We start from the raw sequence: 72,089 nt of genomic DNA, 5'->3' as shown, positions 1-72,089 counted from the left end.
CTTTTACTGTAATTTTGTTTTCTGAGATGAGACGGCAGCTGCTAGCTTGACATCAGTTGGAATCGTGCAGAGATCTAGCTTTGGCAATAGACTCAATTTGTTTCAAAGCTGCCCTCCAACTTTCGTGGCATCTTAATCTAAAGCTTCGCTAAAAATTGAACAGAGAAAGGATATAAACTGCTTGCCTAGATTGCATTGCATGCCGTCATTTCCACCAGTGCGATGCGCTTATCAGTCTGGCGGTTTGAGCAACAGGCTCACATGTTCAAATGGCCGAGCACACTTTTAATACGATTAGTCACATGCGTTGACAGCACCACGTCTGCTAAATTTATGACTGTGTTTGCTTGATTCATTGTTGGAACATTTTTACGACCGATATTTTCATTTCAAACGAAAAACAAAACCTAGTTTTCTCGCTTTTAAATCACATGAAAAAGCAAGTGCTTTTGACTAGCCGTTAGCCTACAAAAACAATAACTTGTAGTATGTTTGTAGCAGAAAATATCACTTAAGCTTTAAAAAATAAAAATTCTGACTATAGCAAACTCCAAACGTCATTGCATTTTTACTCCCTTAGTTAGTTCGTTTGTTTTTGACAGATTTTACTCTCATAACACATTATCAGCTATAAGATTTATAAGCTTTTTTTTTAATTTTACCCTCTACACTTAAATAACTATTTATTGTCCTGTAACTCAAGCTCTTCGAAATTGTCCCTCAGTTTTTCACTGTTAGAGCACTGGCATACCGATATTGTATAGTAGCTGAAACTTTACTCTTTCCAGGTAGAGTTATATCATACAGCCAAGGGACGTGGTTATTATTTATTTGCATCAGACAAGAGTGACACTTTCTGTCACTTTTCTTTGTTCTCGTATTTACCATGAAAACATGACTCAAAATGGTTGGATATTTTCAGCCGATCGAATTATACTGTTTGAGTTTCTGTGATCTCTGTGATGCAATTGGTTATAGTTTTGTTGACTATTAACCGAAATATTTGATATAAGAAAACTATCGTTTACTGTCGTGTAAGCGGAGAAAACTTTTTCTCTCAACATTGAGAAAATTCCAAGTCTGACTAGTTAGATTGCTAGAAAATGACTTGGAATTTTCTCAATGTTGAGAGAAAAAGTTTTCTCCGCTTACAAGACAGTAAACGGTAGTGTTCTTATATCGAACATTACTGGCAATTTCTTTGGGTTAGTCTTATTAACCGAAAGCTATTGATTCGAACCATACCAGAGATACGTCAAAAAGCGCAACTTTGTCTGTTGGTGGTAAGTTGGTTGAGTCTTTATATTTGAACTGAAAAGGCCTCTTGTTAACAAAAGAAGGACCCAAAGGAAGAATAAAGATTCTCCCACATTTTTTTTTTTTTTGAAAGTCATTGCTTGCCACCTTGCTACCGAGCAGAGCATTAGCATATCGGACGTAGACTAATGAAGTGAATAAGGTTTATAACTAAAGTTGTCTCTGCACCGTCTCATAAGATCTGACAATGATAGTTTTATCTCAAACAATTCACAGAATTGACTCACAAACTACTGATGTAAACAAGAATAAGCTTCTCTAGAGGTTTCCAAAATCCATCTGTAGCCTAAATGTTTGTAGCCAGTTCCTAATGTGCGTGCATTGTACAGCAATGTGCAAATGAACCAAGATCAACGAACTAGAATCAAGTCAAATTTATTTAGTTCAGTGTTGATAAAGAGCAGTCTCATCTTCATCTTAAAATAACATCACCGAGAAAATACTAATAAAATCCAAAATACTAATATACAATTAAGAGTAATACACGCAACTTACAACAGTATATTCATCAGTTCATAATAGTGAATGACGTCATCATGTAGGAAAAATAGGTGGTGGCACAGCTTTCAATTGGTGTAAACGAGCCACATAGCTTAAGTAGGTACACTGGCCATACTTTTATTGCAATTTCTATATGTTTGAGGCACAAATACAAACACAAAAAAATCTCGCCAATTAATTGTTGATTTCCGAGTTTCGAGACCCGCTCCACCATAAGTCTTCTAGTACCGCCTTTGACTTTAAACGTGTGTCAATGCGTGTATTCAATATAAAAAGGACGGGTTTTGCTGGCTGGGATACGCCTACTGTGATTAATGTTGAAGAGTAAATTGAACTTAGACAAAACGTAAGAGCAATGTATGAAAACAAAAAGCATTTATGCAAATCACTGCCAAAAATCACAAGGTGAGAAAGACCAAATTTCATTTCGTGATTGTCAGATTGATGTCTTGTCGCCGCAGTCAAAGAAATATCAGGGATAGAGATATATTTGAATATATCTCTACTTCTATATATAAATCAACAAAGTTGTCAAAACTTTGGCTCAAAATGCAAATTTTTTAAATCCCGAAGCGCTTTTTCCGTTGTAAAAGTTTTGTAACCCAAATGTTTCAGTGCTTTGGAACAAACTTTCTGAATTAGGTAAACTTTGTAATAGCTCAATTCTGACCTCCAAGCTGATATGACAAACTTAGCGTTTCTGCGCAGTCCGTGAGCGCTCAGTTTTGACCAGTTTTTATGATTTATGGGAGAAGTAGCTGACCAGAGCCAATTTTCTATTTCCTCTGTTATGTTCATCCCAATAAAGTCATAAACTGTCTTTGCGACTGTCACAGGGTTCCAAGCAAAATCCTCAAACCTGATTCGTAGATATTTGTTACGTGACACAAGTTTACTGAGTACGTTGTCAGCGTAGTCAAGATTGGGAGTGAGTTGTCCGCAAACTTTCTTTGCTTGTTTCCTTAACTCAAAAAATCTAAATTTGAATACTTTGAAAGTAAATAATATTATTAAAAAACAAAGTTTAAAAATAGACTGTTTTAAATATCTTTTTCTCGTCGATTAATATCACAAAAAATAAATGTCATTCAATTTTAGGCACGGTAGCCTATGTTTAAAATTTGATATACAGTATTTTGGATGAACCCAAGCAACACTAAATAGTAATACAGTTTTTGTGATGTTATTAACGCCTATATTTGAATTTGAACGAATTTGAACAATACAAAGAATTTGAACAATCGAAAGAGTTGATCAATATTACAACTAACTCCACCAAAGAAAATGAAATATCAAAAAAATATCACTCGGTTGGCAAGCTTTCGGCAGAGCAAATTCAATTTTTAAGTCAAAATTGCCCTTTTCTCTCAAAAAACAAGTCTACGACCAATGCATTCTTGCAACCGTTAATGGTGAAGAAACTTGGAAACTCACAAAAAGTTAACTCTTAAAACTAAGATCTATGCAAAGAGCACATGAACGAATTATGATGGCTTAACATTGCGAGACAAAAAAAGCTGCTGACTGGATTCGAAATCTATCGAAATTTAGGGTATCGAACTTGCAACTACAATAAAGCTTAGAAAAAAGCATTATTTTAAGTACGTTAATGAACCAATAGAATAAGTTAATAAAGGCAATCTAATACTTTTAATTTCACAGAATAGGTCCAACTGACTCTAAAATAGTTCAGCCTGTTATCAAACCGAATAGATTTCTTAGAGTTCTTACGTACCTTACCTAATAGTTGCCGCTCGTTGTAGTTTCGGTGCAGCTCTAGACTTAACTGTAGCTCGGGGGTCACGAACGAGATGTATCACTTTTACGTCATAGGCAGGATCTTGCAGCAAGGGCAGAAGCCATTTGAGCCTACACAAGTTAATGAGCTTCAAAACAACATGGGAGTTTTGACTACAGTTTTTGCTCAAAGCTGGCAAAGAAAAAGTGCCGTTTCTCTTGCAAGATACTTTTCCACTCTCATTTATACACACCTTTTTTGGTCTAAAAGCTGCAACTTTTCTCGGTATATCCGCAAAGCAAATCTTGTCGTGCTTGCACCTGCATGGAAGCAAATAAAGCACTTTGTCAAGCATTTGTGTTGTCATTCAGTTTACAGTGTAATAAACTAACTATCTTGCAATTAAAAGAAATTAAAGAACGGTTAGTTCTTCAATAGTGAACAAGATTATTCCAAGCATCAATACACTTATGATTTTTGTTTTGTCTCACTATCTTCACTGACTCACTATCTCACACTCTCTATCTTTGTTGAGATCAATAAACAGTTAGCATAACAAAAACTCTCTGTTGTCATCTTACGGTTTTATAATTAGGTTACCTTAATGAATCCTTTGTATGCGAAAATCAGCACCTCAAGATAACGAGTAACTTCCAACCATTTTGATTTCAACGTCTACATTTTTTGATGTTGTAGCTTAAATCGCTTTTTTAATAACTATTAAAGTTTTAATAAGTTTTTCATATTCTTCACTGTACCTTGCAAACATGTCAGTGCGATTCAAGCGTGAGAATGCTTTTCGATAGAGAGGTTGAATTTCTTCAAATTCACACTTGGAAAGATGCTTCAAGACTTCAACTTTTTCAAACTTGTCACAAGTGTCATCAAAGGGAAACAGTGGTTCATACAAATAAAAAGCTCGGCTATTCTCTTGGTTAAACATAGATCCGAAAATACTTGACCCAGATCTTCCCATGGTTACAATGATTACAGTTGGTCCAGTACGGTTTTGAGGCTTTCGTTTTGTTAGTGAAATGTGCCGTTTAGCTTTCTTTTGTCTTGCATTTGACGTCTTCATTGATTGTTTGGTGTCTTTTGACTCCAGAGGTTGCATCAAAGACAACCGAAGGCTAGCTACTGTGTCGTAGAATTCCAAATATCTAACGTAGCACAGCAAGCAGCACGTAGATAAAAACACAATCAAACCTATTCTATCGCGACACAGTTTTTTGGTGAACATTTTTAGCGCATTTCTCAAATATCAATTGTTTCAAAATGAACAGTTGAAAGAAATTTAAAGGACCGTAACTTAGCTCAAAACTATTCTGAGACTAGAAAATCCAATTGACTTCATGTAGGAAACCAAGAATAAAATGTTACAGTATACTTCCTACTGAAAAAGCTATAAAATATCAAGATTGTTTATGTATCCACTCTGTAAAGAAAGAACAAATAAAGATCTGATTTAAATTCAAACAGCAGAAAAACTAGAGAATTTATAGTTTTACCCTAGCAACTCAAAAAACAAAATTAAAAAAGTTTATTAAACAAGACTAACAGATACTTATCCTTGGAGTATAATCCATCTTGAATATTTAATCGTAACAATTTTATAGACAATTTTTAAGCAATAAGGAATATCTTTGTTTTCTCTCGTCAACAGTGCAAATTCAATCTTAGATTTGCTATTTTATCACAGACAATGGCATTGGTAGGCTCCTGCTTTGCAAATTTAAAAAAATGCTTATGACGTCATAATAAAACTGGATTTAAAAATTCCATGCAGAGCAATGAAAAAGTAAAAAACCTAAATTATAGCATAATAATAATTACTTATTTCACACCAGTTGGGTGCAAAATAGCGTTAATAAATACTGTAGTCTCCATAATTGGCGATTTTAAGCCAACTGTCGCAGTTCTTCCGGCTGTGCTTTGTAAGAGATTTCACATGAATGTTTTTGCTGGTCTTCCTTGATTTCGTTTTCCTTTGATTAGTTTTGATAATATTCAATTCTATTTTATTTTTCATTGCTAGCGCGAAAATGAAAAGAACGATAAAGTAAACACACAAATTTTACACCTACAAAAGGAAAAGATGGAAAAACCGAAAGTTTAAAATATGCATCGATAAATAGTATTTGGAAATTACTATTTTTAATTTGCACAGCCATCAAACCTACTTGTTAGAATTAAAATGCAGTGGACAGTCATTCTCATAAAAAAGAACAATAAAAAACAACTTATTATGATGCTAAACTTACTGCTACATATCTTGTGTAAGTTTGCTGTTACTAAATTTGCTTTGTGTTGTTGCCTACCAGAAACTAAACTCGCATGTTTGGTAAATATTTTTAAAACTAGACTGTTTTCATCTTTAGTGCTATGGAAAAGCATTGAAGATGCAAGCAGTCTATAGGTTTCAACACGTTGGTTGTAGGCCTACGTGAGTTTAGTTTCTACAATCTAGGTAGTTTCTAGAATCTGTCCAACTACATTCATCGATACAAACACCATAAAATTAGATCTTGTACATTCACCTCTGAAACTATTACGGTTTTGCCACCTTTTCCTTTTGTTTATTTTGTTGCTGTATTTTATTTGTTCAGTATCGTTCCTTTGCGTTTCAACAAAGAAAAAGAAATTGAATTGAGTCTGGGTTCTTTATTTTTTTTATCTGATTGACCGGTGTTTCCACCATTTTGTTAAATGCAAAACTTGGCTTAACTTTGTTGGCGGTTATGCTAGCTGATGAATATTTTCTTTCTCAGCACTGAACAATCTACTTATTCCACCAGGCATCCAACCGTAGAGCTTTTTCGCGAAGAAGATACTCTGAATACTGAAAAGTTTGGGTGTTCATCAGGACAATTATCGTTTTTAGCACTAGTTGCTACGTTCATCTGATGAAATTGAAAGTAAAATTAACAACAAACAAGATGGTTTATTGTTTCACTGACGTTTCGCGCACCATGACAATGCTCATCCTCAGAGCGAATAACATACAAAATAAACTTTCACCACTGCAGTGCGATTGAAGGCAAGAAAAAATATAATACGCAATATTTAAAAAAATTGGCCAATGATGTGTGAGCGGTTACTTTCCACGTTAAATTACGTAAAAACTTCCAACAATAAACATAAAAATTCGAAGCAGTGACGACCAACAGAAAAAAAGTGCGATTGAAGGCAAGAGAAATAGAACACAATGTTTTAAAGATTGGCTAATGATGTGTGGTTACTTTTGACGTTAAATTACGTAAAAAACTTCCAACAATAAACATAAACTTGAAGCACTGAAGACCACTAGAAATTCGAGACAAAATTAGATTGCATTAACGTTTCTAATTATGTTTAAGTAGGCTTGAAGCCAGCATGTCGAGACAATAATGATTTATAAGGTTTTGGTGAAAGGTTTCTGTCGTTCCGGTTGAGTACATTGCAATGTTTGGATGTGATGTTGATGAAGCAACTTTCTGCGGTGGTGCGTTGATAATAATTACTTTCATTTTTCAAAATTTTTGTTTCTGACCAGTTAATTTTGTTTCTGACCAGTTCATTTTGTGATCCTCTTCTAGCATGTGCGAACAAAGGGCTGACTTTTCATGTTCCATATTTTTCACAGCTCTGCGATGTTCTTTGACCCGGTTCTTTGACCCATCTCTTCTACACAAGTCTTTGTTACTCCAAACGAGCGCTCATACCAACTGAAATCAAAGCGTTCATTGCGATTTGTGGAAACCGTTCAATTTCTGCTCAGTAAAGCTGACAAACAAAAGTTCTTTGCAGCTAATTGATTGATTGGGATGTTCATAAACGGAATACAGATTAAAAAACACAATCAGCTTCGGTTCTTTTATTCCCGATAACACCTGCCTCGTCAGTTTATCTCTACCAAAGGCAGATTTGAATGTGGTTTTACACAGGCTTCAGGTTTTTAGGTTAGCCTATCCTCTAACCTAGCCTACCTTTGCCGATGGAAGGAAGCATACAATCGCTAAAAGACATCGGACTGTTTCATCATCGACTAAATTATTGTACCATACTCCTACAACTAAACAGAGAAAATAGTAACAATGTTATAGTGCATTTATTGTCGCTCTACAACAACTAAGGTCTTTTAGCGACAGGGTTCATTTTTAATTTTATGTCAGGTTCACGATGTCATCACATTATTATCCGACTTATTCTCACTGCGTTATGCAAGATAGAACACAATCGGTACCAATTTTAAAGTCTACGGTTTGACCCGACCTGGAATCGTTCCTAGATCTACCAGCACCAGAGCCGAAGGCGATACCACTCGACCACTGAGCTGGTAAAAACAGAGAAAATGGTTTGAAAATGTGTTGGACAAAGACAAATCCACATTGCACTCTTGCCTTGTGACGCATCAGTGCCTAGAGCTGATTCACCAACCCTTTAATTAATAACATGTTGTGTGCTGTGACTGCATGCCAGTTCCCAACTTCAACAGGCTATTTATCAATCCTTGCAGGCATCCAACTTATTGAGCTTCGCTAAAATGAAGCCATAATGCTGTGCACTTGGCTCGTGGGATAAATCTCACTTGCTCTGTGCAAAACTATCCAAGCAACGTGAGAGACCCCCAAGCGTGGACGTCGCTACGTCCACGCTCCAAGCATCTGAAGTAGTCTCCCATTTGTGCCAGCTGCGTGTGACCGAGTGGCGTCGGTTATCGCTGGCAAATTGAATAAATTTTGTATATATATTGAATCTGTCGCAGGTAGCCAGCAGGTAAAAAAATATTAAGTTAGTCTAATCTACTTTTGATGTACCAGTTTTGCAGTGTGCAAAATTAAAGATGCGATTGGAAGGGATTTAGCCTATTGTCAAACCGAAATTAAATATTTTTTTGAGACTAGATTTATATTCAGCTCAGTATTGAAATGTCAAAAATTTCTATTCTGGAAACTCAATGAATTTATATTTTTCGTTTTGGTTCGCGGTTGTAGTTCTGTTACAGCCAGTAAATCATTTTTTATGTTGATTCAACGTCAATCATTAAATCAATCTCAAATGGAACTAGATTATTATTAGTTGGAGAGTTAGTGTCTTATAGTAGGCTATGTAACATGTCTCGATGGGGACTTTTACACACTGGCCATGCCCATGTCAATGTAGGCTACAGCTTAAAATTTGACTAAAGGATTATTAGAAGTCAAAATCGCTAGTAATTAATAAATATACTTTTTGTGTATATTTTCTGTGATTTTGAGTTACTTCGGTGCTTTTTTTACCTTTTTAATAATGGAGTAGATTTGGCACTAGTGCGGTAAATCCAAAGAAACATCTGGCAACACTGGTAAATGAGAAACATTTGCCATATTTTTAACGTAAAATTAAGAGTTTTGCTGTGTTTTCGGATTTATCGATCCCACTTTGGCAATTTGAATTCCCAAAACTATCATTTCAAAGGGATATAAAGTGAATTTAGCTTAGATTTCTAAATCAAAAATTCATCCGCTTTCGATGAGGCCTCCAGTTTGCACGCTGTCAAGGCCTGGGTAGGTTATGTAGGCTACACCGCCATGGCTACAACACAGCTCTCTTCTACCTTTTTCTAGACCGCTTTATATTTGGCATATATTGTTTTTCGATGCGATGCTCAGACTTAAAAACAAACTAAACTAAACATACATCTTACAATAGTTAGCGAAACTGTTTAAACATTTAGGATCAAAATAGTTGGAATGCTTGGATAACCTGATCAAGAAATCAGCCCAAAATGTAATTCTAAACTTATGTTTAGCAAACGTTTCGAAAATTAATCTGTATTCATCTTCAGTTCTATAAATGATTTATAGCACTGAGTAGCACATTTATATCATTAAAGATGAATTCAGATTAGTTTCTATAAATGTTTGAGACTATGAATGATTTTAAGCACTGATTAACACATTTATTGCACTAAAGATAAAGAAAATTTAGGTTTTGAACCGTCTGCTTAACATGAGTTTAGATTGATTCTTTATTTTTTAATAGTGTTCGTAGTATTTCGATCACTGTGAATGTGAGAAAAAACAACATCAGATTTCGTGTTTTGGGGCACATGATGAGTAGGCTATGTGTCTGAACTAATCCAAACGTTGACTATCAATGGTCTACCAAGCGCACTGTAGTATGCTGAAAAATGCCGAGTTTCCATGCTATAGGCAGGCAGTAGGCTATATGCAGCAAGCAGTGCATATCGTTGTATGACTTGTATTAAAAAAATTGATGCAAGTTTCGTGAATACATGTAAAACAGCAAATACATGACGAAAATAACGTTCAATGGTAAGCTGCAACTTTTAACAAAAATGATCAATAAACCAAAGCATACATTCTTGTAAGTCACAAACGTGAGCAAAAATGAAATAACACGTTATCCATAGGAAAGCCTACAGCAAAAAGACATTCCCACTTCGAGAAAAAACTTCAGATTTTGACCTAAAACGATCTTCTTAGGAAGTACTAAACCAAAGACTCAGCAGAAAAAGATTCACATTTTTAGATCTGGGCACTTCTGTTAAAAAGTTCCAAAGATCTTGGCCTACCACTAAACCACTTTTAAATTTGCAAGTTTATTTCTCAAAATCCATTTTCATGGTGAGTGCAACTCAAAATTTTGTTCAAGTAGCATATTTACTTCAAACTAAATCATTGTCCGCAACACAATTCTAGCTTCAACAAATTTGCTCAAACAGTTGCTACATATTCTTCGTCAAAAATTTCCTGTTCCTGTTGAGACGAGTCTATGTTATCTTCAGATTTCTTGCAATCGTATAAGCGTACGCTAACGTAATTATAATCTGCATTTCTTGCATGAAAATTAGTTGCAGGATTATATGAAAGTGGAAGTCTTTTGTAAATGACTTTCGGAAGATGTCTTTCATTGTAAGATTTCTTTAACAACTTTGGCCCAATCTTGTTTGGAAGTCCGGCAATGTCAAACACCCCTAGCTTGGCCTGCAATATTTGAACAAGTATAAACTAACAGTTGAGACAATTCAAGTAAAGTTTTCATTCTTCTACAACCTTAACAGCATTGGTAGAATCATTTCTACTGGAATAAGAACCTTCTGATGATCCCAATAAGAGTGAAACAGGCTGTTAAGGTTTTATCAAGCAAGCAGTTTATCATATTTAAGATTATTTGTGAAGCCACCTTGAGGAGTCGAAAAGTTTAATCAAGAATAACTTACTGAATTTTCTATTTTTTACAGTAGTATTGCACTAGCAGCTCAATGTTTTAGAGAAAATTTAACTATAAGTTAATAAGAAAGCGCACCTGCTCATATTTCATGTTTTCTATTTTCTCGTCTAAGGTCCGGTAATAGAAGCATGCTTCGCCACGCCTAGCGACCAACTCGTTAAAATCCCATCTTCCTTGATACCGCTTCTTACAAATCGATTTGGCGATTTCTCGATCGTAATAACTTGCTTTCACCCTGAAGGAGTTTTGCTTTTGAGTTAAAAAAGCAATATTTCGAGTTAGCACCATTCCCTTTTCTTCTTTTTCTTTTTCTCCTTGTTTTTCTTCTTCCTCTTCTTCTCCTCCTTCCTCTTCTTCTCCTCCTTCCTCTTCATCCGCATGGCGAGCATCATCTTTCTTCGCAGATTGTGGCGACTCCATGACGAAATCACTTAGCGTTGTCAACGATTGCCATGTTACTGTTACGTCACCGATGGTTGTCGTCATTGGTCGTTGAGCCTTTGTGATATCAACAATTTCACTCGAAGATTGACGAGACGTTGAAATAACATCAGTAATTGTGTTTGGTTGCTTTGATGAATTGTTGTCGTCATCAACGAGTGAGCTCAACCGTTGCTTCGACACCATGGCATCATCAATGACCTGTTTCGGACATCGTTGTGGTATGGTGACGTCATCGATTAATGCTTTTTCCAGTTTAGTTTGAAGCATTGCGACATTAGCATCAATTGGTTTCCTTGATGAGTGTGATGTAATGACTTCAGTTGACGTTTTTGTTTCTTTCTTGTCGAGCTCAGTGTATAATTTTTTGCAAGGATCTTCATTAGAAAAAGCATCAATCGTTTGATCACTTTCTTCGCCATTCTGTAAAATGTTTCACAGCACGTTTTCATTTGTTTGAAACCATTACTAAGTATAATGTTCTATTTAAAAAAGCTGTCACCATACCTTTGCTTGTAGATAATGCTTAACACATTAGCTGCATATCGCATGTGTAGAACTTCAAGTAATACACTTACATATTTACTGTCTACTTAACAACTGTATGAACTTTACTGAATATTAATGAAAAGAATGCACAAGATAAAAATAAAGCCCTGATGTCTTGGACATGGCATTACATGCACTGTACAAAACTACAGTTCTTAGTAACTCATGCACAAAAATTGCTATGCATCCCGTAATAATTGAGATGTCATTATATTTGGTAGAAGCTGTCGTTTAAGCACAGACAGACATTTCCGTTTAGCCTATTTACGAGTGCTGTACATAACAAAACACAAAAACAAAACACAAAAAAAGGTAAGAAAGTAGATGTTTAGCTTTGGCTAACCTGTTGACATTCAAGTTGTGCTAGTTTTTGATTAATTTTTCGAGCTTGAATCAAAGCTGCTTTTCGTGTCAATGCCAATGAAAAATATCCGGATTTCTCAACGCACTTTCTTTCGTTTACAATATCATTCATTGCCTTGTCACACTTTTCTGCCTTTTTTCTCCAGAAAGTCTTTTGGCGCTTGAGAGTGGCGATGTTTATTTTCAGAGTTATTTTATCCGATTTGTTAGATTTCGAAGATTGTTTAATTTCTTCATCATGTTTTTGTAGTTGTTCACCAAGTTCCTTCTTATCTTCTTGTTGGCTGTTTTCTTTCTTTATTTTTGTTGATGAGTTACAAGGTGCGCTTTGTTTCTCAACGATTGATTGCACTTGATCTCTCACTGCTTCGATTCCGGAATCATCCAATTTTCCTTCTGCTGTGTTCTGATCAACTTGTGAAGACATTTCTTTTTTAGTATTTGATGCTTCAGATATTTCTTGCTCTTCTTCAAGCTTGTCAATACAAGTCGATGCCACATTCATCACTTTTGCAGCATCCGTAGCAATCTCTTCTGTGTCTTCTGTAATTTTCTCAGAAATTGAAGATATTTGGTTTTCCCCTGAATTCTTGCCATGTTCGAAAAATTGTTTATTGTGTAGACGTTTTTTGAAATTTCTTGCATCATCAGAAAAAACATCTTGCTCTTTGTTAGCCTTCTCCATACATAATTTTGCCGTTTCTGAATGATTGTCAATGGTCACTCCAACAACACTGTGAAGTGTTTTGGTTGATGCATTCGCATGCAGATTCTGAAATTTTAAAATTTATGCTTAAAAACTTTTTACATTTGTTTCTAGCGGTAGCGGTATATTTACTTTACAGTTGCATTTGTCTCTTGCTAAAATTGTGACAACCCAGTCATCAAATTAATCCGGTTTTGCATTGATTCAACATTTGCAGACGTTGAACCAATATAAAATACGACTAATTTTAGATGGTAATTTGTGATAGTTGTTTTTGAAAACTTACCCTTTTCACACAACTTTCTCGTGAAGCAGAGTTATTTTGCGAAAGAAAACTGTCTTCTGACACAAGCGATTGTGCTTTTAATTCAGAACTTGAGTAGCTGCAAATACAAAATAATTTTATTACGAAGTGCAAAGCTATATGATGCTATATGCTATATGATATAAGCTATATGATATAAGCTATATGATGCTATATGATATAAGCTATATGATATAAGCTATATGATGCTATATGATATAAGCTATATGATATAAGCTATATGATATAAGCTATATGATATAAGCTATATGATATAAGCTATATGATATAAGCTATATGATATAAGCTATATGATATAAGCTATATGATATAAGCTATATGATATAAGCTATATGATATAAGCTATATGATGCTATATGCTATATGATATAAGCCATATGATATATAACACATATGTTCTCATTGAGTAGAGGGTGGCGAATTTATCTCTGGCGTCTTTTCTTCAGCAACTATGCTAACTCAATTTATTGTACTCCGTGTAGAGGTAGACAGTGGTTTTCAATATCCTGCTGATGCCGGGAGTCGAACCAGGTTTGCATTACTGGAAATCCAACACCTCATCCACTGCGTCGTGTCACCGCCATAACCATACATAGTTGCACATTTAAAAATAAGAAACTGAAGCCCTAATAAATTCAGTTGAGATTATCGGTTAGATTATAAAATTCGGTTTACAAAAGAGTACAAATAACATTTAGTTGAGTTTACAGGCGCACTCAATAATTAGTTACCAGATTGTGCATGGTGGTTGCAATGTAATCTTGACTAGTGTGTCAATCCAAAACTGAAACCTCTCATGGTCAGTGGTGCTAAAGCGTAAAGTCGGTGAGCCCTGGAAGCAAAATGTATTATAAGTAGTGTACAAGCATGTCCTGTGTGCTCACTGCTCAGCCAGCAAACGGCGCCATTTAAACATGATGTTAAACTTCAGTAGTTCAGGCTCCACTTGAACAAGGAAAGATATTGAACAAAGAGATTCGATGTAATGCATCAGCCAGGTGTTGTGGCTACTTTTATGCGTGCCACAAGTTTTTTGCAAGAAACAAACTCGTACTATGGTTGGTAGTCAAGCTGATAGCGATGTAAGCGGCGTCGGTTAGCCAATGCCACTATTCAGTCAAACGTCAAAGGCAGGTGTAAAATTTTGATGAGACACTGGGAGTATTACATGGGAAGCACAAGTTGCAAATGCAGACAGGAGCAAACGATGCAACATCTACTCGAATGCCCTGCCATGTGACACACGATGAAGAAGAAGAACGTCAAAGTGTTCACTTCGCAAAGTAACCTGTGACGTGCTAATTGGGCAAGAACGTTTATCACAGAAGTGAAGTGTAGAAGTGAAGGCTTAAAGTGAACTTGATTTTATGAACTTATTGCGGTACTCGCTGATGTTGAAGCAGATTATGCAGATAAAACCAAGCAAAGGCAAGATAACATATAGATATAAACTAAAAGTAGTTTTCAGGTTTGCTTTGGTTTAATCGTTGCTTGGTTGTATCTGTTTATTATTCAACAAAGTTACTTCTCAACCAAAGTTGTATTACAGTAGAATTTGCCTATAGTGACACCTGAAGGGACCGCGGAAAAAGTGTCACCATAACCGAAGTGTCACTATAGACGAATTCTACTCAACTGTTGCGTATGCAAACGGGACTTTGCAACAGGTGTCCCTATAGGCGAAGTGTCACTATAGCCAAAGTCACTATAGGCGAATTCTACTGATTTTTACAAAAAAAAAATTGTTTGTAATATTTGATACTCACTTTTTTCTTTAGATAAAATTTCAAACGAACACGGTTCAACTCTCGCACATTGGCAATGACATCATAGCTGCGCAAGTCGATGACGTCAAAACATACGTCAGAAGTGTGCGAAGAGCAGAAGTGCATGTGGAAATCTTGGATCACACAATAGAAACTGAAAAAAAAAAACATGTTGGTAACAATTTGATGCAGACAACAATTTAACTAAAAACTACACTACAGTTGGTAACGTTTTACAATATTTGTAAGATAAATCAAACGCAGCAGAAAGCAACAGCTATATTTTTCAAAGAAATTTTCTTTCACCTCCAAAGTTAATTGAGATGTTTTTATAAAAAAAATCTTATTTTACTGCGATATTATTGCTAAACTGTCGTTTATAACTAGCTTGCATCGATGGGCTAAAAATTCACTTCACAAACTAAACTCCACTCTTACCTTTCCCATTTCTTCTTGTTTCTTTTTTCCAAGTATCCTCTGTATGTTGAACAGGTCGGCTGGTATGGTGGCAACAGATGTAGTTTCTCATCGGATGTTCTTGGGTTAAAGAAGGAAGCAATCTTCAACAAGCAATGATGCAAACGATTTTTGCTCTTCTTTTCCTCGTCACGAAATGTCGATGTCAAGTCGTCAAGCGAGGTTTCTAAAATGAGTTTGTGCAAACTTTTATACCGACTAGAAGGTTGCTCATAGTTCATGTCACCTGACGGCATCTCCTGAAGAGAATCAGACGAACAACTGCAGCTTCGAGCTACCTCACTCATATTTTGTCGTCTATGAATGTACACTTGTACAGCCAAGCAGAGATGTACGTATAGGCCTACGCCGCAAATTCTACACCGTAGACTTGCGGCGTAGACTTTTTGTTCACGCTAACGCTTACGGCCACATTTTTTTTGGATAGTTGTTGCTTGAGGCTACGCCGTAAAGTTTTTGCGATTTTTTAGCGTATAGCGTCAATGTATACTTTTTGATGTCTTAATTGTTGTTTGCATTTTTTTTTTATCAAACTGCGAAATGTTTTTTTCGCTACAACACGCCGATACCTTCCAGCGCTGCAGTTGAAAGAATGTTTTCAACGGGCAAAAGACATATTGAAACCAAAACACAGCAAAATGTCAGATGAACACTTTCAGATGCTTGTGTTTCTTCGTGGAAATTCAAAAAAAAACTTGTTTGTTTCGAGTGGTTTATACCGAGTGAATGTTTGGCACCTAGCAAACAAAATGAATTTATGCTAGTGTATGCGCTGACGCTGCCAACTTTTTTTACAAGTTACGTTGACGCATACGGCGTATGGGTTTTCGAACGTTTGCGTTTATGCTGATGGCGTCAATATTTCTTGTATGTGTGTACATCACTGCAAGCAAGGATTTTGTTTCTAGAAAAGTAACCTTTGTAATTAGAAAATACGCCATTCCAATATTAAAACTATTTTAAGGTTATGTTCAAGCTTACGTGTTCAAGCTAAGATATTAATTAAACGAATGAGAAGACAAGGAAACCAATCTATGCGTGCTTTTGTGTGACTTTCAGGCGCGCCGTCAAGTGCAGTGCCAAAGATGCAGCTGCATGTTTTCAAGCGATGTCGAACCGGCACCCTTTCGAAAGTCAGACAAGGGCTCTCATCCTTAGACTATAGCTACGGTTTTTTCTTGTCACGACTATAAATCAACATTTGTAGGCTGGATACAATCATACAAGCCATTACAAAATATTAAGAAAAAGAAAATCAGAAAAAAAAGCTGTTAGAAATTGTAATTACTGTATTTGTTATTAGTGTCTGCTGTTTACTGTGCAAAGATTAGGAAAACAAAGTTATAAATCGTCAAAATGTTACCACTTACCAGTGAGGTTTGGAGTTGAGCTGAAAAGTCGTTGTTTGGGCTTAACTGCGCTTTTTGCCTGCAAGAAATGAATTATACAGTATTTTAGTTTTATTAAAGAAATGTCGGTAGTTGCTGTGTTTTTAGTTTACTTCGTCACAGTCCAAAAACTTAGTGTATATTCAGAAACTGACATTAACTCTAAAAATGAAAATGAAAACTGTAATTTTTTGTTTTACTTCAGTGTGTAATCTTTTGTTCCTAGCTCACACACATTAGAAGTTTTAGTACATACGTTGGTCCGTCTATAACCAGAATCAGTGAAGTAGAAATATTACGTATACAATTCGTGTGGTGTAGCCTATTGTATCCCATATCATGCAAGGACATTCTTAATAAAGTCCGATTTTTTTTAGTTCACACGGATCGAAGTTTAAACGGGTACAAACATTTTTTGCAATAGTAATGTTTCTGCAGCTGAAATCTAATTTTGACTGTTATCACAAAAAATCTTTTCTAATGTTAATGCGATTTATGTTTATTCAACTATATCAATGCAAAACAAGTTTTACTACAACGTATGAATTTAACAGAAAGCTAATTAGAGTTGATTCACTGGTTTAGTTAAATTAAAACACAATATAAATCGTACCACGCTACATTCTTTCTGGACCGATCTTGTCAAAGTAGGGTTGCCGAAGTTCTCAACTGAAACAAAAACATTTATTAAATTGACAAGATGAGTTTATAACTTCAAATAATTTTCTATAATCATTGGCTATAAAAAGCATGATAGCTTTGAAATATATTGTTGTAGGCTGTAGGGTATAGTTACGCACAACCACAAGTCTTAGCACGAAATTTACAACAGAAATCAACTTTTTGTTGAATCTCCGTTTATGCCTAGAGCTTGAAAATTAAAATAAACTTTAACGGAACGCAAAAAAGCCACAAAAACGCGTTTGCTTCTCAGCATTTCAAGAAGTGTCGTGTCATAATATTGCAATGCAAATCATTGAGTTTGGAACTAATACCCTTTCAACCTTTCGAGTACAAATCAAAAAACTTCACCAAGCAACTGATAAATAAAACGCAATAATTGGGTATAGAATTAGCTTGACATTAACCACAAAAGTGAAAAATACATCGCCAAGTCAGCTGAAAAGTCGTTGAAAAAGTGTAAGTCGTTGTAAAGTGTGAGCTGAAAAGCGTCTAACGCACGTGGTCTATTTAAAAAAAGCTAAGACAGACTTATTTTATATTACATGAGTTCAAAATGGCGAAAAGTAAAATAGTATAACGGCACGGTGAAATATACCCTAATCCAGCATCCGATTAATTACACGTTTCAATTTTTTTCTATTATAACAACAATAAATATTAGTTAACTGAAATTTTATAGGCCGACTTATTCGTGTTATTCAATCTGATTAGCGCTCACCTTCCTGAAACATTGATGCTTTCGGAGATGCATAAATTTTCATGACGTTTTCGTCATCGTATTTCTTGGAAAATGGCATCATTTAGTATATTTTGCAGGCAAGAGCACAAATCAACAGAACAGGTTTGTTGTTTTACGTATACAACTGATTGTCTTCTGCTTATGCAGTAGTATGATATTGCTGATGGTAAAAAATATATATATTAGCATTTAGGTTAAGCATGTGGCTTACTAATTAGTTTTAGCAATATACATAAGAATAAAAGTTGCCGTTGAATTGACAACGACAAATTCTGAATCATTTAATAGGGTTCTACGTTTAGACCAAAAATATGATTTTTGCACTTGACCTTTCATCTTAGCATTTAAAATTGGGTTTTGATTGGATCCGATTCACAGTCTAAAACTTAAAGAAGCATAATTTTGGAAAATTTAGCATCAGTGTGTGATAAATGCATGTATCCGGTTAAAAACATCCCACAGAAAAAAATATATAACTGCTGCAAAGGCAAAAAAAAACGTTTCATTCAGAAATTTTTTATCGCGAGTGTATTTTGAGCTTCAAGTAATTTTATTAGATTGAGTTTGCAATTTAGCTTTCAGCTCAATATGGAACCATTTATAAACTTGTACAGTAAAAATAAACTACATCTGTGCTATAAGCTTCTCCTGCAACAATATTGTAAGGATAAAAAAACGTCTGCTTAACATAACCATGCGCAATTGTCGTCAAAGTGGGTCTATCTATTTTTTGTTTCGACTTAACGTTTAAAATAAAAAATATATGATTCTTTTTACAATCTATCCATAATCATGTCCCTTGCACAAAAGACGCTGATGACAATGATGTTAACGTTTTTTTAAAGCTCCAACGTATCTTCAATCTTATCTGATCAACATTTGCCAAAGTCAGACAACAACTGCTTGGATCGGCTTCGTGATCTTTCCATTTATACCCCGTCCACACAGGTAGAAAAACCTGTGAAGAAAACTTTGCATGGGTTTTGAAAGCTCTTTTCCTTCTCTTTATCAGGCTACTACAAACCTTTCTGTTACTTCTTTTGTTTGAAGTTAAATCACAGTTGGAATTTGTCAAATGCTCGCAGTTGCTCCAATTACTGAAGATGAAAAGACGGCAAACAAATCGATTTGATGAATGAAAAAAAGCAGTACTTGCTCTTGTGTCCTTTGCAAGAACATCTGTAGGTGATTACAGTCATCTGAAGATTATCTGTGCTGATCTGATAAAAAAGTGTTAAAAGTAGGCTGACCATTTTTATGTAAATACAACTTCAACCACAGTACATTGTTTGCAAACAAATGATTAGACAGTTTGATTATATGTAACAATGGATTTGATCCAGGTTACCATTAAGTGAGCTTTATTCATTTTAGAACTTCAAAAAAGTTTTTCAAAAAAGCAGTGTGAAGTGATTGCATACCAAGTAATTGCAGTCATTATTGGACTCTTAAACGTTTTGATTAGATTCTTTCTAGAGTCTAGATTGAAGCAAGATGTCATGACTGCCTGGTCATTGGTCAATCGCAATCTAAAAATTTAAAAACCCTAAACATATCAAATTATTCAAAATCACGAATCAATTACATAAAATTATTTTATGCTATTTTACAAGAAAATATATACAAGTTGCTGTTCAACTTTTCTAGCAATAAAAGTATAAACAACATTGACAGTAGAATATGTTTATTAGAGTTTTTTGCCATTCGAATTCAATGGAATTACTGGCTGTGAACACTTGAGACTTTTGAGGCTATGGGAGGAAATTATTTCACTTTGCCTGCTTTCAGAACCTTAATAACACTAGGCCTACATTGCTTCTGATGCAGAAATATTGCAGATAGGCTATAATTATGGACAAGCTTTCGTAGTTTGTTTTATTGTCCAACCAACCCACGAAAACAGGAACTTCTAAAACCTGTAGAAGATTACAAAGGGATTTTTTAAGCTACAAAATCAACAAGTCAAAAGTTGTGGTTTAAAATCTTTTAGCGCAATAGACGCTTACAGTATGTAACCTTTAATCGTTTTTAAATAATGCCTGAGATAGGCTATTAGCCTACTTGCGAACAAGACTACGTGCTGAAACCGTAGAGTCGTAGTCTATGTATACTGATCAACATTTTTCTAGCAATCTGGGAAAACTACAATGCAGAGTTGAATGAAATAATCTCAAGCCCGATCAACACTGAGGTTCACTGTATCGTATGGCCATGCGATATAAGGCTTTAAGCTGATCTGGTAAAGTTTTTATCTTACCACTTCGCATCGGTGTAACTAAAGCTACAGTGAATAATATAATGTACAATACTTGTTTCTAGCTTGTCACACCAGTGTCGGAGCAAGATTGTTTGTAACGTTTCTAAGTAAACGTCTTTCTAAGGAAAGTCTTTGTCGTCACAGTAAGGGTCAAGGGAGATACAATATTGGTTTTATTTGTCGTATCCAGGCTTACATCCGGTGATTGAAGATTTAAATTAATTGGACGGAAAGGCAACAAAGCCAATCTTTGTGTCCACCTTCAGGCATGCCTTTAAGTGTCCTCCCAAAGACACAGCCGCATTTTCTTGAGCGGTGTCGAACCGGCGCCCTTTCGATTGCCGTTCCAGGGCTCTCACCACTCAGCTATGCAGCCAATATAGTATTGGTGAGGGCGTGTTTCATCGCCTGATTTCTAAGCCAGAATCACACATTGAGTCGAGAGTCATCTTTTTTTGAAAAAGGTTGCTTTATTTCTCCCGACTCAACAGCGGGCTCTGTTTAAGTAACATTACTTTCCCCTTTCAAAGGTGAGAGCTTGTATAATATGATTTTTATGGAAAACATTTAAAGATAATTTTTTTTTTAGTTTTTTCGGTGGACTTCATTTAGTTAGAGTTCTAAACAGATCTATAAGAAAAGTAGATAAACGAAATAGTGCGAAACAACTTTTCTGAAAAATTCTTGATTTATTTCAACATCGGTTATTTTTGATCGCTTTGAAAAGAAAAAGTTGAAAGTAGCATCTCTATTTGATAGAGTTTGGAAGGATTAACCGTATCTGTCACTGGCGTAGACCTTATGGTCTCGCCCTCTGCTAATTCAGCAATTTCACATAGAAGCAGTGACGCTAGAAACCTGAGATTTCTTGACTTTTAGTTTTTTTTCTTGCCCCAACTTTTAATTCCGATTATGTTGGTATCGGATAATTGTGAAGTTCAAAATAAACCTTTTGTCACAGCCAGTTATAAAATGCAAGAAATTTCCTGATATTCAATAGCTTGATTGACAGTTTACTATTAGCGTGCGGTTTCATTTTGTGTCTGTCAGTCATAACACGACGGCGCTAAAATTCCATTCTCTACCCAGGCAGCAAAATCTGTCATTTTTACATTGATTCAACGTCGATTTTTCTGTCTGGGTAGGGAGTTGGTCTTTGACGCGATATGAGTCATTCTTTGCTGGCAGACATCAATTAGGAAGGTAATTTATTATTTGCGCAAATTGCTTTGTAGTGCAAAAAGTGCATGGAATACTGTTTGCACAGAAACGGAAAAACAAAATTGATGAAATTCTGTGTTCTATGCAAGAGGACTTTCAAAATAAAATGTGAACTGGGAAATTTGACCAAGAAATGGCGAAAATAGGTCAAAAACCGAGTCTTTATCACCTTTTCTACCTAAAATACACAATCACGAATATATTTTGCGAAATAAATTGATTGAAGTGATAGATAAGGCTTTTGACTAACGGCATACTTTTTCCCGTTGTTATTTGATATAAGCCGACGGAGTAATTAGCAATAAGAGAGACGTAGACCTGATGGTCTCGGCCAGTAACTCTTGACGCCAAAAGGAAGCAGTGACAGATACGGTTAAGTATTTCCTGCTGCACACATGGTGGACTTTATCACTGCTTGATGAAAGTCACTGATCAAACAGAAAAGTTAAATGTCAGTCATCCGCTGTGAAGAAAGTGTTTTTTAAACTTCCTGCTATTAATCCAAGTCACTTTCTTTCCAAGTGCTAGATATTGAGTTAAGATAGAGTTTGATGCAATGCAAAGAAATTACTGTAGTTAATCACAACCAGACTTGAACGTTCAATGCATCAAACGCCGCCTTCCACAACAGCAATCGTCACTTTTTCAAGAGTTCTGCAGCGGATTAAAAATCTGTGTTAGATGTTTTAACTTCCGGCTTATTCTTCATGCAGCTGCGCAGTGAAAGTGGAAGGGTGCAATTTCCCACTTCGCTTTGTCAGAACAAAGAGAAAGCATAAAACTCGTAGTGAAAGTTATCTCTTTGATTTAATTTAGTTCAAGCTTTGAATTTCTTTCATCCTTTACGTTTTTTTTTCAGATTGACAACTTTCCATTCTCCATGCACTTTTTTTTGAATTTCACTCAGCTTTCTACATGCTTGCTAACCCACAAAATGTAGCATAACTACTGAAAACAACTTTGGTGAAAAACGAAATTATTCTTCCAAGGTATAAGAATATCATTTCATACTCTTTGCTGAAACGTTATTGATTTGTGCTGTCAGTGTGCTTCGAACTGATGCTCTTTTTAGTTTTTGTTAAGTCCAGACCTCGGCTCGGGTGTTGAAAATTTGGTTTAAGTGGACGGAAATACAATGAGGTTAATCTTACATTCACCTATTCAGAGGTGACGAAACTGTGGCTCACGGGCCGCATGCGGCCCGTAAAAGAATTTTGTGCGGCTCGAAAAACAATTTGACAATCGCTCATGCATTAAAGACAAAAGACATCTCAAAGCTCTTTTATGCCTTCACAAGTACTGTTGCTCTATCCTTTTTGCTCAAGTTGATTTTTTTTACTGTTGTATGTTTCGATTCTGCTTAAGATAATTTCAACTGTGTGGGTTTTATTACTTTCATCTGCCGTTTGTTACTTTTCATGGATAATATTTTGAGTCGCTTCTAAATGATTTCATAGTGGATTACGATTACAAAGTTGTGTGGTCCGATAACTCATGTGTAATTGACAAAGTGGCCCGCGACCGCAAAAAGGTTCGTCACCCCTGGCCCTGACCTATATGCAGTGCAGTACGTACCAGAAACACAGACATTGCTCTTGATCTGAGTCGAACTGATGCCTCTTCAATGCACCAGCTCATTGTATGGAGTAGACAATATGCCCAATATTAATTGAAAGGTCTTTGCAAACTTGATTCCTTAATTTTGAACTTTTTATGTTTGACAAGATGTGGATGTAATGCTTTCGTATGAAGGTGCCTCATGGCGAACATATCGCAGCGAGCTGTTTATTGGTAGTCCACCGATCCTTCCTTGTGGTATGCCATTACTAAAATGACATAAGTCAGCATCAGTATAACCTTTTCGTCTTTTTAGACGCAGGCAATGTAACATAGTCTACGAAGGTTATATTTTATATGTACAATATATGACGGCTTTTAGCAAACGCTGTGATACAACTCTATCTCTCACAGCTTAACTTTCATGTCCTCAAAACAAAACCAGACACTCCAGACAGCACCACTGCTTTCAATAACCTTGATCAGTTCCAAAACGTTGAGAAAAACAGCGTTATTTTAACTTGAAGATTCGTAACAGTGTTGCACATTAGATCAAGCAATAGTTAATTTTATGTCTGTCTGATCAAGTACGAGGAAACGCGTATCACTAATCAGGAGGAAAAGCGTCGCAAAAGACATAGCCGTCGGAATTCTCCATTATCACCGGTGGCAGGCTTCATATATCATCATTGCGGACGCGCCTGCCAGTCACGCATTGGAAATTTTAACCATAGAAAGGCTTGCAAATGACGCGTTTTCTAAACTTCCATGCTATCTTCGTTCCAACATACAGCCATATGTAGGTTTTATACACTTTCTGCTGATTGCTTTAAATTTTGACTGGCGATTATCTTTATCGGTCAACATCTGAACTAAAGTAACTACTCAGCTACATTAGCCTGTATAGATAGTGAAGAAGAATAAATATTTATTGAAGAATGCAAATTTAATTTACAGTAGAAACTTGTAAACAACTGAACAATAACTGGCATTGTAACCAGGAATTTGGAGCCAGAGCAAGAAGCCGGAGCCCCGGAACCGTGCATTTTCAATGGAGCTGGAGCCGGAACTCTATGTGAATTTCAAGTGGAGCAGGAGCTGGAGCCAGTTGTTTGAAAAATAGCTCCGGCTCCGATGTATTTCATAAGATGCTACAACTATTGGCCGAATTCACATAATTTAACAGCAACTCTTCACAAAGTTAAGAAATTATTTGCGTAATCAGACGTCGAATTAACGAATATGTTTTGAAATGCAGTTCCACATGACATTTTGATGAAAGTACAGTAGCCTACCTTAAATTTTATAAAGTTGTGCCATTTTTTAGCAACAGTTGACAGCAGGCAATTTTAAGCTTTAGAAATAAAATTGATATGTGGTCATTATTTTAATGAAAGCACTTTTCTGTGCTTGAAGCAGGAGCCGGAGCAGTGGTATCAATAAGCTCCGGAGCAGGAGCTAGAGCTGATTTATGATAAAGAGAGCTCCGGAGCTGGAGCAACTTAATATTTATGCCTGCTCCAAAGCCCTGATTGTAACCAATAAAACCGGAGTCTTTTAGAAATACAAACTGTACAACAAAATAAACCGAAAAACGTAACGCACGCACATTCAATTTAAATAAAATGAAATTCTTTGAAAGATACTTTACAATTTTGCAGTGTTTGAATTTACAGTCATTGTGATCTACTTGGCTAGAGAAATGAGGTTGATTTTTTTGAACTTCTTATAAATGCCTTTCAAAGCAGTGTCATGGAAAAACTACTTTTCGGTAGCCTACGCAGAATCAAAGCAGGCTAAACAAACATTAAAAATAATGACATTACTTTTTTGTTACAGAAACAAAATGAAATTATATTGTGTAACATAAATTACAAGTCAGTTGAAGACCTCTATTAGAATGGTTTTAAATTTAGACTACGTTAGATGTTGTTTGCAGTGTGATATGCTAGAAGCGTTTTTCAAAGAAAGAACAGCTAGATTAGGTAAGTTGCTACCATGGGCGTCCAAATAAAGTAATAGAAATATAATCTTGAGCAAGCTACATATCTGGTTAGACTACTTTCGTTTGAAAAATTCTTTTCGAACTTCAATTAAAATAAATGATAGAAATGAAATAACATGGTATAATTCATGGACTAGCACAGTCGCAGAATTCTTTTCTAGCCATCCAAAATTGCCAAAGGAATATCATCGTTTTCCGATTCGACAACTTTTTCAGATGGTGTCGATTTTTCCTCCGCGTTCTTGTATCCCGGAAAAATGGGAATGAAACCTCTTAGTTTTCTGTAGATTTGATAAAAAACATGAATGAAATCTTGTTGACTATAGCGACAGTATGTCATCAGTTATCAATAACAAAACATAAAACCTTGAATGAATGACGTTCAATATACCAGCCGGACGGCTTTGACAAAGAAGACGGCTTCTACAAAGAAGATGGAAGGCCAAGAGGAATGTTCTACGTTTGTAATGTGCGTTTAAGAAACAGATTTCAAGGGCAGTTGTTTTCAATGGCACTTGTTGGTAGAATAATTTATAGATTATTCGATAACAAGCGGAAGCTTAACTATTTTAATTTGGGTAACCGGCCCTATGTCAGTGGTTCAAAGCCTCTAAAAGTAGATGAAGCTGCCAGGTTTAAGCTTTCGAAGAAGATTTCTCAGTCCGAAGATGAAGGCTCCCATAATAATCAATCCAATTATTACAAAATAAGTGATACTGGGAAAACTAGGCCAAAACCATTAAATAACCTTATAATAACACAAATAGAGAATAGATACATCTCTTCATGTTGCTGCCAAAAACAACCTGCCACCAGTTTCAAGAACTACTTGTTTTCTGCACTCTGTTGTGGAAAGTTTGAACTTTCAATATAAATTAAACTAGAACATATAATAAAAATTTTCATTGTTGTTGAATGAAATTCCTGGAGAACAGCATCATTCAATTTTCATTACAAATTTTAGTTAAGTTGGCTTCGTAAGCGCATTCAGGTGTTTTAAAAGAATACATTAAAAAGTGTTTTCATTCGTGTCCACTGAGATGTAAGCTTGTCAATGTCAACCTTTGATGAAAACGCAGGTGAAGGTATAAAAAAAAACAGTGTAGTGGAAACAGGGCTGTGGAGTCGGAAGGATTTGTGTGACTGGAGCCGGAGTCGTTGAAATAACGGCCGATTCCAGCATGGTACAAAACAATGAACAATATAATTTATGTTTGCAGTCGTTTTTTTTAAAATATTGCTTTTTGTTCTCCGTATTGCGCTCAATAACTTTACCAGAAAAAAAGTGTTTGTCTTGTCAGTTTTATGAAAGTCGTCATTTCAACTTGATCACAAATAACGTGAAATTATACGAAATCTAAAAAGTACAAATGCAGCAATTGAAAACTCTGGCAACTCTAAAGAATCTGGCAACACTGGAACTGGTGTAGGAATCTGCCAATTATAAGCCAAGGAGTCGGAATCGTATAATTTTCGCTTGACCCCACAGCACTGAGGGAAACACACAATAAATGCTAAGTCGACGTACCCACACCAATTGGTAGAAAACGGTAAATCGTAACTTTCTTTGGTGTCAGCTTCACTGAATTCTTCGTTTTCTTTATCAGTTTTATTAGCCCAAGGTTTTTCATTGTTGCTCCTAAATCCCCCTTTAATGCATGCACAAAATAGTTGGACTGTTGAAGATTTTCAGGGGAATACCATTTATATTTGCTTTGACTCTTACTGTAGCTTTGCTAAAGCAATTCAATCTAGAAAAAGTGCTGAAAATATTAACACTAATGTTAAAATGTTTACGTCGACATGAAATGGTAAATTTTTAAACATTAATGTCATTCATACTGTAGAGATTTCTCCAGATCACAAAACTGGAATGCTAGGCCTATATCTAAAAAAAAAACGGTGTGAAGTATTCAATATCCATAGGTCTGTAATAGAAATCACAAAAATTGTCAGTAACCCACTGCCCAAAATTTATAACCTGGAATGGTATTATCTAAAAACATGGCTATAGAGCAGCCTAAGAACACAGACGATTGGAGTAGAACGGCCAAGACGTTGTCCAGGATTGGTATGCCTGTTTGAACAGCTCTTCGGTTGTCTTTGCTCCAATGCGTCACTGTCATGGCCACAAATATGGTTGTGCCAATAATAAAAAGATTCCTGTAAAGCAAAAAGATATCAGCTTGCATTAGTGTTTTGGTAAATAAACTGGTCTTTGAGACTTGATTGATTGATTGAATGTTTATCCTCGGACTGGGAAAGCTTCTTGCAGAGCTTAATCCTGGCAGTTTCGCATACTTGTAGAGGCTTTGAATCACTGACGCAGGCCCGGTCACCGAGATTGACAGCGTGAAGTTTCCGATTGTTGAAGTCTTGTTGCCGGGAAACTATTCCATCCATTAGATGCCGCTGAATGGAGAGCAGTCCTTAACGTGCGTTGCTCAAGCGCACACCCCGAGAGTCGAACCAGCGCCGCTTGATCTTGAAGCTTCTTCGTTCCAGAAGTGACGCGCTAACCAATTGAGCTGTCGGGTCTTGCAATGATTAACAGTGTTTATCATTCAAGCAAACACACATGTTTGAAATCTCCGCTATCAGTAGGAACTTTAAAAGTCTAATAACATTGGCATTAACACTTCAAGAGTTTATAGCCTATGTTGCGCGAAAAAAAAAAATTATAGCCTATGTTTTTTTTTTGATTTTTTTTTTTAGCAACTTAGACAAGGAAGGATATAGAAGCAGAACAAATCGATGGTCTTAAAACGCAACTGTAAAGATTTTTTTGTTGTTGTTGGTTGATTTGGTTTTGAATCTTTATCCTCGGACTGACAAAGCCTTTTTGTAGATTTTATATTTAACACAGGGCCGGTTACCGAGATTGGCAGAGTGAAGTTTTCCGATTGTCAAAGTGTTGTTGCTGGAGAATTATTCCATTCACTAGGTGCCGCTGAATGGAGAGCAGTCCTTAGAATGCGCTGCTCAAGCGCACACCCCGAGAGTCGAACCAGCGCCGCTTGATCTTGAAGCTTCCTCATTCACATGAAGTCACGCGCTAACCAACTGAGCTATCGGGGCGGACGCAACTGTAAGGATTACTGTACTTGAAGGAAAACTTTCCCTTCAGTGACACCTAGTGGATGTAATTATTTACAGAGACAAACACGTCAAGCAAAAACTGCACTTTGTCAATTTCTGGCCTGCATATGTGATTCAACGCCGTACAAGTGTGCGAAAGTTTCAAATAAAAGTTAGCTCAAAAGAAACTTTCTCATTCCGAAAATACTAATTATCATATTCAATCAAAATATGGACAATATGCTATGACATAGGCTAGTTGTTATTGTTAGAATGTTAGGCATACAGTTAATACGTTATAGAATTTACAGGTGCTGTACCTCGGTGCATTCAAGTTGATGTAGACGAGGTTTTGTAAAGCAGTAGCCAATATAGTTCCAAAGATAACCAAAAGCAGGCCACCAACTATTGGATCAGGAATGGTTACAAAAAGTCCACCAACTTTTCCAAACAAACCCACGCAGGCAAAAATTAACGCGGCTGCTTGCACAACCTAAAACAGTATGAGTTGAAACTAAATAAAATCTATAGATATAGATCTATTGGTTGCTGCGAGTAAATGTAATATAAACCAAAACACAATGTAGTCTACATGGTGTAACTGCTGAAAAGATCACAATTTTTCTAAACTTTGTAGCACGATATTAGCATCACAGCAACCGGAGGTTGCAAAGTGACTATTCAAGATGTTCAAGTCAAGATCCATCCTCGAACTCATCAAAATTGGCTAATTACAAGAAATAAAATAAAAATGAGTAGAAGATAGTGAAAACGTTGGCGATGAATATAAATTAAAAACATAGGTAGCCTATGCCCTATATTACAAGCCTGGATGATGTTTTTGTAACCATAACATAAAAGTGTTGCGAATGTACGGCTTGTAAACTGATTATCCTAGATCAGTATCAAGCACGTTTTGACTTTTTCTTTTCGTTACTTCTACCTTTTTGTACACTTTGTTATGTCTGATATGCATTGTTTTCGTTGTAATTGCCAGAAACAATACAAAACTGAACAAAACACAGCAAGAGTTCAGATAAACGTCAAAGCGACAAAACACGAGCCCAAAAGCCAGTTTGCAACCAAAATGACACAACCCACTGTAGATCACTTAGCACAACGGATTATTCACGGTCGCAAGACGATTTACGTATATACTGTAATAATATATACTGAATAAGAATAATAATATATACTGAATAAGACCTTCTGATGATCCGTTAGGTGAAACAATTTGTAAAGGCTTCAGATAGTAATAACTAACTTATATTTGATTTAATTTGCTCTTCTTAGCTTTTTTGCTTAGCATTGAGAACTTTTTTGTAGTATTAATAGTTTTCATTGTTTTATACATATATACTCTATTATTAACTGCAGACATGGTCATTCAATACTCAAATAAAATAAATTATATAATATTATATAATTCAAATAGATTCTATTTGAACAAGAACCTTCTGATGATCACCCTTTTAGGGTGAAACAGGCTGTAGAGGTTTTAGAAAGCAGTAACTATATTTGATGTAATTTTATTTGCTTGTTTTTTTGCTTGGCATTGAGCACTTTTCGTAGTATTAATAGTACTTATTGTTTATATATATATGTCGCATCAAGACCCACGCCTGGTAGTTGAAGGTTTAGATTAAGTGGACGGGAAAGCAAAGAAAACAATTTTTGTGTCCATCTTCAGGCATGCTTTTAAGTGTCTCGCCAATGATGTAGCCACACGCTCTTAAACGGAATCGAACCTGCGCTCTTTTGAGCGAGATTACAAGGGCTTGCACCCCTAGGTCATGCAGCCAGATAACACCTTGATGTCATTAAAAAAAAAGAGGACCTATGACAACGATGTAAAGAAAATATAACCTTTTTCGTTAACAACTTTTCTTTATAACTAAATCGAGGGAAGGGAATCGAAAGAACAGAATAAGTTTTAATAAATAAAGAAGCTTGGAATAGATTGATATACAGGAAGCGGTCGGCACTGCTGGTATCCCTACTGTACGTATGGTGAAACCAGAAAAGATTCTCATCAACCTGTAACATTAACACCCAATAGTTTTACCCTTCTGCTTCCAACTTTTGTGAGGTTAATAGCAGCTACACTTGTCGCAAAGGATGTGGTTGCAGAGCCTGTGCCAAGCACTGCTGATATGACACAGCCTATCCCTTCCATGAATATGCCCCTGAAAGAAAAGCATATATTTTATGCTAGTACTGTGTACAAATCACTTTCCAATCATGCAATCTTGGTTCGACTCTCGGCTAAAGCTGATTGTTGAGAAACACCGTTCACCTCCACCCAGGGTACAATAAATTGAGTGGGAAAATTGCTGAAGGAAAAGCAACCGAGAGAAAGAAACTGGCCGCCCCACTGTCGCTAGCGCCAAGGGTTGGTATAATGAGAACTTTAACCTCATTCCCTGATACTTGGATCATCTTGGATCAAGTATGAGACTCACCTTTACCGTATACAAAAAATGAAAATTGCATAGAAAATTCATGTTTAGGTCTTGTGTAAAAGCTTAGAAAGATAGAATAGTGTGCAAAGCAAAAGTTGTGTTTGAAAAGCAGAAACATAAAACGTTGATATAAAAATAGCTTTCGTTTTTAACTTTACTTGACTGTTGGCAATGCACGCTCGGTTAGCGAGCAGAAGTTACAGTACTGTGTTGGCCTAATGTTATTGTCCAAAATTAAGTAGGTTTTGCTTTAAGCACCGATAAATTGACAATTTACCACAAATCACTTTATGTCAATGACAAATTATACCAATCTCTGATATACAGTAGAAAGATGCACACACCACTACTTTCAGTCTAAAGAAAGTGGAAGTTCGCACAAAGCCTACTTAAACTACTACCCCAATAATGCAGAAAAGATACACTTGTCGTATATGTGTGTTTATTTGTTGTCATAAATGAGTTTTTTTTAATAGTAAATAATCCTACGGTTTTGCTGTGCGGTTACAAAAGTTAACCCGACATTAGCTTTATCGTATAAGAGCAAGATATAGTTAGGCAACAGGTATAAAATACAATCAAAGACCTGTTAATTGCATGAGATGGAGGCTGGGGTGCCCCGGAAGCTTTCGCGCATGCGTAGTAGTCACCGATCGTTTCAACAACGCTAGCAATGACAGCTGACAACATGGCGGCAAACCCAGCAACTGTAACTGTCGGCATACCCCATTGGCCAGGGTAGGGAAATCTGAACCTGTTGAGGTATTAAAAAAGATTGAAACCAAATGCACTGTTAGACAATAACTAATTTATGGAAGCAAATAAATCTGTAAGATAAAATCAGCTCCTAGTGAAATGAGTTAGAATTATTCGTTACTTCTAACATAACAAGCTACCATAAAATAACTGACCTTATATTAACTTACCAAGGGGCGTTGTGTATTACAGTTAGCTTTGTGTCAATGCGGACTTTTGCAGCATAATGTTTTGGGTCTTTTGGAACAACATTAGTGAATGTCAATGCCAAACAAAGCAAGTAGCCAAGCAGAAGAGCAATTAATATCTGATAACAAATAAAAAAATGACAAAACATGTGAAAACTTACAGTATTTTGTTGCTATCAGCAAGTCAAAATTGTCAAAAAGTATGCTAATACAAATTTGCTGCTTTACTTTAGAAAATATTAAACGTCACATCCAAAAATTTGGTAGGCTACAGTTCAATTGCGACAGTTTTATGCATAAAAATGTAGAAGCTTTGAGCCACCGGTGCTGACATGTAAAGTTGTTAAAAAGTTCCATTTTCGATAAAAGAATTATCTGTTTGTGGAGTAATCCATCCACTGGATGCTGCTAAATAGATAGCTGTCCTCGAAATGTGATGCCTGCACTGCGTTGCTGAAGTATTGACTTTGCAACTTTACGGGTCATGGGTTGAGCTACCAAAAAATCAATTTCAAAATGAATTTATCTTTATTTGTATTTATGAATTGGGCCATATTCTTGTTGGTCACCTACCAAACAGAGAGCGAAAATGAGGGAAAAATGCATTTATTTCGTCTGTTGTAAAAATAGTAGGCCGACTATCAAAGCATAATCAATAGGGAAAAACTAGACTATAAAAAAACTAAAATCCACAACAGATATAAAATTAGGTTTGATTTTGTTGGAACTGGTGTCTGGTATACAGCCGAAAAAAGTCACCCACCGCAAATAGTTTGAAGAAACGAACTCGAGATGTTTTCCATTTCTTTTCGATTTTGTCGTACCTTGGAAACGGAACAGTTGTGCTTCCCAAGTACTGGGAGCATATAATGACGATGAAGAAGACACTGAAAAAACATTTATTCAAATAACAATGAATTCAACTTCCTGCTATTTATGGGTAAGCCTAGTGCAAATGTTAGCCATAATAGAGTTGAGATTATATTAGCACCTATAACACTAACATGGTATACAATAACAGAGCACAGCGGACGAGTATGGCATGTTGTTATCGATTATAATACGTTGTTGATTTTCCCATGTCAACATAACACAATTTGACCTTATAGTGAAAAAAAAAAACTATTGCCAACTACCACATATGCAAGTCTGCATACTTTCAGAAATGTAGACTAAAAGCCACCAAAAGGTAAGTATTGTTACGTAATGACTTGGCACTACAGAAACAAAATGATTACGGCTTGCTGTTAAGCTAAACCGTTTTCAGATTTGCGGTTTTAACGTTACGTTGTGCATTTATGATGTTTTCCCAGGATTTTCTTACACCATTACAGTACGAATCCGTCCTTTTTTAGTCTATAGAATAGAGTATAAACGTTGAATCAATGTACAAAAGCCTGGTTTGCTGTTTGGGATCAGTTTCAAGCGTAAGCGGAGTAAATCATCAAACTCACAAGAAAGCAACTCCCCACTGGCTCTGTGCAAACCTTGTACAGACAGGTATCAACGATAAACCAATCAATGCGATAGTGGGTGCTACGGTTACAGGGCCAATGAATCTCAAAAGAAATCCAATGATTCCGAAAAATCCAATAAATATTTCCACAATGCTTGAAACAGCTAACGCTCCTTGAAGCTGAAAGTTGAAATTTTGGGTTAATTAGAAATAGGAATAACTTTAAACGACAGAAAGCTAAAACTACTACAACAGAGCAACTAATATTTTTGCATCGCAATAAATTAAATAAATGGTGTTTGCAGCTTCGAAGCTGTACTGATAGTGTTCTGTGAGACTACTTTGCTAATTTCAAAAAATCAAGTGATCAAAGATTGACAATCATCAAAAATCGTAATCTCGACATTTCAAGTTCAATTTCTAAATTCAATCTCAACTCGCCAACGAACAAAAAAACTCCGATGAGTAGATTGCATTTTTATTACTTTGACTTTTTACTGTTTTTTATAATTTGCATAAATACGTACCGTATTGGTGTTTGATGGATTGATTGCAAACTCAGTCAGCAAATTTGTGGTTTTAACATTTTCAACGTTGTCTGTAGTGACGTTATAATGATGTCAAAATGGAAAATTTTCTGCTTGAAAAGTGGACGTAAAGTGAGGTTTGAAGATGAAACGTTGTGGCTGCGCACTATACATCGTTGAGCTATCTCTTCTAAGTTTGTTACTTTATATTGTGCTTGCATAGCCGTTTGTCATTAACAGCTATCACTTCCGGTGGCAATGATTTAGCATTATTCAATTAATCATATTAGTCTAATCGTCAGTGCTTATGCAGAATACTGGTTTGTTTTAATTTGCTGATATTGCAACTTCTACATAGGCGTAATTAAGCTTGAGGGTTTGAAGAGTGAAAATTTTGCGCTTTACCGTTGCTCATATACAGCTCAGATGCGTTGAATGTACGATCTGCATCAAAATTCGACTATCAGACCACCACAGCCATCAGCTGTTTAAATTTTGCCTTCTGATTGGTTAAAAAATCTTTTGTCCTGCAATAACCTGCAGATTACAAATACGCTTCCCGTGTTTATCGTGCAGCAGGAGCTTCAGCGCACAAATAAGCTTCATCAGCCATGTTCGCTCTCATGCACGCCAACGACATATTAAAGCATAATTTATGTTCGTTGGCCATCTGAGAAACCGATAGGCGAACATCATTATTCATACAGATTTGTTTGTCGTATCCAGGCCTACACCGCGTGGTTGAAGATTTAGATTAAGTGGACGGGAAGACAAGGAAGCCAATCTTCGTGTCCACCTTCAAGCATGCCTGTGTCATGCCACAGACACAGCCGCATGCTCTTGAGCGGTGTCGAACCGGTGTCCTTTCGATTGCCGTTCCAGGGTTCTCACCTACAAAAATTTTCAATTTTTTATCACTCGCAACATGTGTCAATTGGACTTTCACCTCTCGCATTCGTCGTTGCCACAACTCTGTGCCGTCAACAATCCTCCCATCTGTGTCGTTGTACAATGTGACGCTTGCGTTCATGAACCCTTCTGGGAGAGGGGGAGGGCAGCGGTTGTGAGGGAGGGACAATAGAGCAAAAGTGGGAGGGAGATGAGTTCCAGAGGTGCCTTGGAGTATCGGCAATCTAGAATTAAAATCATTTTGATAGCAAACTTGATAAGGTTTTGATTAAATGTTTTGTTACTTATTAGCTCTTAACTACAGTAGGCTACTAAACCTATAGCAACTTTAGTTGTAAAACTATGCCAACTAGATTAATATATTTTAACAAACAAACAATAGAAAGTTTTTATCCAGATATAGCCAACAGTTAATCCACGATTTAAAATCTTTTTATGGAATGTAAAATACTGTATTCTCAAATATTACTCGTGGAAATGGAATGACTCCTTTAATCAAAAACTTTTGAGCTTTGATCAATACTGCAAGACGTTGCTAAGCTATGTTATAACTTAGTAGAGTACTGGACTCATATGGGGTTGGGACATTTTCACAAACCTCTGCTCGTCAAGTATTTTTTTGTCGTATCCAGGCTTAATGCTCATAAGTTTTTAAGTTAATTAGACCGGAAGGCAAGAAAGCCAGTATTTGTTCACTTTCAGGCATGCCAGTATATCCTGCAAAAGACTCAGCCGCCTGTTTTTAAGCAGAATCCGACCGGTGCCCTTTCACACGCCTTATAGGCTACTGGGGTTTTCACCGCTCGATTATGCAGCTGACGCCGTGCAGTTCAAACCGGGGTCCTCGTTTGTAAATCTTCGTGTCTTGCAATATTATTTAAAACGCAAATCATACAAAATTGCGTCGACTTCAAAATAAAATTAAAGAAATTATTCACTAAGACGCTTATATCAAATTGGAGCAAAGGCTAAAGAGACATTACGTTAAAAGGAAATATTTCGAAGTGCAGAAGTACTTGCGTTTAGAAAGCCCCAATTACATGCATTGTTAAATTTCTGTGCGGTTTATGCCTTTCCCAGTGGAGCAATAAAAATCACTTTCTTGTGAGTTGAATTAAGGTCACTATCTTTTTTGGATAATTCTGAAGCAATTAGTTTGATAAGAACTTTTTTTCTGAAACTTTGGAGTCTTGCAAATACGCGACTGTTACTAACTGATTCAAGGGAATAGCTTGGTCACATGTAGGCTATCCCTTATTTTTTTTTTGGACATCAACTTAGTACACACATCATCAACCATTTCTTCTTAGATTTTGCTTCGTTGAACTCAATAAAAGGAATAATATTGTTATGGTTTAGTGTCGCTCTACAACTGCTAAGGTTTTTTGGCAACAGGGCTCATATTTAAGTTTTGTATCAGATTTACGATGTCATCACATTATTACCCGACTTAGCCTTACTGTGTTTTACATGAAAGAATATAATCGGTACCGATTTCAAAATCTTTGGTATGACTCGACCTGAAATCGAACTCAGACCTACCAACACCACAACCGAAGGCGACCTGAGCGACTCAGCCACTGAGCTGGTTTCGTCAAACGTGAGGAGTCCACCAAAACTACCAAGAGAAATTATATATTACCTGGAGCCAAAAGATGTTTGAAGAAACGTGTTGACGCCTGATGCAAAGTAAAGCGTTCCAATAAGATTGGCACGAGCAATGTAGCCGTCGGAATCATTAGGAATGCACAACTTCGGTGCTAACAACAGTGGCACACTAAAGATTCCAAACGCCAAAATAAATACCTTTAATATATAATTTAAAATGTGATTTCAACAATACCTTTGATGATCCAAAACACATTAACGAATTTAAACAATCCATCTACTTCAAAGGCTTCAAAATCTGTTATGCATGCAGTAGTAACTTATTTGCTCAAGTTGCCGTTTCGCTCAAATTGTCACATTTCATTTCTCCTAGAAGTGACGACTTAAGTAAATTCTACTGTTTATATTATCATACAATGTATATAACTATATCCATGTCCATGTCATATCATAAACTAATATTTTACATTACAAAGTATTATCATTACTTGTCACATGAAAAATTAATATTAAAAAAAATTCACTTGCTTGAATTTTCTTTGTTCGCATTGCGTTAGGCACTGGCCACTCGTTTTGTGTTATTAATATAATTTAATATACAGCGCAAGTATCTAATCATTTATAAACTATAAGCCTATAACCCTACAACATCTTATAATTCAGTAATCTAGTTTTTTGATGCATCTGTGATAATTCCAATACACCTCTTCGAATACAATGCACAATAGGTAATTCAAGGGTTTTAAGATGTTTATTTTTTTAATTTCATCAATCCTTGTTTATCACTTTATTTGCATTATATCATTTGTTGTTTGTTAAATTCATTGATTTGTTCGAAGTTTGTTTGTTTGTGTTTGTTTGTTTATCTTTATCCTGCATTGCGGGAAAGTGGACTTGAGCGCTATGCATCGGTGTACGCCTTCCGACGTACACCTGACCCACGCTGCAGCCGACGGCAATGTCTGTTTCCGGTTGTCTACTCTAGTTATGACTTAAATTTGGTACTACCCATTACTCGAAATCGATCACTGGGTAGAGGCAATTATCGTAAAGTTTCTTGCCCAGAGAAACAACAGCAAGTGCGGGTGGCTGGAGTCGAACATGCAGGCTCTCGACTGCGAGCCCAACGCGCTAACCACTCGGCTACTGCTGCCGGCGAAGTAAAAAAGGAATGAAATTTATTGGAATTAATCAGCTGAATACGAATATTCATAAGCTTGGACCAACGTGGTTTTATCATATAACTAACCTGAAATCCACAAAGCAAACTTGTATGCCAACGAGGAATATCGTTGAGAGTGTAGAGTAAATCACTCTCTTTCTTTGAAGTAACTATGCTTTGTGAAGCGTCGTTGTTCATCAGGCTTAAACTGACTGCACCACTGCTACTAGATTCGTCCTAAAACATTCAGTCATTGTATTATATTTTCGTTATTTACAGGATAAAAAATAAAATAAAATCATGACCTAGCCCAGCAGTTCCCAACCTTTTTTTTTTTATCTTGTGGACCCTTTTAGTCGATATTCAAATCTAAATTCCCCTTACAAATTTAGTTTGTTAAAAACTCTTTTCCATTACTCGGCTTTTACGTTACTCGGCTTCGTATGCCTATGGTTCAACAAGACAAACTCTCTACCGAAGCTCTATCTTTTACATTAATACTTTAATCTAAGTCTTAAAAGGGAAACTAAATTCTCACTAGTAATAAGCTCTTTTAGTCTCTATTATTCCTCTTCATACTAAAATAATTAAGGATAAACTTCATTGAAACATGTTTTATTAATAAAATATATTCAAAATATAAGAGTTAATACATTAACGGGTGTCAAAATCTAACAAAATCAAATTTTAGGCAAGTGACAATGCTTTGTTGAAAAAAGTAGATAAATACGTTTAGGCTACCAAGCTACAAAAGAGATGGCCGCCCCGTTAGCTCAGTGGTATCGCGCCTGGCTGAAGATCAAGCGGCGCTGGTTCGACTCTCAGGGAAGAGCAACGCATTTCAGGACTGCTCTCCATTCAGTGGCACCAAGTGAATAAAATAATTTCCCAGCCACAAGACCTCTACAATCGGAAAACTTCACTCTGTCAATCTCGGTAACCGGCCCTGCGTCAAAAGCCTCCACAGGTATGCGAAACTACCAGGAATAACCTATCAAGGCTTCGTCAGTCCGAGGATAAAGAATCAAAATCAAACCAATGCTGATGTTTGAAAAAGGTTTTGATAAATCTGGTCTAATTTTGGTCACAAAACTGCATATTGTCGTTGGTTGGTTTTTTGAATCTATCCTCGGACTGACAAAGCCTTGATAGACTACTCCTGGTAGTTTTGCATACCTGTAGAGGATTTTGACGCAGGGCCGGTTACCGAGATTGACAGAGTGAAGTTTCTGATTGCTGAAGTCTTGTTGCCGGGGAATTATTTCATCCATTAGTGCCGCTGAATGGAGAGCAGTCCCGTGCGTTGCTCAAGCGCACAGCCCGAGAGTCGAACCAGCGTCGCTTGATGTTCAAGTTTCTTTGTTCATGAATTCACGCACTTACTAATTAAGCTATCGGGGCGGACGATCGTTATTTTTGTGTTGACGTTAACCAATTGCCTTCTTAGATCCGCTACTGTATCTAAAAGAAATAGTGATTCTTGTAGACTACTTACATCTTGAAATGTAACTATGCTCTTCTTGTTCGATTCTGATGTTGATCCTTTGGGCATTTTTGCAACTTAAGTTTTTAGCAATAATACTCTACAGACGCTCAGTTTCAAATGTTGATAAACGATGCTGCCTCAACCTCAATTTGTATCAAGCTATGATTACAGTGATGACTCAGTATCACACAACTTGTTGCATTTCTTCATAGCTGGTTGAGACTGTGATAAAAGTCCACTGTATGTAGGTTAAGAGGTTAAACATGTTAAATGTGACGCATGACAACTTAAGTATGACCTATTTAGAGTAGATGAGTGCTTGATTGTAGAAGTTTCTTGCATTTATTAAAGTTAAGCTAACATACCAACTGGTGTAAACAAAGTATGTTACCAGTACGACAATTATACTGCACTGAAAAGTAGGCTATGATTCCGATCAATATGAAAAAAAAATCTTAAAAGCTGTTACCCAATGTTGCCAATTACCAAAAAGTTTCCAAAACTAATTATGTGAGCTGAATTTGAAGCTTTGCTTGACGGTTTTTACTTACTTGACATAAACGTCAGCAAACTATTTGAGAACTTTTTGCTACAAACGAAACCAGTAGCGCACGCAGAAAAAAAAATTAGGAGGGGGTTAGGGCTAATTCTGAAATGTCGAATTAGCTTTCTGTTTGCCAACACAAATAAATGCAAAAACAACAACTAAGTTAGTACGAAAACAGTTTAAAACAAAACGCTAATTTTGTAAGCAGTAAATTTAATGTGGACGTTTTTTCTACCTACAAAACATTCAAAATTAGTTCGTACTTCAACTAAAAGTCCCAGACGCCTTTGTCGCTCTGCTCAAATGTCGTATACACTTTTACATGTCATTGTGATTCGGCATTGACGTACGGTACATCGGTATGTCCACCAGACATTTTACCACAAGAGCACTTGAACTTTAGGGAGTTAAAGAAAAGTACCATCAAAGATCATATTATGGATTCATGGGGTGTTCTTTTTGTACAGATCGAAAATTCTCTGCTGACTCATTTAAAATTATACGCAAAGGCAAATCCCAATGTGACACCAAAATTCAGGAAGCACTGTTAATCAAACGCTACAACCCAAATTTGAACAAACAATTATTTTGCTGAAGGCGCGTCCATTCTCCTCAACATTTACTTGATGTATCATGTTCTCTGTGGTGCAATTTTTTTGTATAGTTATTTATGTGGTTGCCTTTTCCTAATGTAATTTTACCTTCAAGAAGTTGAAATTTATTGCATTTTTATAAATATTTTCAGATTCCTGATGACGGCTTAAGTTAAACCGAAAACGTTCGACTGTTAAAACTATTTGTAAATATTTAAGATATATTGTTATAATGCTCAGCCTTGTTGTATTATAGTGTCTTATTCATATCTAACCTGTAAGCAAAAGGCATAAATGGGAAACGTACAAAAACTTCATTTTTGATGGCGGGTTTGAGCTCCCTTACCCCCATGCTGGGTGCGCTACAGAACGAAACAGCAAAAAGAGGTGTGTATTTTATTCACAAAAGTAATGCCTTGAGGACAACATCAAAATAACAAACACAATTTTGAATAAAAACTGCAGGGCCTACGCAGACATTGAACTTTTATGGATGTTTAGCTGACTCTTCGAAAACCATATTGTCATCGTTACTGCTGCAAATCAAACTCAATCAGAAGTGTAATGAAGTGCTAAACACCAGGCTTTATAGCCAAATGTCTACTATGAATCAAGTTCATTGTAACAAAATGCAATAGCGTATGGCAATCATACTGTATGTTCGCTATTGTTAATGGAAATTTAACTGTTCAGACAAGCTCACAGTAGCCTATAGGAGAGGGAATCAGAAACCACTACATGAAGCACTTTATTTTCAAAACTTTAACTTAAAATATAAATATATACCGGAAAGGCATATAACCTAAAACGCTTTATATTTAAAAGTTTTAAAACAATAATACATTCCATATATTGATGCAACAAGACCAATTTTCCAATTTTCCAGAAGTAGTCTCAAAACGTAATCATATCCACCCTGTTAGCTCAGTGGTTAAGCGCCCGACTCAAGACCACGCGGCGCTGGTTCGACTCTCGGGGTGTGCGCTTGAGCAACGCAGTTCAGGACTGCTCTCCATTAAGCGGCACCTAGTGGATAGAATAATTCTCTGGCAACAAGACTTCAAAAATAGAAAATTTCACTCTACCAATCTCGGTAACCGGTCCACGAATTACACGAATTTGTAGAGTAGATTATGTGGTGGTTTAGTTTTAATATCATGTCTGGTACGTTTCATCAGTTTATCAAAGACTTATTACAATAATGTGCACAAAACACACTGCTGGCTAAATAATGAAATCTTTTGATAGTGATTGCTGACGTGTTTACAGATTGCGATTCAAAGTTTAGATGCCGAGACAACGCCAGTGACTGTAGAGCGCGTGTATAAAGAGTGTTTCCTTACACCTTTGCCGATCTTCTTTGTCAACTTTTCAACAAAGGATGAGTAGAGAATTGGATTCAAGGCGCTGTTGATGGGCAACAGTACAATGGCTGACACTACGTAGGCCACGCTTGAAATAAAAACGTTGTTGAAATAAGCAAAAGCCATAACAGAAATCGGAACCCAGCAACAAAAATCTGTGATCACCAAACGAAGGATTTTTCTTTGCATCGCTGTAACAAACATACAAATCATTGCTAAACCTAGTTGTAGGTAAAGATTTTTTTTGAATAACGATTATTGAACATATTGAATAACACTGTAGCGGACGCTGCTGATTAGCATGCCTGCCCATACACAGCCGTCAATAGGACGGCGACACTATCGGGCATGGTTGAATGGCGAGGAGTGACCTGGAACCGAGGTCTTCACTATTGATTGGTTTATTGACTTATTTTAAGTAAGTAGCGCTGAACGACAGAATCCAACAAGAACACCTAATGAAAACACCAGAACAACTAACGATTCCACCACCAGAACTCAGTACAAGACGCTGTCGTCCAACATGGTTAGCTTGACTTCAGAAATTAAGAATTCTTTTGAGTAGCCTAATACTGAGTAAAACTGAATGCGCTAAGTCAGACTAAATAACCAAAGTGAGTCAGGAATCATAGTTATAAGTTAGTTGCTGAAGAAGGATCCTAGTCTTGATTGGGAAAGCGCTACTGTGAGCATTGCAAGCGCTGTACACAACCATACAATGTAACATAACGGCAAATCTACGTGTCCATGAAGCACTAGACGGAATGCGATTAGGCATTCTTCCAAAAGTTTATTGCTTACAATTCCCTAAAATCAAGTGGATTTCAGCGTACGTGACGTCAGAGAGAGTGCTCGGGCGCTACAACACCATTTTATTATATTTTGTTTTAGTAAAAGGAACTAATTACAGTATTATTAATTGGTTTACCCTGGCAACATTTTGATTGTGCTATTCAAAATGTATTGAAATGATGTTTCTTGTATTTAATCACATGTTGCATTGGATTTAACTCTTGTGAATGACTTTTGTTTTATTGTGACGTAACATAACTTGAAACAAAAAATAAGTCGAAGATCACGTGTCAATCCATTGCAAATTTTTATTTGATGGCCAGCAATTCAAGCTGCCTCTCTTCTGTGAATCGTATGAGAAAAATAATTATATGCTTCAGTAAATTATACTTCTGTTTTTTTTTATTAGTGGAGCTTTAAAGAATTTTTGGTGCTGTAAAAAGCTTTCTTGTAGTTTCATTTTCATTGTAGCCTCATGTGGGCTAGAACTAAACGTTGTAGTTTTAAGTTTATCAAAGCCTCAAGCACAGTTGTGTCACAACAGGCTACAGCCTACAATAGCACATTGTGTTAAGTGTAACCCTTTATAAATTTCCAACAATCTACTGCTACCAAATCCATCTTTAGCCGCTCCGATAGCTCAGTTGGTTAGCGTGTGGCTTCGTGAATGAAAAAAACCTTCAAGACCCAGCGGCGCTGGTTCGACTCTCGGATTGTGTGCTTGAACACCGCATTCTAAGGTCTGCTCTCCATTCAGTGGCACCTAATGGATGGAATAATTCTCCGAAAATATGACTTCAGCAATCGGAAATTTTACTCTGTCAATCTCGGTAACCGGCCCTGCGTCAAAAGCCTCAACAAGTAGGCTACCAGAAATAACCTATCAAGGCTTTGTCAGTCCGAAGACAAAGATTCAAAACCAACCAACCAGCCGTAATATTAATATTTCCTTCATATCAAATATAAATATTTTAATGATTCTTCTTCGTTTGAAACTTCTTCGTCACTCCAAGCTGAAAAGTGGCGAAAACTCGGTAGCCTATGGAGTATGGATGTTTGGCTAGGATAATGACGATGATGATAATAATTAGATGATAGAATACATGGAGATAGAACATATGATTGTCTTTTATATTAGAGCGTTATTAACGTTTGGACTTACTTTCCATCCTTCTATTATGTTGACTCTTTTTAGAAGCAATTCTAGCTCTCCGTCTTTCCTGTTTCTTCGATAGATGCATGATAAAGCAGTATGCTATGAGGACGTATGTGAAAGCCATAAAGTTAAAGACTGAGATTGATAGGGTAAATTGCCATGCTTTATCTTGTGTTGTCACAAACAGTCGCGGAATGCAAACACTGCTTGCGCTGTAATATCTAAACAAAATGCAACATCCAAGTAATCTGTTTTTGGTCCAGCTAAACAAAATAGCATACATACAAATATTATTTCAAAGTTTAAAATCTGAGATGTTTTCTTATTCGTTTAGCATAAAAAATGCTGTAAATGGCATTCCTTTACTGTCAACTATAGGACTACGGTACGTCAAAATTTTCATTAAATAAAATTACGTTAGCCCAATAAAAGATTCAGGAAATTCAAAACTCTTCTCTCAACAGAAGATTTTGAGCATTACAGTGCTTTTAAAAATCTTTGCTTAAAATAAAAGAGGGGGGGGGGTAGAGTTTGCTTTGGTCAAGAATCATGATAAACACCTAACTGTAACATTTACTTACCCCAAATAACTTGTAACATTCAAAACAGTGGAACTATTTTTGGTTTCCAATATGTTTTGCAGCTCATGCCAAGACGTGGATTCACGGATTTGCGTGATTTTGTGGTTAGTGGCGTTGACATATCTTGGATTAAATGTGATCAATTTTTCAGACCATATCTTGGCAGAATCAAAAGTCACTGTAGCATTTTCAAAGAATGGATTTCCAGCAATCACAGCCTTGTTTGAGAACAAATGCTGATTACTTTTGGAAAGGGGAAGCAAAGCCGAAATGAACGCAATGCCCCATGACACCATCATCAGAATAATCACCGTCAACTTCGTTGGTTTGTTAGTTGCTTGAAATGGCTGAAAAAAACATATTTTTTTCATAACTGTTACTTTGTAAGTTAGAAGTTTGTTTGCATCATTAATGTGTTACAAACATTGATAACAGGAGATACTGAATCTAGTAAGTTGACTTTTATGAACTGCTGTGCATTATGCTATACAGTACAGAAGCGAGAACTTCCATTAAATTTTGTTGATGGATCGTTAATCTTATGGATTGTTGATTGATTAAATGGATCGTTAATCTCCGTTGTTATTTCTGACATGTCGGGCAGTTGAATAAAAGTTTTGCTACAAAGCAGAGAAAAATCCTGCATTTTGGAGCTTACATTTTATAACACGTAGGCTTTTTGCTAGCCTGTTACGTGGTAGCGTATTCGTCCGCCTCCTTTTTTGTATGTCGCCAGCTAAATTTGAATTCCTTAAGTGGCAACTTGTGCTATCAGAGGTGTGATGGTTACGTCATAATCGTACCTGAGTTCGTTACAGTAGGCTACTACGTTTCTTTGTTCATAATCTTCAGGTTTTGTCCAGTGCATGTAAAGATTAGTTTAACGTTCCAGCAACTAGTTAGCCACTGATAGTGAATTCGATCTAATATCGGTGCTGCTGTGTTTTAGTTGAATCAGAATAAGAGTGTGTTACTGTGTTAATAGGTTGTTGAAGCCTGTGCAGCAAATTCGTCTGTCGTCGGCGTATGTGGCCTAATGATCACATTTCACAGTAAGCTTTATCCTACTGCAACCATTACTGATAGGCTACGTGAATTTAATAGCCTACTATTTTATTGTTTATATGTTCAGTTTCGATCTACAACGGTTGAATTAAATTGTTGGATTTCCGTTTCTTCCTGTGCTGTTTCCGTGAGCCACAAAATAGTTGGTAAGAAAATTAGAATCTATTGCAAAAAAAGTGGCCTCCATATAAACTTTAACAAAATGAAAGTTATGTTTAACAAACAGGCAGACATCGACAGCAATATTCTTTTGGACGGAGCGACTATCGAAAAAGTTGATCACTATATATATCTTAGCCAAAAAATTACAACCAACTCCAATAAAGAAGATGAAATCAAAAGAAGAATATCACTTGGATGGCAAGCCTTCGGAAGAGCAAGTGCGATATTTAAGTCAAAACTGCCTCTTTCTCTCAAGAAACAAGTCTACGATCAATGCATCCTTCCAACCGCTACATATGGTGCAGAAACTTGGAACCTTACAAAGAAATTAACACTTAAACTAAGAACTATGCAGAGAGCACATGAACGAATCATGATGGGTTTAACATGGCGAGATAAAAAGACTGCCGAATGGATCAGAAATCAAACGAAATTACGAGATATATTAAGCACAATCAAGAAACTAAAATGGTCCTGGGCAGGTCATATAGCAAGATATCAGGACAATAGATGGACTAAAAAATTAACAACATGAACACCACGAGAAACCAAAAGAAAGAAAGGAAAACCAAAAGTAAGATTGAGGGACGACATTGACAAACAATGCAATACAACCAATTGGTAGCCTACCAACTAGCACATAATCATGTAAATTGGCATGAAAAGGGGAAGGCTTACGCTCTGCAGTGGGCTCTTACAGGCTGAAAATGATGATGATGATGATGATAATTCGTTACCTGCAATTTCGTATTGGGCCTAATTCGTAAGTTCTGTTAATCGTTTGTTGTTGCTTTGCTGTGCTGTCACAGCAACCTTCACTTCTTCTTTATCGCTGTCGTCTCGTCGACAGTTGAATATAATTATTCCTGTTTCTCTGTGTGCGTGTTCGCAAATAGCCCCAAGACTTGCTGGTGCAAGTCTTGATCCTTTTAACTACCACACACCATGTTGTTACTACAGCTTATTGGAGGTGAGTTTTTGACTTACTTTGATTTTTAACTACTTTAAGTTATAACAATACTGCAGCTAATCCTTTGAGGGCCACGGCTCTTTACAAAGGGAAAACTTTGACAAAAACGTGTTTAGCACTGAGCGTGACTTTGTTGTTCTTTTTGCAAATTTCACGTTCAAGATCTTTATCTGTTTTTTAAAAACTCAGGCAGTTCAGCTCCAGCAGTTAAAATTTTATTAAATATTACTGGTGCGATTACTATTTCACAACAAGAACAAGGTCAAAAACAAAAAGGAAATATACAATGTAACTTATAGCCGATACGAATGAGTATATCTACCTGCAATATAGCGTACAGTCTGAATGATGTCAAAAATACCATGGTGATGACAGACGTTTCACTAGATAGCACAACTAGCACACCCATCAGCGTGCATATGTTACTCGACAGCCAGTTGAGGCTATACAAACAAAACTCTCCACTATACAAAGCTCCAGCAATTCCAAGGAAAATTAGATACACGCCCATTAGTCCGTCCGCTACAGCTAGGTTTAAAACCAACAGAAGATTAGTTCTCATTGGGGCTGCACCTCCTTTTCGTATAAGCTTTCTCAATGCCTTTGTTTGTCCACCAATGACTATCTGGTAAAGAAGTTAGCTTTTTAAGCCACAAACGAAAGAAGTATTTTTCATTAGAAACATTACAACAAAATATTAATTATTATCAAAGAAATATATTCTGGCTAATCTAAAATTACATAAAAAAAAAAAAAAAAAAAAAATATTTGGATACCTACATATTTAGTCCTACATCTCACTTATTTTGCAATGAATACACAAGATGTTTCAAATAATACGTTAGTAAGGTAATAAATCACTTCACAATTTTGTAAAGTGATTTATTATCATCACGAGATTATCGTTGTAGAAAATAAACTTTGTTAAATTATGAAACTTTTCAAATCCTATAAGCTGTGTTCGGTAAGATTCGGCAATACAAGAAGTTTTAATCGGTAATCAGCTTATCACCAATTCTCAGTAATCAGCTTATCACCTAGCAGCATTTCTTAAAATGTAATAAACTTATAGGTATAGCATGGGATAGGTTAGACTTTGATTTAAAAAACAGTTTTAAATTCAGTTTGGTTAGTTCACTGGAATTTCAATGTAATAAAAAAAAATTCCAGAATTTCTTGGTTTTAGCTGTAAAGTCGTAAATTGTTTCGTATCAAATGTAGAGCACATTGGCGCTCACCGCATTTCCTGTTATTGCAAGGATACCCATTATCCAAACAAGTGCTCTTAAAATTGGGTTTGCTATCAACTCATATCGCGATGAAAAAACATCTTCGTTTATACCCTCAGATTGTGTTGGACACTCATCGCTCAAGTCACTACAATCTTTTCGGCCATCAAACATCTGAAAAGTTGACTAACGAATATTAACAAAAGTAAGATAGGTAGGCTAATGATTTTATCATGAACTTGTTATAATAAAATAATTTTGTTCGAACGCATTACTAGAATAAATTAGTGGCTGTGTCTAGTTATATTCATCAATACCAACACCATATATTTAAATCTTGTGCATGTACGTTTAAATCATTACGATTTAGCCACAACTAAATACCTTTTAAATGATATGAGATGTTCTACTGGTGCATATTAAACTAAACTATCACATGATGTATACAGTGACAATCTGCTTTTATTCCGCCGTTTTGTAAATACCTTTTTCTTTTGTTTGTTTTGTTGCTATATTTTATTTGTGCAATATCGCTTGTTTTGCGTTACAAAAAACAAAGAAAAACAAATTGAATGATTAAATAAAAACTACTATTACTATAGTTCAATTTATAACATAATAATTAAATCAAAAGTGGGCAAAGCTAACTGGAAAAAGCAATCTGGTACTAAGACACTTCCTCAAATGAGCGATCTACTGATCTATTGTACTGCTATCAATGTATGATTTTTTTCGTTTTGATTCAATTGCGCTGATGAGTCCTATTGGACGAAAACCGCGGTTTCCAATTATAAATTATAAGTCTTTATTGAAATACTGTTGGGAGTGTTAGCCTAGCCAAATGGTTTGAAGGTTTAGACTTCAGAAAAAAAACTATTCACTTGTTTTCGTAATAATTAAATCACTATTTTTAACTTGGGATCTGCATAAGTTACGAATAAGTCACAGAAATAAAAAATGCATATTTCAGATTATCAGGTATCGCATTTCTCTTGCATATGCAGTACAATTATGAATTCCATGTCCCATTGAATCTTAACGATAGGTTTTCCGAGAATATTAGTAGTTGTTGGGGTGTCCTCAAGTTTATAGTTTGCGACTTTACAAGTGTTTATGATATGACTTACATAACAGTCTTAAGTTTTAGTGTTTTCTCAACAACTTTGCGAGTTGTTTTGGACAGATGAAATTGAAGATTTGTCAGATATCAAACCATATCATTACATTAGCCAATGGATACCCAATTACATTCAGAATAGACCCCAAGAACCCAATAATTGAAATGTCATAATTTTGTGTCAACAAATTTGCACAAATTCCAGATTATTTTTTCCGCTACAAGGTGGCAGTTGAGATTTTTTAGAAATTTGAAAGGTGCAGAAACTCTATAATGTTTTTAAAAGATGTTTTTTTCGGTGAAGGATTAAACTTTAGATCCTTATGCAAATTCGTCTATTAATTATTTTAAAAAATAGTTTCATCGATTCTGAGGTTCTAAACGTTTAAATAACTAGACTGATTTTGAAACATTTTCTGAACATAAGTTTAGTTTGAGCTCTAGAAGAACAACTAGAAGCGTTTGTTATAGATTTCAACAACATAAGCATTTCTCCTGCTTGCTGAGTAAATTATTTGAGTTATCCTTCTGTTCACAACTACATATACGGACCAGGTCAATTTTGATAGTTGATTACTGCAATATATTCTGTATTTAAATATTAATTGACTTTTACGTAATAAATGTATTAATTTTTGTTTGTTTTGGACTAGTTGTATTGATATCAATTTATTGTAATTTTTTCGTTTCGATCCAGTTGCGCTGAGGAGTCCTATGGACGAAAACCGGTTCCACAGCATAAATTATAACATTTATTGAAATACTGGTGTGAGTGTTAGTCTAACCAAATGATTTGAAAGTTTAGACTACAGATGAAAAACAATTGAATTGTTTTCTTTTCGCTTTGGGCTCCTAATTTTTTTATTTAATAAACTGGAAGAGTTGCACGTTTGTAGATTTGAATTTATGAACTATTTAAATCATAAAATGAAGTTACTGTGTTGTGATTGAAGAAAAAAAGGAAAAAAAATTACGTATCAGAGGATACGGTACTGATGAGTGAGACAAAACCAATCCATTTATGAATGGAACGAAAAGATACTTTGATCATCAAGCTGCAAAACGTTTTGATTAACTTAAAATTTTAAAATTATGACTTAATGCTTTCACCAAGCTGGTCAATTTACTATCGCAATTACCCGTTTGTTTCGAACAAACATTGGATTACCATTCTCACAGTAAAATCTGTCATCATTGCAATCGCGTTCATCAGAACCATCGTCACAATTGATTTGAAAGTCACAAACTGAACTGTTTTTAATGGAAACCTGTAAATCCAAACGAAACATCAGATATATTTTCTCTTTTGAGAAGATGTGATGAAAGCAGGGATATCTAAAACAAATGTTTATATCACTAAGTATGACTTTGTTGAAATTCAAAGTTTTCCAAATCAATTCTTACCTCAATGACAACGCACAATAGTAAATAAAATGAAATATTAATTCTATGCAGAATGAAAATAACGTTTTAGAATAAAAATAAATTAAAATAAAGAATATATTAAAATATTTTCGCGAGCGGTTTTGCAAGCTAAGGTTTAACTGACCTCATAGCAACGTAATGTTGCACTGACCACACGCTGCAGACGTGTTGGATTAAAACTATGGGGTGAAAAGTTTCAAATATTTACGGATAAAGTGATTGGCATACAATCTCATTAAATTTTAATGGTAAATACTTAAAAAAATGGTTTTTAAAAATCATTGAACGCTTGTTTGCGCATATGCCTTGCCAACATTCAATGACTTGGTTTACTATTGTAGGTCATTGCTCACCAAAATTGTTTCTTACTGCAAAGGACAAGTGCCACTCTGTCTAACAAAATTGAGTTTGAATTTATGTTGCTAAAAATTACAGAAAAAGTTGCATAAATGCACGCAATAGAATAAAAGGTGATGCGAAGGGTACCGCAGTTTAAGTTTTTATGCTAAGTACGGTGGGGTAAACCGCAATCGTGTTTACGCCAGCACATCGGAAATCACTCCCAGAGCATATAAGTCAGACTACACTCGTCTGTTTAACACTCAACAATGCATGTCATAAACCAATCTCACACTTCTATACCGCCGAAAACAAGTGGCAGTAGATTATATTATACTGTTAAGAAGGAATGCAGAATGTACTGAAACCATGCTTAGCAATTTAATGGTGAGAACATTAATTTATTGGCTTGTTGAGAAAAGATAGGTAGATATTTATATCTGCACAAACTTGGCCGTTAAGCTGGCTTTTATATTGTTGTCTTTAAACCACCTATCTAACGTTGAAATGAAACTAACAACATTTACCAACATACCTTGTATCCCTCTAGAGATTTACAATGAAACCTTTCTGTACATCGATGTTTTGTCTCATCAGAATTATCATCACAATCTGGAATTCCATCACAAATCTGATCCATTGCAATACTTACAAGGTTCCCTGCTTGACAGTAATGTCGATCAGTACAGTTCAACTCATCATGGTCTGGCAATCTACTGAAACATTCTCTGTTTCCATCACATAAAACAGCACCAGGAAAATAAATCTAAAATACAATAACAGCGTCATCCTTGCGGTACGAAGTTATTGCACACAACAGGCAGTTGCGGTTGACATAAAAGGCATGTAGCATGAAATGTCTGCATTTTTTTCTTCCGACTCGCAAATTTTCTTATAAAGCTGATAGAGTCTTATAAGACTTATTTCGGTACTGTGGTATCTACACTGTTATCATGGGTATGATTTCCATTCAAAAGTTATAGTTAAATTTTTCCAGTTCCAATCCTTTTTGTTTGTTTTGGTTTTTTGTTTCGAATCTTTAACTTGCAACAAGGATTTATTTAACCATCCAATTGCAAATCGTAAAATCATTTTTTTAAAACTGAGAAAACTGTTGAACATTAGGTAATGATGGCTCGACTTCCTAGATAGAGGCACCTGGGGTGTCCACGTCTGGAAATCTTCAAAAATCTTTTAATATGAACAAATCAGAGTTTTGTAAATTTAATAAGAACAATGGACGATCAATCGTTGTGGAGATAGAGGCAGGGAAATGATAATGAGGCTATTCATGGCGACCTAAAGATACGGCCTGATTTGTCACATTTTGCAGAAGTTTCCAGATTTTGCCAACTTTGGGCGAATGTTTAATTGCAATTTTCTAAAAATTCTATTTTTACGCTTTCTTTACTGTTTTCCCCAGATGATACAATAGGTTTTAACATCCTCACATGTTGAAAAACAAAGAAAATTTGATTTCGAATATTTTAGTCAGACTGTTAATTTTTCAATAACAGTCTGATTGAGCGTTTTTCAACTTATTTTTCTCATTTGCTATTGCTTCCCCAAGGCAACAAAAAAGTTTTTATATTATTAAGAGACAGCAAAAAGTAAACAAATCTCAGAAAATGTTAGTCAAACACTAGCAGTAGCGGTAATCAAAATCTGCAAAATGTGACAAATCAGGCCGCATCTCCAGGTCGCCATGGGCTACTTGTTCAAATCATTCTCCCACTTGCACGAAAATTGGTATTTCTTATTTTATAATAACGTAAAGCAAATCTAAATAAAGAGAATGCTAATCTTCCAGCCAGCATGACCTTACTTGGAAAAGGCAATCTGATTAAGGAAAACTAGTGTAGTTTTGTTTATTGTGTAATTTGAAGTGCTGTGGACAAACGTCCTTTTTATAATCTAGGCTTCTGTATATTAAAAAAAATAAGATATGTAAACAACTATAATGATAGTCTACAATGCTACAAGCTCTTTACAGAAACTTAATGTTGCTGAATGCAATTTTAACCTTATGCAAACATCGTTAAAATATAACATTTCGAAATCTTTTCTTACCTCACACTCAAAGAAACTCACAAGAGGTTTTCCATATACAACTGGTGTTGTGAACTCTTCATATAAACTAACTCTTTGATAAGGTGCAGTGCAGTTGTAAAGTGAATCGATGGGATGAGCACAAACTGCCTCACACTCATCTGCTGCGTAGCCAGTTAGCTCAGAAGGCCATATCACCGGAGTTGTTGTGAAGTTATGTAACAAGTCCAATCGTTGGTGAGGCATGCACTGTCCTATTCCATCGCAGATGTTTCCAACAATACTTGATTGAATGATTGTTTCCTTTGAGCACAAGCTGCTCCGAATTTGAGGACACCTTAAGAATGGAATAACAACTGATTACTATTTGAACTTAATGCAATTGGTTACTATTTGAATCTTATTTGAAGCCGTGAGATTTGCATTGTAACTACAGTACATTACAATTATGTAACTACAGTAACTACTGTATATTATACAGCATAAGACACAACATTCATTTTTACCTGCAATCTTCTCCTTTGTTTGGAGCAAGTCCATCTTTGCATTGTAATGTTCCTTGACAGTAACTGAACCTGAACGAACACTTACAAAGTTAGGTCAATAAATTCACTTCAAACTTATTAGGAGCTTGGAGTATCCTAAGTCAGGGACGTAGTCAAATAGGGTTTTTGGGCAATCGCCTTCAAAACTTTACCTTGTCCAGCAAAACAAAATGTTTTGTAACGTTTTAATACCATTACAATTCATGTTAAATAATGTTTACCCTCCAACAGTTGATTTTACCACACTAAATGTTTTCTCTCTAGCTACTTCACTGTCCTAAGTCACAGACTAAGTTATAACGATAAAGTCACAGTTGTTCAATTTGCCTATACTGCATCTAAAATAACTCAGGTCAAATTAGACAGTTCTTTATTTCTCTATTTGTGATCAACAAATGTTCAGACAACGTTGCGCTAAGGAGTCAGAAGGCCGAAACGGTATGCACTGTCTGCAGTTATGGACGCCCTTGGCTTATGCCGATTGATAACTTTTCTAGAGGCACCTTGCTGTGCATTGCGCAAAGCTCACTGCTTGCAGTTTGAGCACTTGGCAAGGTTGACGGTAGTACCATTTTTGGAGCTTGGACTCCACAAATGGGAAAACGTCACACGGAGGAATATATCTCCGTGGCCATACCCAGTGTATCTACTGCACTGAGGAGGCGGAAACGGTGTACACTGTCTGCAGTTAAATATTAAAATAACTATGTTCAATTGCTGTCTTGTGAAATGAAGGCTCAAATACCCATTTTTAAAGCCAAACTTTTAGCCATTTTCTTCGATTATCTCTGTTTTTTGATTCATACACTACAGCGTGGCAAAAAAACTCATATAGGTTAAAATTGTGTTTAAAGAAGTTGGGATGACAAAATCTGAAACTTTGTGCCAATTGGGCGTGCAATAAGAAAGTAATTTTCTACTTTTCGTCACTGTTGTCATGGCAATCTCCGATCGAATCACACACTGACGAACGAGGAATGCAAGTTCCATTTCCACAAACCACTTCTCCAACTGAGCAAGATGCTGAAGCATGACGTCTGTATCAAAGTTACAAGTAATTTATTTGTTTCTGAGTGTCAACAGCAAAACAAGTTTAATTTTTGTTTTAAATTTGGCAAGAATTTGAAGTTATAAAATGGTGTGTTTTGTAAGATGGGCTAAATTTTTCTATTGCTGTTTTTTTATATGAGCATCCCGGAGCAATATCCAAAACCTCTTCTGAATAATTCTTAGGGAGGTGTACTCACAAATCTTCATTAGTTCAACGATTTGCACACCTATGATAGCCTAAAAAAAAACTTTTGACTTCAATTCACATCCCTACCTTTAAGAACTATAAAACAGTTTAGCTAAAACTTTTAAACATACAAAAAAATTAATGGAGTTTAATCTTTTTAAAGAATGCGCAAGATAATGCGTTACAACAAAAGATTTAAAATCTTGTACATGAAATAAGACTTCATCAACATGATAGGCATAGCCTATCATTACAGTGACAAACTAGTACCAAATTGTACAGCATTAAGCCAAAATTTAATACAACGTGGCCTATGTTGAAGTACTATAATGGTCAGCTGTCCTTATTGATAAATTAAATGATACATTCTACAGTTATTGATATTTTCTAATATATGTTTATAATTAAATCAAATGTAGTTATTACTATCTAAACCAGGGGCGTGCAACTGTTTATCGCAATGGGCCACAACGTACAATTATAATGATGCTGAGGGCCAGTCTATCGAATAACACATGAATATATATGAACAATTTATTTAATGGAAAAGTACACACAATCAAGTTACACATTAAGTTTCAGATATCTTGAAGCTCAGTTTTGTAACAAGCTCAATGTCTTTCTTGTAACCGTGAAATACCTCTTGCTGTTTGCTCAAAGATTTTTTCAACTGCTGCATTTTGTCAACCGTAATTGACCCACAATGCTATCATAATTAGCAGAGTGTTCTGCACAGTATTGTCGCTTGATATTGTGCTCTTTCATTACTGCTATAGTGTTTTGACAAATCAGGCAAACAACATCTTGATTGCGTTGAACAACGAATTAATTTATTCACCACTCATTGTTGAACTTCCGCCTTTCATAATCAATCTTCCTTTTCTTACTTGTAGACATTTTTACTATGCTAAGCTTTTTGTAGAATAAATATTAATATATTCACCACACTGCACCCATAAAGTAAGATTTATGTTACTGAATCATTGCCAGAAGAACAAGGCGGTTTTCTACGACTCTTACTAATGACGCAACAATAATGCTAATGATGTAATAATGCTAAAAGTCAATAATGCTAATGATGACGTTACAAATAACAACATCCTCCGATCTAACAGTGAAAAGTATTTAAAAATAATGGGCTACTTGATAAAGAATGTGCGGGCCACGTCAATGGGTACCGCGGGCCGTGCTCTGGCCCGCGGGCCGTATGTTGCACGCCTCTGATCTAAACCCTTGACAGCCTGTTTCACTTAAAGGAGGATCATCAGAAGGTCCTTACTCAAATAGTTTATAATTAAGTTTAAATTTAGTACAACATACTTTGAAGAGTTTTTCAGTATAATTTTATCACACAAATCTGGCACCCTTCCTTCACAAAGGCATTCGTCCGATAAATCCGAACAATGGAAAATCCCATCACAAACTTTTTCGTTTGGTACAATCATAGATCCATCAAGGCACATAAAGCAAAGAGATTCATCGAATATTGTAAATGAGAGATCTCTCAAGTCCCTGAATTTACAAGATACTAGACATAAGATTGAGAATCTTTCATTAAATTTCTTTATAACATTATCTTTTAAGCTTGATTTTTAAGCGTTTTTATCACAACTAGGTCGTAGTGGTATGTAGGCTAGCTATCTGTTACAGCCTAGGTAGACTATTAAATACTAAATGAAAGTTTAGCTTAATTCGTAATCAAACATTTACCTTGAATCACTGATGTTTAGTTTGGTTGTATAACAAAGATCATTTCCCTGATCACAATCTTTTATATTGTCCCGTAATAGTTGCTGGGGAAGTAGGCACACCTCTCCGTTTCTTACGCATGAAAAACCTATCCCCGTTTTCCATTCGTCGTCTTCATCGCACCCCCCGCATACATTCCCATCGCATACCGTAGATCTTTCCAGGCATTTGCCAGATTCACAACGGTAGTAATTAGGACAGGCTAGCTTGCAATAGTCAATCCTAGGAATCCGTTTGAAATATTTGCAAAATTTGTTGTGGCTAACTGTACAATTTCCGATCGAGGACCTAGAAGTGACTTCACAGCTGCAAAATAATTATTTGATTGATGGACGGGTGCTATAGGCTACAGCCAGAGATGTACGTATACGCCGCAAATTCTACGCCGCAGTTATGCGGCGTAGACTTTTTGTTTATGCTAACGCTTGCGGCCACATTTTTTTGAATAGTTTGCGCTTGAGGCTACGCTGTAAAGTTTTCGCGGTTTTTTAGCGCATAGCGTCAACGCATACTTTTTAATGTATGTTTTTCGCTACAATACGCCAATACCTTCCAGCGCTGCAGTTGAAAGAATGTTTTCAATGGGCAAAGACATATTGGAACCAAAACACAGCAAAGTGTCAGATGAACGCTTTCAGATGCTTATGTTTCTTCGTGGAAATTCAAAATAAAACTTGTTTGTTATGAGTGGTTTATACCGTGTGAATGTTTGGCACTTAGCAAACAAAATGAGGTTACGCTAGTGTATGCGCTGACGCCACCAACTTTTTTTACAAGTTACGTTGACGCATGCGGCGTATGGTTTTTCGAACGTTTGCGTTTACGCTGACGGCGTCAAGATGTTTTGTATGCGCGTACATCACTGGCTATAGCCTATATAACTCAGCAATACGGTTTGCACAGCTTAGGTTCTCCTAGTGTTAGTGTTTAGCCTACTGCAATGAAGGAAACATAATTTTACTAACTATGAAATTTAATGCTGAAACGTTTCAAACTTATTGCATCTTTGACTTGCTCTCCCAAAAGTAATGGAAAATTCCATCGTTACGGATGTTATGAATATGTAGTAAATAATTTACAGTTTGTTGCACCACAAATATACAAATGCAAGAAACACCACCATGAGACTCCTAGTAATTAAACATGCTGCATGTATGTGGTGGTGAACTACGATACTTAATAGATTGAGCTTCGATTTTAGCGGCATGATTGTTGCTTACTTTACAGTGTAGAATGTAGATTTAACGACCTGTTTTAGCTTGAAGCTGCTGGTTCTATGGTAATAGCGAATTGCACTAGCTGTCGGAATACAGTTGTAATGGTGTTGAAGTCAGTGAGTCGTTGCTTCATGCGGCTCTTTTGTTTGGCTTGAGGCTGTTCTCTGTTGTGATTGAGTTTCCTTTTAGCAGCATGATCGTTGCTTACTTCACAATGTAGATATTAACGACCTGTTTAAGTCTGATGCTGTACTCAACAGATAGCAGTCTCAACCCAAACAGAACAGCCGCATAAAACAACGACTCATTGACTTCAACACCATTCGTCATAGCACATGACTAGGGAACTGTGTTCCAAAAACTAGTGCAATCCGCTATTACCACAGCGAACTTGCAGCATCAGGCTAAAACAGGTCGTTAATATCTACATTGTGAAGTAAGCTACGATACTTAACTTTAATGTTCCAGAATAAAAATCAGCTGTGCTTTTATACGGCTGCACTGACACTACTTTTGTAAAACGCTCAGGAGCAACTCATGTCTGCAATCGATAGCCTATAGCGCTGTATGGAAATACAAATTATTACCAGCAACAACACCACCAGGCTCCTATAGTAATTAAATATGTTAAATTTAGTAGTGAACTACAATACTTGACTGAATGTTAACGATTAATAATACGAGGTATGCGCTTGAGCAATGCATTTCAGGGCTGCTCTCCATTCAGCGGCACCAAGTGAATGGAATAATTTACATACAACAATCGGAACCTTCGCTTGTCAATCTCTGTGACCGACCCTGCGTCAGTGGTTCAAAGCCTGTACAAGTATGCGACACTGTGGGGCATAACCTATCAAACAACTTTGTCAGTCCCATGATAATAATTTAAAACTATTCAATCAATATCTTCGTTGTGCAACATCCTTACAAGTAATTAGCTAGTGCAGTGCACAATGTTGGTAGCAGTTTTCAAGCAATATGTTGGATTTCTTAATTTGGCTCGATGTTTCAAGAACATACGGCGTAGCTCAAGGTTAATTGTTTTGAAAGGAACTTACGTCACTGTGCTATAGCCATTTAGAACACAATCACTCATCCATAAGATTTCGTCACTGGCGTTTGTAGAATCAGAAATCTCGTTGCAAAATGTGTCATATGAGAAATTTATATCTCCATACAAAGGAAATTCTGTAAATTATAAACGTAAAAATAGCATTGTGACCCAGTGGTGACGCTTGTCAAAACTTAACCAATAAAAGGTTGTAGGGAAAGGACTGGTCAGTTGATACACTTTTCGCGTTTGTTCGCTTTGCAAAAAGTAAATGCGAATAAAGTTTGAAACTTTCAGGTCTAGTGGGACGTTATATCATCTATTGACTAGTATTTTTTTTTTAATTCGCAGTTATACAGTTTACTTAGTGCGCAATTTAACCCTTTGAAGGTTGGGGGGGGGGGGCTGTCAATTCAACTTTTTTTGTATCAACAGTTGTAGCCTATCTCTAAAACCACTGAAGCTGCGACTACGAGATTTTTTGACTTTTACTTTTATTCACCTCTATTGAGCTGAAATTTTGAGCGAAGAAAGGTTATAAATTGAGAGATATAAGGCATTTCTCAGCACATCCTCTGAAATATTTCATATTCTTTTGTTCAAAATTTTTCCACCAGCTGGATGAAAGTAATTAATTTGGCCCATTTAATTAATCATAACTGTTTCACAGCGTGAAGGGAATTGGCTGTATGTAAAATTATGAAAAAAATTTTTAATCACAACATTGCAATGCACGTTCTTCAATAATCTACCAAAAAATAATGTGTAAACTCACGCTACAATTACAGTCATAAGTCACCTCAACATTTCAACGTATATCAGCAGTTTTAAAATTCACATAGTTTTAATTTTTGGATATGCTCAGCGTGAATAATTTTAAAAAGTGAATTCCAAATTTTGAAACCGTGCTTTAAAAAATAACAGAGATATCACTACTAAAGCATAAGAAGAATCGACAGCCCCCCTTCAAACTGAGCAAGACTCCAGGAGCCCAACCTTCTATGGGTTAAAAAGTGTACTCAAGTGTATCAACTCACCTGTCACCGCAGGTCACTTGATACACCATAGAGGGTCATTTGATACACTACCTAGATTGCGTAGCCTACTAAGCTAAAAAATAACTTTTAAAATATGGTCTTACTAGCATCTTTATAACTAGGGCAACCAATTTTTTGACCTAAAAACTTGAAATTTTGACTTTATAATTCAGAAATTTTGATCTAATTTTTACCAATAACTTTCTGCGTTTGCAACCCAAATGTGAAATACAAAGCACATTAAAAATCAAACCGTTAGGCAAGAATATCTTCTTTTTCTGTTGAAATATGAGAAAAATGTGGAAGACTCAACGACACCACAGCTAACGAACAGATAATGAAAGTCACTCGAAAAGCTGCAAAAGATAAATATGGAGTGTCTTATCCCGAAATTACTGAGAGGGTTCTGCAGTATTATACTTCAACATCAAGTAATGTTTCACATTATGGCATTTGAAGTTCCTGTCTCTCGCCAACATTTTTCCTAAAATAAAGAAGCTTCTCTCTACTGATACAGAAGTTGCTTGGGAGTTCCTCAGAAGGCTATATAAATGTGGTGAAATATCATCTCGTTCCATTTTCACAATACACTTGATGTCATTCCTTGAGATTCCTGCTTGAATATACTTTCCAATTTGGCAGCCATCAACACCAAAGTTAAGGGACCTCATTTTCTGGTAAGCTTCTTGAATAATGTAACGGTTGTCTTTCCATCTTCTGAATTATCAAACAGTGCACTGTACTGCTCTTCTATTTCTACAAGATGAGTAGCTAAATTGGGAGCTTTTACAGCATCTTGAGCACGCCGCAGCAACACACCACCATCATGGAAGCCTTCCACAACATTTTACTTCTGGTAGAATTCTTGGAAGCCTTCCACAACATTTTTTACTTCTGATAGAATTCTTGAATAATAGAAAGCAGCTTTCAACCAAGTGCCCCATCTAGTTACATTTGGCTGCGGAGGTTGGCCAATGGAAGTAAAATTAGCTCTTCTTGACCTGTTTTTAATGGTTACTGCTTTAACCCTGGCAACCAACTCATCAACAGCAGGGTAGTTGGCTAATATTCAATCGTCAGTAGTGGGCGAAACAAGATTATTACCTCAGAAGTTGCAACAATTCGATTATTACGTCAGAATCGCAACAGAAATTGCAACAAAAAATCAGTATCAGTGTAGCTTTAATAAAATATCAATAGAGAGAAGAAAAACTACGTTAAAAGAAAATTTTGACCTAACCATGAAATTTGACTTTTTTTTACTTAATAACTTTGAAACCTCTCTTCGTGTCAGCCTGAAATTTAGTTTATGGACGTTTTATAAACTTTGAACAAGGCAGAAAAATTTTGACTTTATTGACTTTTGGTTGCCCTATTTATAACATATCTTGCCCACAAGCAAAACCAACACATCATGTCAATGAAGGAACAATACACTGGTTGAAGGACTGATGCATGGAGCATTCACTGATCATGTAGATTATATCAACATGTGTGCAAGACTGAATGACAACAGCATAAAAATAGAAGAAACTTTATAAAATCATAGAATTAATTGAACAAGCACCATAAGAAAACATATCACTTGAAATTTGTATTTGGTTGCCTTTATCAATACAAAGGTCAGGTCAGTTGCTACACGTGTATCAACTGAGCCTTACCTATAAATAATATTAAAATTGTCCATTTTTGAAGCTTATTTATGCATGTAAACAAATAGAATATATCTTATCTTAAAACCTCTATTCTGACTAAGTTAATACATTATCTCATTTTATCTGAAAAATTTTGTTTTTGCAAGACGATGATATAACTTAAAATATAAAAAAAATTACTCACAGATTAAACATTTTGTTTTTATCAAATTACACCATAGCCTTTTATTCATTTATTTAATTATAGAAAATATAATTCAAATTCATTTAATATATTTTATATAATTCAAATTCATTTAATTAATTATATTTTCAGTGTTTTTTTTAACCTGAATTATTGCTAGCTGGCAATTATTTTTTTAAAAAGTTTTATTTTTCTTGGAAGGGGGTGTATTATCTGACCTCCGCATCAACTCACCCGCCCTTCCTGTAGCCTTGCTTTTTTTGACTTTTTGAGCAAAGATGACTGAAAGCAAAATTGAGCTGATAAAAAACTTTTCGTGAACATCATCATCCCATCATCATCATCATTATCAGCCAGTCATGCCACCGCTGGCTGATGACCTCCACCTATGTTTCCATACTATTCTGTCTTTCGCTGTTCTCATCCAGGTGATGCCAATATTTTCTTCAATATCATCCCGCCATCTTTTTTTCGGTCTCCCTCTAGTTCTTTTCACATTTGACGTCTTTTTTTGTGGTTATTTTAGTCGATTTATAATTTTTGCTACATGTCCCGCCCATTACTTTGCTACATGTCCGGAAATAACTTTTCAAAATAATATTAATTAGTTATTGTTTCTAAATAAGGTAACCTAATTGTAGACACATCCAGTTCAACACTTTCTGCGGCGAGGATTAAATTGCTAACATAAAATAATTCGCCGGTGCAGGCTATAACTCAAAATCGAATAAAGTGCTCTTTTTATATTACAGGGTTTACCTGCTCGACGATGGCGGCGGGATGGCACAGCAGATACGGCGCTCGCTGTCTAATCATGCAATCTTGGTTTGACTCCTATCTTAAGCTGGTTGTTAAAGGGCGGGGAAACCCAAATTAACTTTTTGCGAGTTTTTTGTTTCAGCGTGATGTCATTGTGTACAACATGCGTTTTAGCAAGAAAAAAATCCAAATTTTGTTGCCCTCGTCTCGCTAAGGCCGCTTTTGTTTGATACCCGTTTGCGAGGTCTCGTTGCGCATCAAGCTGTGATTCTGTTCGCTGTGACGTCACAAGGTACATATAGTTGTAGCCAAAAGTTTAAGACCAGACTTGATTTATGACGATTTTTGCATTACTTCAAAATACTGCATCAGATATAAGATGATGCATAAAGATGATGCAACTGAAACAATATATGATGCAGTATTTTGAAGTAATGCAAAAATCGTCATAAATCAAGTCTGGTCTTAAACTTTTGGCCACAACTATATGTACCTTGTGACGTCACAGCGAACAGAATCACAGCTTGATGCGCGCGAGACCTCGCAAACGGGTATCAAACAAAAGCGGCCTTAGCGAGACGAGGGCAACAAAATTTGGATTTTTTTCTTGCTAAAACGCATGTTGTACACAATGACATCACGCTGAAACAAAAACTCGCAAAAAGTTAATTTGGGTTTCCCCGCCCTTTAAAAAACACCGATCACCTCCCAGTGGCGTAGGAGCATATGCTGCCGCCCCTGGCTTTCGTTGAAAATGCCGCCCCTGGCTTTCGTTGAAAATGCCGCCCTAAGTAAACTGCAGCAAATTTTGAAATAGTTTCATGTTCAAGCAATGTTTTCAATAAAAATAATTTCAAATAATGTGCCACGTCTCAGAAGTTCTATATTGCTTAAGCAGTGCCGGTCTTAGGGTATTTCGGGCCCTGTGCTGTGCGGAATGTGCTTTGCGGGCCCCAATGACAATGATCCAATTCAGTTGCGTAGCTAAGTATTTTGAAAGGAGAGGGGGGTTTGATGGCCGGCGGGAAAAGCCTGGCGGCGTGTTCGTCGAAGGCGACACCCAGCGGTGTGAGGTCTGGAGGGCCTCCCCTAGAAAATTTTGGAAAATTACTTTGAATTTGATGCATTCTGAGCGCATGTTCAACAAAAATTTGGGTATGAATATTAACTGTAAAATGGTGCTGTCCGATAGCAAAACGATAAGATCATGTTTTCTCTGGCATTTTTCGGAAATAAAACTGAGTCTTTCATGTTTTCTTGTTGCTAATTCCTAAAGCCGCAACTGACTTCAAGGATAACGGTACTTGCTTGTGAATCAAATTAAATTTGTTTCATTGGAAATGACAAAAATTACTGCATTTCCTGAGTAAATTGCGGGCCCTGTGCGATCGCACGGTTTGCACAATGCACACCCCAAAGACCGGCACTGGCTTGAGAAAGAAGCCTCACTGTTTTAACTTTAAGGCCAAAAATAAAAGACAAAAAATGGACAACAAATGTATTAGGCAAATAAAAGATCAATAGCCGCCTCAAAATTGAACTTTTCGAGCTTTCGCCGAAGCAAAATCAGCGATAATAATACTGTATCTTCAAAATCAAGTTTTTGAACGTAGTCTCTTTCTATAGAAAGAATCGATAGAGCTGATAGCCGATCATCATTCATGGTAGAACGTAAATACGATTTATCATTTTGAGCTTTGAGAAACTCCTCTAGATTTATGGCGTAATAAATGTTACTAAGAATTGAACAACAGACGGAGTACAGGCTACAGCTATCCAACATCACGCAAGAAGCAACTCGAGCTTTTTAGCTGTTGTTCTATCCTTAAACTTTTTAAGGTGTGCTAGCTGTCTCTTTGTAAATCATTTTCTTGTTTTACTTTTTATTTATTTTTGCATTACTTCATTTCACGTGCTGTGTGCACTGTGCAGCCTCATTTTGCCACCCCCTTGCAGCCTGCCGCCCCTGGCGCAGAGCCAGAACCGCCAGGTGGCTGCTACGCCACTGTCACCTCCACCCAGGTTGTATTTACTAAATTGGGTGGGCGTAGTCGCTCAAGGAAATGGGGCCGAAAGAAAGGAACTGGCCACCCTACTCTCGTTAGTGCCAAAGGCTTAGTAGGCTATAATGGAAACCTTATATTCTCATTCCCCGATACTTGGATTAAAGTATGAGACTCACTTTTTCGTTTCTACCTGCTCAAAGCTAACTACGTATTTCATTGTCATCGGTATTTGTAATTCTTCATGGGTTGATTTTAGTGAAAGATTCGATTGTAATAATTTAAATAGGGACAATGGTTTACTCTCATCGTAAATGTCACATAAAAACAACAAAAAGTGCAGGCGATCTAAAATCTCAGCTGTTGCATTACGAAAACAATTACATAACGAAATCTCAATTGCACTACGAAAACAATTTAACTATGACATTGTTCATTGTTCAACCCCATTCAAACTGACGGGTGGCTCCTTTATCCCGACACCTGACGTTTTGAAAGCTCACACAGCAAGAACTAAGAGTTAAATTATATGATATTTAATCACATTTTTGAAACGTGTTCATGCACATCCAGTAATGATGCAGTAGCTAGAGATAACTGCATTGGTTTAGCAATAGTTCATAAACAAAAAGTGAAACACGTTTTAATGTAAACATGCATCGTGGTAAACTTACCATCTTGTGTTTTTCCTTGTGGAAGCGACAAGAGGAACAATACGAAAAAGAAAGCGTAGAAGTTGATCATTGCAACAGCTTTGGCAGCTTTGTTTTAATCAATTGCTAACTTAAAACATGTATCAACTTAAAAGTTTCTACTTAAATCAGAAAACATCACAAACAACAAAAATGCTAGAATTCTAGCTTTTTATGTATTATTTTTTATAATAATTTAATTTGATTTAATTGAATTTATTTTTCTTTGTTGAAATCCAACAATGACGATGTGCTCAAAATAGAGGAGCCTACTGAAACAAGACGAACAAATAGAGAAATAAGCAAAACCACAAAAGTTTAAGACATGAATACGATGTAGATTTAAAGTTTACATGTAAGCTAAATGAAAGTAAATTAAGCACAAGCACAGCCACCAAATCTAACAGTTTATGTGAGTAAATGAATTGGTTGAAAAACGCAGTCGGCTCCACATACCTACAGTAAAACAACTGGAGGTGTACCAGTTGTTGCAGCCATGTGGAGACGACTGAACATAGCGATCAATACCAAAAAGAAAAATCAAACAAAAGCATTCAAGAAAATAAAAACTTAAAAGCACTGTACATTGACCGTGTTGATACAACAGGCTGGTGTGCCGCAGTAGACCAGTTGCGGAATACTAGGTTTAAGTTTCTATTTATGGTAAATAGTGCAGCGGGTTACCATGATAATTGTGCAAATTATGACTAAAGCATGAAATTTTCACCAGCGTTAGTACATACCATAAGGGTCATTTTAAGATCGGGAGGTAAGTCAGATTTGACCTCTGATGACCTTGAGATGTCAATGACCTAAACATGACCTAAATTACAGTTTATCACGATTCTGGTTCAGTAGGCTATGTCGATCAGTCCTCTACTCCTGGTCACAGCCTGGATCTTGAGGGTCAGGTAGAGTGCAAATGGCGTTTCTCTCTCGCGGCTGTGACGCACTGAGGTTGACTCCATGCAGCATGCATGCTTCACACTGTTGACCACCAGTAGCTGCGATTGTGTAAGTGCAGCGGTTGTGTTGGTTGTGTTGGCCAACTGAGTCTGGTGGTTGATGTTCGCCCCATCGAGGATCATGTTAACCAGAGCAAGAAGGGATGGTGTCACAGAATTTATCTGAGAATCAGCTCGGAACGCACAAGGTGAATTTTGTCTCAAACATTTTTCTACGGACTACCTGTGCTGCTCTTACTAGGTACATTACATCACAGTCATGATCATGGGCCTTCATCAGGGCGGGAGCGGGACCTTATGTCTTTCTTAAACAAGAGAAGTGTATCTCGGCAATGCGATTGCGCTCTCAGATCAGGAAGTGCAGAAAGAAGACTATCCTCCAGTCTGGCTGTGTGTACCCTGTTGGTTACCGTGGCACCCAGCTACTCCAATCTGGTTTTGTAGAAGTTAGCCAGGTGGTAGAGTTTGAATACAGGGGCAATGTCCTCATCTTCATGATGTCCTCCATGAACACCTCCAGCTCAGCAAAGGTTATGCCATGCAATTGATTATCGTCCCCGTCTTTGAGTGATGCTGGTCTGATTTTGTTTTATAATGCACGGAGACAGTTGAGATTGTATTTTGCCTCGATGGCAATCAGGTCTTCAGTAGACATCACAGAACGATAAGTCTAATGTCACATACATTAAAACTGCTCTTGAAAATTGTCCTCCAAAGAATACGAAGAAAGATTTTACCAGAAATATCTGCTTGCCAATACGGATTCATGCCTGACAGAGGAACAAGAAATGCAATTTTTGTAGTTCGCATGCTGTGTGAACGTTCAATTCAACACCAACAAGATGTGTTTCTGTGTTTCATAGATTATCAGAAAGCTTTTGATAAAGTACGTCATTTCCAGCTTCTTTCATCACTAAAACGAATTGGGATTGATGATAAAGATTTCCGTATGATACACAATCTATACTACAAGCAGCAAGCCGCTGTCATGCTTCCCGATGGAATCACTGAATGGATGGAAATATCAAGAGGTGTTCGACAGGGCTGTGTCATGAGCCCAGATCTCTTCAATTTGTACAGTGAATTCATCCTTAGAGAACTGAAAGATATTGATGAAGGAATTAATATAAACGGAAAACTTATAAATAACATTCGATATGCAGACGACACAGTCTTGCTTGCAACGCCACAATGTGGTTTGCAAATTTTACTAGATGCAGTTCAAACATCCAGTGAAAAATATGGACTAAAAATAAACATTAACAAAACTAAAACTCTGGCAGTCTCGAAACGTCTTCCTGAACCAACAATTTGCGTGTACTGCAATGATAACAAAATTGAACAGGTTCAAAAATTCAATTATTTGGGCTCAATACTGAATCCAAGCACCCGATGTGAAGAAGAAATTAGACGACGCATTGCATTATCAAAGTCGAGTTTCAACACCATGACAAAAATCTTTAAAGATCGAAAGCTCTCCAAAACTTTAAAAATTCGTTTGTTAAAATGCTTTGTTTGGTCAATTTTGATGTACGGATGTGAAACCTGGACGCTAACAACAAAAACCAGAAAAAGCTTGAAGCTGCAGAAATGTGGTTTTACCGAAGAATTCTTAAAATTCCATGGACAGCTTTTCGAACCAACAGAGCAGTTCTCCAACAGATGGGCCAGGAGCAGCAGATAATGAGATTTATAGAAATGCGGCAACTGAAGTTCTTGGGTCACAGCATAAGGAAAGGCGAACAGGAAGATTTATCTTTAAATGGAAAAATAATAGGAAAACGGTCAAGAGGAGCTCAAAGATTCACAGTTTTGCACAATTTTCAACCACAAATCAAAAACCCTACTAAAATTTGGCAAGACGCACGAGATCGATCAAACTAGAACATCATTGTACATCGAGGGCTGTATCAGCCATGATACCTACAGAGAGAGAGAGAGAGTAGACACCTTGGCCAGCAGTTCAGCGTCCTCCAATTCAGGGGCACATCTTCGAACGTTCTTGTCAATTCCAAGTGTAGCTGCTTGGTGCAAGTGTGCGGTGCCAGCTGGCTTATTGCAGAAGGAAACAGATAGGCTCGGTTGACTGTGAAAGCCTGTGGGCAGCTGCTGATCGTGTGCGCAGGGTTGGAGTACCGGTACCAAATTGTTGTCTTGAAGCGGATTCTGCTCTGTTCTGCTGGTCAAACATTTTTTGTTAAACTTTAAACGACATTTCTTGTGCCACTGAGCACTGTGTCTACTCAAGTTAGCTTCTATGCCATCGCCATCATCCAGTCTGTTGACGTCGACTTCCATTGACATGTGACGAAGTCCCTTGAACTGGACGAGGTCTTCTTTTAATAATGCATAGCCAACACCTCTCGGTTTCATGGTAGATCTTAGAGGACACTGCAAACTAACAACCATCGCTACAAGAGTAAGAGTGCAAGACTTCCATCCTTGCTGCCTGCACGCTCTGCACACGCGCGTTAACAAATAACAATCACCACTACTGAAAGAATAAAAGACAAGGGTTGCCATTGTTGTTTCAATTTTACAAAATACAGCAAGCTAAATGCAAAAAAAAACAGACAGAAAATCTGGAACCAAACCAATATGAAAAAAAAAGAAGGCCAAAAGGCCAAACCCAACTTTTTTGGTCAAACGACTTCAAAAATGGCCAAATTTGTGAAATTTAGCCGTAAAAAAGCCAACCTGGCAACCCTGATAATAATGACCAACACACTAACACAGTCAACACTCTATAGAATGTGTAGACACTTTTATTATAACACATATGCATGGTTTGTACATGACCCACACCTATAAGTTTAACCAATGACGTCAAATATCAATATTATGATACTTTGAGGTCATTGACCTCTCAAGGTCATCAGAGATCAAATCTGACTTACCTTCCAATCTTAAAATGACCTATATGGTGCGTACTAACACTGGTGAAAATTTCATGCCTTAGTCATAATTTGCACAATTCTTATGATTATGAGAGGTTATCAGCTATACTATAAACTACGGTATGGCAGCTGATTGGTGGTTATTGTTCTTTCAGTTCGCCAAACTTTTTCTACAATAAACCGTCATGCTTGTAATATATTTTTGTTGATAAAAATACCAGATTAATACCATGCACTTGCTTTCATACCTATCTAATTCGAGTGATCCAAATTTTATTCTCATGTCATGACGGAATCGTTTTTAAATTTATTGTATTGTATGTAGGTAAAGAAATGTTGTAATTGTGTTGATTTTAATATTTGAACTCTGCTGTTTTGAACCTTTTTGTTGCTTTATATTAAGTTTGCGAAACTACTTTTCGGCAATTTTGCATACGGGGAAAAGCTTCAAGCTGCTGTTACTAGCTTGTTTGGTTTCCGAGATTGAAGGTTTTTGCTTCGAGTTGAAATCAATCGACTTGCAAATTATTCTGATGGCAATGCTAAATGAAAGAATGCTCTTGAAATGCAGAGCTAAAACGCTTGCGCCTTCAAGTCGATTATTGCGGTAACTTGATTTTCAATCCCTTTTACTGCTCTATGATTCACTAGTGACCTTAGCTTTTTGGTTTGTCATTGGTTCAGCTAAGGCTGTATCTAAGTTTACTTTTCAACTGCTTTTGTGTTAGTATTCTACTAAAAATTAAAAAAAAAATCCCAATTAAAATGCATTATTCTAACCATGATCTTGAAGATTATTCTAACTGATCTTGAAGATTAATAACGGCTGCAGAAAATTTTCAATTTGAGTTTAAATTCCTTTGTGCACGCATGGCCACCTGGAGATCCGGCCTGATTTGTCACATTGTGCAGATTTTGATTACGGCTACTGCTAGTGCTTGACTGATATTTTTTGACATGTTTTTACTGTTTGCGGTTTCCTAATGACATAAAACTTTTTTATTGCCTTGGGGAAGCAGCAGCCAATGAAAAAAAGTAAGTTGAAAAACGCTAAATTAGACTGTTATTGAAAAATTAACAGTCTGACTAAAATCTTCGAAATCAAATTTTCTTTGTTTTTCAACATGTGAGGATGTTAAAACCTATTGTGTCATCTGGGGAAAAAAGAAAAGAAAGCGTAAAAATCTAATTTTTAGAAAAATTTATTTAAACGTTCGCCCAAAGTTAGAAAAACCTGGAAATTTCTGCAAAATGTGACAAATCAGGCTGTATCTTTAGGTGGCCATGGTGCACGTAATCACAGCTTTATTCAAAAGTTTATTTAAACACGTAATTACTTATCTTCGATTATTGATGAACGTTTTACATTTTCTAATCAAGAAATGCGGCAAGGTTGGTTTAATAGCCGGAGGATAAATACATTAATTTTACTGAATGAAGTGATGAAAAGAATATTTGAAGATGAATTCAGTACTTTGTAGCAAATTGAAGGCTGCACTATCTATATGATAGGGTAACAGCGGGGTTATGCATTCAAGCGTTTTCTAATTTTGTGAGGCTAATGCCCCAAGTTGAAACTAACGCACTGCCGCATCTCAATCTGTTAATTGTTTTGCGGAAATGTTTCCTCCAGACTATGAAAAATAATGTGACAAGCACGTCACAGTACGTAAAAAAGATGAGCTGGCTTATAAAAGACATTTGATAACGAATGATCAAATAATAGTTTATCGTGCATATACAAAGAAAAAAATAGAAAGGAAACAGTGGCACTGCACGTGTGCTCATTGTCTGGTGTTGTGTCTAATATGTAAACAAGTCATAATTTATGGTCATCTGACATTTGATAAGCGTATGGTCTTGTCTGAAAATAAAAGGCCTAACATGGTTACCCGAATGTGCGGCATGATTTGACACATTTTAGAGACTTTGACTATCGCTACTTCTTCTCTCGTGTTGTCGCTATATATCTGTCGGTTATCCACTGCCTGCTGATGTCATTGTCAATGGAAACTTGGCCTTCCGTACCACGAGATGGTGGCTACAGCGGGCAATCCTTGGTTATATGGGCTTTTCACCACACTTACAGGCAGCAGTCTCTGCCATGCCTCAACGCAACATATCTGCACCATAGCGTCCCAAACACAAGCAGTATTGTACACAAGCAGTAAACTGCCAGAAATTTTCAAGATTTATTTTACTTCTGTTTAACTCGTAATGATATAAAAGCTTTTTATTGCCTTAGGAAAGCAGGTAAAAAAGAACAAAAAGCAAGTTGAACAACGTTCAATCGGACTGTAGCTTAATCAAGAGGCTAACAATCTGATCCAAAGAGCTAACACAACAAGCACTGCTTATACATGTTGGCCTAAAAAAGTGAATTTGAAGACACGTTCATCACAGTACGTTGTAATTATTTATGAGCATTGTATGATTATTTATTTATGAATATTTGATTACGAATATGTGTGAAAATAGTTGAAGCTCATAAATGTTCAATACGTTTTGAGAAAAGTGATTGCTGTTCGTGACGTATCGAAACGTAGTCTGTTGGTCTTGAATTTCTTTGAGTGGTACATTTTATGCAAACTTAAAATAAATTTGCTTTTGTAAATTTTACAAACTGTTGGAAAACAGCTCAAAAGTACTTAAAAAAATTGTATTGTTTGTTTTTGTCCTGCATGGTGTATTGGCAATTGCATATTGCATTAATTTCTGAAAATGAATTGCAGTGGAATAAGTTATACTGTAAAATAGCTACAAAGAATATCTAAAACTTCAACAGAAACAAATTGTAATCCTGACATAAATCTTAAAGTGCTTCAGGCATAGTATGGAGGATTACAATTGATTGCAATTGAAAAAAACGAACTGGTCGGACACCTTGGCTTATGCCCGGTTTGAGAATTAAGTAGAAGGGAAAGTAAAGCAACTTAATGCTTAACAACGTTCGTCTTTATTTTCTAAAGACATAATTTCTTGTCCACAGAACTCGTCAAACTGTCACCCTTTTGAACGTTATAGTAGCGTTCTCATCCCTCGGCTACAACTACTTGATTCAGCAACATTAGAATGCTTTGAAAAAATTATTATATAACAGCATTGCAAGAAATGATATTGAGTGAGTGTGTGACTTAGGAAGATTTGGGATTAAAATAATAATATCGTTAGTCTATCAGTCGAGGCCGAGAGAAAGGAACTGGCCACTCTACTCTAATAAGTACCGAAGGCTTAGAAAAGCGAGAACCTTACCTTTTTATACCCAAGGCTCAGTTACTGAGTATGGATTATGCGTCCACCTTTATCTTTTATGGCCTGTCGATAACGGTCTTACGAGCTGTTCAACAATGCCTCCTAGTGGATATTTCTTATACGCGTGAGCAGCGTGCAGTAGCCCACTCCAAAATTATGATTGATTGCGGGCTTACGCAGAAATTAAACTTTTTTTATGTTTAGCTGACTCTTCGAAAACCATGTTCTCATCATTAGTGCTGCAAATCAAACTAATGAACAAAAGTTTATTTTCTACAGTTAGAGTTTTGTGCTCATCACTGACATTAACTAAATTTTCTGAACATAATTGATTTTCCAAGTAGGCCTATAGGGCAACTTGTAACTTATATAAGCCAATTGTTTATGTTAAAAAGTCAAAACGCGGTTGACACGTCTCAGTCAGAAGTGATCAACTTTTGTGATGATAATCAACCACAACTCCGATTATCAACATTTACTCTTGCCAAAACTTAGAAGAGTTTTTTTTTTAAATTTAGATTAATCTTTGGGTTGTTTTCGTAGTAGCATCACACAATATCAGAAGTGCTAGAAAGC

At 36.3% G+C, this 72,089-nt stretch overlaps 3 protein-coding genes and 1 long non-coding RNA gene across 8 annotated transcripts; all 4 read right to left on the bottom strand.

The window, feature by feature from the left end:
- Positions 1 to 1,752: 1,752 nt before the first annotated feature.
- LOC145774641 (carbohydrate sulfotransferase 5-like) lies at positions 1,753 to 4,981 on the bottom strand. Of its 5 annotated transcripts, none has more exons than XR_014290026.1 (4): positions 4,315 to 4,981; positions 3,810 to 3,876; positions 3,559 to 3,687; positions 2,642 to 2,779 (listed from the first exon to the last, which is right to left on the bottom strand). XR_014290026.1 is itself a non-coding variant. In XM_082585931.1 (3 exons), the coding sequence occupies exons 1-3, from the start codon at positions 4,794 to 4,796 to the stop codon at positions 2,350 to 2,352; spliced, it is 1,245 nt and encodes a 414-aa protein (XP_082442057.1). In that variant the 5' UTR covers positions 4,797 to 4,981; the 3' UTR covers positions 1,753 to 2,349. The 5 variants fall into 5 exon arrangements, 2 of the variants coding, with proteins under 2 accessions (XP_082442057.1, XP_082442058.1); XR_014290025.1 differs by having other exon boundaries at positions 2,684 to 2,794; XR_014290027.1 differs by having other exon boundaries at positions 2,769 to 2,779; positions 3,554 to 3,687.
- A 5,152-nt stretch (positions 4,982 to 10,133) lies between these two features.
- On the bottom strand, positions 10,134 to 10,876 carry LOC145774149 (uncharacterized). Its single transcript, XR_014290007.1, has 2 exons — positions 10,847 to 10,876; positions 10,134 to 10,524 (listed from the first exon to the last, which is right to left on the bottom strand). It is a non-coding gene; the product is annotated as an uncharacterized LOC145774149 (long non-coding RNA).
- Positions 10,877 to 24,631: 13,755 nt separating this feature from the next.
- Positions 24,632 to 38,947, bottom strand: LOC145773683 (solute carrier family 23 member 1-like). Its single transcript, XM_082584820.1, has 14 exons — positions 38,891 to 38,947; positions 37,483 to 37,632; positions 36,268 to 36,431; positions 34,663 to 34,849; positions 33,188 to 33,369; positions 32,497 to 32,620; positions 31,716 to 31,852; positions 31,376 to 31,543; positions 30,393 to 30,513; positions 28,648 to 28,820; positions 27,231 to 27,412; positions 26,778 to 26,898; positions 25,425 to 25,530; positions 24,632 to 24,814 (listed from the first exon to the last, which is right to left on the bottom strand). The coding sequence occupies exons 1-14, from the start codon at positions 38,945 to 38,947 to the stop codon at positions 24,632 to 24,634; spliced, it is 2,055 nt and encodes a 684-aa protein (XP_082440946.1).
- Positions 38,948 to 41,298: 2,351 nt separating this feature from the next.
- On the bottom strand, positions 41,299 to 65,487 carry LOC145773682 (uncharacterized). Its single transcript, XM_082584819.1, has 15 exons — positions 65,280 to 65,487; positions 58,077 to 58,206; positions 55,763 to 56,023; positions 55,373 to 55,564; positions 53,736 to 53,852; positions 53,345 to 53,497; positions 52,777 to 52,845; positions 52,292 to 52,607; positions 50,757 to 50,987; positions 49,597 to 49,725; positions 47,350 to 47,514; positions 46,434 to 46,736; positions 43,915 to 44,261; positions 43,340 to 43,554; positions 41,299 to 41,576 (listed from the first exon to the last, which is right to left on the bottom strand). The coding sequence occupies exons 1-15, from the start codon at positions 65,485 to 65,487 to the stop codon at positions 41,299 to 41,301; spliced, it is 3,114 nt and encodes a 1,037-aa protein (XP_082440945.1).
- Positions 65,488 to 72,089: the final 6,602 nt, after the last annotated feature.

The sequence above is a fragment of the Aplidium turbinatum genome, chromosome 7, assembly GCF_918807975.1.
Source record: "Aplidium turbinatum chromosome 7, kaAplTurb1.1, whole genome shotgun sequence".
NCBI lineage: Eukaryota > Metazoa > Chordata > Ascidiacea > Aplousobranchia > Polyclinidae > Aplidium > Aplidium turbinatum.
The sequence above is the reverse complement of the archived record's forward strand: the minus strand, read 5'-3'. Positions and strand labels throughout refer to the sequence as shown.

Bases quoted from the DNA above. Each gene is read 5' to 3' on its own strand.
- LOC145773682 (XM_082584819.1), bottom strand. From the start codon at position 65,487: ATGATCCTCGATGGGGCGAACATCAACCACCAGACTCAGTTGGCCAAC. The intron at 53,498-53,735 runs GTAGAAAATTAC...ATTTAACTGCAG, and splicing joins CATGACAACAGTGACGAAAA to ACAGTGTACACCGTTTCCGC. The intron at 47,515-49,596 runs GTAATTGCGATA...TCAACTTTTCAG, and splicing joins TGTTTGTTCGAAACAAACGG to ATGTTTGATGGCCGAAAAGA.
- LOC145773683 (XM_082584820.1), bottom strand. From the start codon at position 38,947: ATGCCCAAAGGATCAACATCAGAATCGAACAAGAAGAGCATAGTTACA. The intron at 31,853-32,496 runs GTGGGTGACTTT...ATTTGTTATCAG, and splicing joins GTTTCTTCAAACTATTTGCG to ATATTAATTGCTCTTCTGCT. The intron at 26,899-27,230 runs GTTATAAATTTT...CATGCATTAAAG, and splicing joins TTTAGATAATACCATTCCAG to GGGGATTTAGGAGCAACAAT.
- LOC145774641 (XM_082585931.1), bottom strand. From the start codon at position 4,796: ATGTTCACCAAAAAACTGTGTCGCGATAGAATAGGTTTGATTGTGTTT. The intron at 3,877-4,314 runs GTACAGTGAAGA...GCTTCCATGCAG, and splicing joins CGCACTGACATGTTTGCAAG to GTGCAAGCACGACAAGATTT. The intron at 2,795-3,558 runs GTAAGGTACGTA...ATTCAAATTTAG, and splicing joins CAACGAGCGGCAACTATTAG to ATTTTTTGAGTTAAGGAAAC.